The sequence below is a fragment of the Lygodium microphyllum genome, chromosome 27, assembly GCF_053477565.2.
Source record: "Lygodium microphyllum isolate KBCC chromosome 27, Lygodium_microphyllum_v1.1.10, whole genome shotgun sequence".
Classification (NCBI taxonomy): domain Eukaryota; kingdom Viridiplantae; phylum Streptophyta; class Polypodiopsida; order Schizaeales; family Lygodiaceae; genus Lygodium; species Lygodium microphyllum.
In genome coordinates this window covers 23,849,306-23,921,394 of record NC_141161.1, presented here as the reverse complement: position 1 = coordinate 23,921,394, position 72,089 = coordinate 23,849,306, and the positions used below count along the sequence as shown (strand labels likewise).

General features: G+C 40.7%; 1 protein-coding gene across 2 annotated transcripts; it reads left to right on the top strand.

Annotated features, from left to right (window-relative positions):
* The first annotated feature begins 23,400 nt into the window (after positions 1–23,400).
* LOC148012135 (mitogen-activated protein kinase 15-like) lies at positions 23,401–55,470 on the top strand. Of its 2 annotated transcripts, XR_015689012.1 has the most exons (12): positions 23,401–24,414; positions 24,516–24,924; positions 25,066–25,193; positions 25,295–25,354; positions 42,379–42,528; positions 42,631–42,786; positions 42,910–43,047; positions 43,205–43,278; positions 43,348–43,437; positions 53,248–53,447; positions 53,558–53,952; positions 54,038–55,470. XR_015689012.1 is itself a non-coding variant. In XM_087668743.1 (11 exons), exons 1-11 carry the CDS (start codon positions 24,388–24,390, stop codon positions 53,851–53,853), a joined length of 1,728 nt encoding a protein of 575 aa, XP_087524869.1. In that variant the 5' UTR covers positions 23,401–24,387; the 3' UTR covers positions 53,854–55,457. The 2 variants fall into 2 exon arrangements, 1 of the variants encoding a protein (XP_087524869.1); XM_087668743.1 differs by having other exon boundaries at positions 53,558–55,457.
* Positions 55,471–72,089: the final 16,619 nt, after the last annotated feature.

Below are 72,089 nucleotides of genomic sequence, written 5' to 3'. Positions count from 1 at the left end.
ACTGCAACTATAATAAACTAGTGCAACGCAAGGAGACATCACTTATCTGAATTCCATGGTGTTGACTCAGATACTTATCACCTGCGCTTGATTAGCTTTTTCTTTTGCTAAAGACGTGAAATATATTAAACACAGATATGAAAAGTTTGTACAATTGGGGAACATGTCAACACTTAACCATTTAAAGACAAAAAGTCATGGACAGGTAGCATTTGAAGCTCCTGTAAGGCTGGGAGGGAAAAGTGTGGGCTAGGACCCAGATGGTGTAGTCCCTGGCCGCAACTGTTTCCAGAATGCTTTTCCCATGCTCTGGTGTGTCCTCATGGGACATAGTCGTGGCCTGCTGAATAGCCTTGCTAGGTTGTGAGGGTACAACTACCTCCCTTTTTGGAGAGTCTAGCTCTTCCCTTCTGTTTAACTCCTCCAGTCTAGGCTTCAGGCGCTTTGCAAGTGCTGGAGTTGTTAATGAAGTTGATTGCGACACCTCCTCCACAGGTAAACTACTAAGGACACGTTCCGCAAGGGACATTGTCATGGCCAAGGGCTGTGACTGCTGTGATCCCTGATTTGAAGTAGTAGCAGCTAGTTCAGTGGACTTGCTACTATTGATGGATTGCAGTGTCAACTCCTTAGGGCAATTAGAAGTGGTCGTGTCTTTTGTTGCCCTTAGAGCATTCACTTGCATAGATCGAGTATCAGTTGAGCTAGACACTGTGGATTGCATAGGCATATCCTTAGGTTGAGAGCTAAGGGTGGTGTCGTGTCCTGCCTCTTGGACATTTGAAAGCTCTAATGTAGGTAGAGATTGGGATTGAGTAGCTGCACTTGATGAGTGTTGTGCTTCCTGTGTTCATTTAGGGGAAGAGGCTGTAGGAGACTTGGGACTCCTAAGTGGCTTTGACACTGGCTGGGAGATTTGCTCGTGGCTATTAGATGATTTTGCTATTTACTTTGTTAAGCATTTAACCTTGCCATGAGCAATGTTGTGCCTATGATGCCTGCTATCCTCTTGGGGAATCAAAGGCTCCTTGGGCACTAGTGGCTTTTGCGTATCCTCAACGATTACATCCGATGTCTGCTTGTCAAGCACGCTAGGCTGAGGATCTACCCTCAAATTGGTCCCGTTGGGTTTCTTGATTTCGACCATGAGGGGCTCGGTCACTCCATTGTTTTTTACTTGAGACTTGGTTTTTCGTTTAGATCTCCTTCTACGCTTCTTTGCTCTTGATATGATCTGGCCTTCAGTCGGACAAAGGAGGTTTAACAGGGGGTTTTGGTACCCAAATCCATCGGTTACCTGCATAATACCCTTGAGCACGTAGCAATGCTTTGGATATCCATCGCGGCGTTGTATTGACTCTCCATCGATGCCTTCGTCTATAAGGCTTGGGCTTCTTTTGGGGTCTTCTATGATATTTGTAAGTCCAAAGGTCGTCCTTGGCATTATCTCCTGACCTTCTTGTTTTAGGCATGGCCTCACTCACTGGTTCTCATTGTTCGACCTGTGCTTGTATTAACTCTTCCAACAAGTCCTTGCTCTCATCAGCAGGCTTGACTGTTATGTCCGCACCTTGCTTGCCCTTTCCTCGAGGGTCGATGAGGTCACCCTTGCTAAAGGTCGTGACTATCCTTACACCCGGTAGTGTCAGGTGTATCCTCTGTGCTATATAGTCGGCCTCACACTTGGTCACCCTTTTGAAGGGTTTTCCAAGGAGGGTTCCCTTCTCACAATTAGCACTATTTGGAGGAACATGAAATATGATAGGCAAGCTTTCAGTTTCAATTGTCGCAAGGATTTTACACTTCCCTATGTGTGCTTGTGGGTGTCCCCCGTAAGGGCTAAGAGTTGCATTAGTCGGTGTGAGCTCTGGTTGGCCTAGCAGGGTCCATAATTCATAGGTCAAGATATTAAAATCTGCTCCTTCATCAATCAGAGGATCGATAGTATACTCTCTTTTCGCGGTGAGTTTGACCCTAAGATAAGTAGGTGGTACTATGTCTTCATCTTCCGGGTCTTGGCTTGTAAATTTAAGCCTTCTGACAAATGCCCTTGAGTCCCCAACTGCACGACCAGATATGGATTCTCCACTGGTGCCTTGGATTGTCAGTGTAGTGCTATTCAAGGAGCATCTATCGTCAGGACTATCATATCTAGTCATTCTCGCTATTGTAACTTGATGTTGTTGCTTTCCGCTTTGACTAGATACAGTCCGAATGCAACACATATGTGTTTTTGCAGTGTGGCCTTTTTCCCCTTGTTGGCTAGATGGGCCCATTGAGGTTTTAAGGTCTCTGTTTGTCTCTATTCGGGTACGGGCTTTTGGTTGCTCTTTTGCAAGTGAGAATCCATGCTTGTGTAGAGCCATTGCTACACTAAGGTTTGTTTTGGAGGACCTGTCATGGCGCGCGTTTTCTCCCCAACCTACTCGGGGGAGGTGCGGAGGGGACAGAGCCCCCTTTGCGGGGGTTTAGGGAGGGCAGCCCCCCGGCCCGCAGGGCCGTTATGATAAATGCCATACGTGATTTGAAAGACCATTTATAGCCAAATTTTAAACTACTTGCTCTAAGTTTCAGCCCAATGATCGATCTACGATATGGTTTCGGCTCTATATGGTCTCTCGGTCAGTTTCACTGCCTTTAAGCTAAAATATGAAAAAATCTAAATTCGGCTCGACAGGTCTGAATTGCAGGGGCCGAGTACCCGATTCGGCCCATCCGAGGGCCAAGTAGGAAGGGCCGAATGTGGCCGGTCCGAATGTCAAATTCGGCCAGTCCAAGTTTGGTTGTCCGAGGGCCGAGTGGCCGAGGGACGAGTCGAGTGGGTTGAGGGCAGAATGGATGAGCAGTCCGAAGGCCGAGTCAGGTGGGCCGAGTGGTAGTGGGCCGAGGGCCGATTCTGGAACTTGGCCTAGAATGGCCGTCACTCGAACGCGTTTTTTGCCGGCGCAACGATAAATCGCCCAAATCACATCATGATTCAGGTCACGGCCTGTCATACACACCTCCAGATCAAAGCTCTGGATAAAGGGGAAGAGTTGTATATACTTGAAATAGCCAATAAACTCCAAAATGCAAATCGGCAAACGAATCAAACCCTCATGTCTTGTTATGACAGCAGAAACCCTGATGCTTGTTTTTCTTCTTTTTCTTTGTTTTTTCCTACTCTAATGCATCCAAATCACAAAGCAAATAACTACCCTACTCCAACATGCTTTTCCAAATCCAAAAAACCAAAAACTACTTGCTAAGGAGGTCGAATACCTCTTCAAACTCCCCCGCATCCTACCTATCTACCTCAAGCACCGGTTCGGGGGGAAAACCCTTACTTCGATGCTCGATTCGAAGAGCGCAAGCGCTCAAGGCTTGAATCCGTTGGTCCCGGCAACGGAACCAAAATGTGGAAATTCTCGCTCAACCGCCAAGACCCACAGACCGCTTATTGTTTCAAGTATTCCAAGCCGAGCACTAATGGCTACCTCTCACATAGCCGACGCGCCATCCATGTCTACGGGTGTAGTGAGCTTACCTCCATGCCGTTCGAGTTACCTCCTCTCCCGTGCACTTCAGTAGCTCCACGATTCAAGTGCAAGCTTCAAGCAAGCTTTGTCCTCAAGCTCCACGCTCCAAGCTCCATCACCGCGAGCAAGGGAAGAGAAGAGAAGAGAATAGAATAAGAGAGGAGAAGATGTAGAGCTTCTCCACCCCACAGTCCCTCACCCTCACACACTCACTCCCTCACACTCTCACACTTCCTCTCTCAAGCACAAGCTCAAGCAAGCAAGAAGAAGAAGAAGAAGAAGAAGAAGAGGAGAGCCACTTTTTGCCACACACAAGAATGAGCTTCTCATTCACTTTTCAACTTTATATACAAAACCCTAAATCCCTTTTGGGCGGTCATCCCCTTATCCCCTTTTTTACATGGCCGACCGTGGTCTAGGCCCTTTTTCCCATTGCCCTTCTATCTTCCTAGCTTCCTTCCTACCGCCCATCTACCTTTACAAATTGCACGGGTGAGAGCCCGATGCTCTTTAAATTAAACCATGATGCGCTTGTGCTCTTTTACAAAAGTATTGATTCATGCTTTTTCTTGTGCGCCCTTTTCCTTTATTTAGGACCTTTCTGCATTTCTTGTACTTCCATATTTTTCTTGGCACGCCTTCGTCTTCCGTTTCACTTTTGCCTTGGCCTTTGTCTTGTGCTTTAGCTTTTTCAGATTTTTCACCTTGTTCGTCTAATAGTTAACACCGACCTTCACATCGGGTTCACCAATGTTGCAACACATAGGGTTGAAGGTCACCACAGGGGTTTGTCAAGAAAAGAATGTATGAGGGTTCAAGAGCTTAGACTCCGGAGATGGTAGAGATAAGAGAAGGATTGAAGGTTTCAAGCCAAGTTCTTGAAGATAAGAGACACCAGGGTGAAGGTAGATTTAGGGAGAGGAATAGATGGAAGAGAATGATGCGCAAATCAGATGCCGTATGCTTGCGTAGTGAATGCCGAAGGTCCCCAAGAATAAAAGAACTCTACTTTTTGCACAAAACTCAAGGTAAAAAGCATGCATGACATGAACAAGAGACCAATTGGGTGCAATCTCCCCCCATGCCTTGTGTGAGCACTCCACAAAGCATGTATTTTATGTATTAATCATCTTCAAGCTCAAATAATAGCCCCAATTACAAAATAGCACGCTTTTGGCTTTTGAGTTTGCTTTAGCACAAAATAGAAATAAAGCTAATGGGCAGCGCCCAAAGAGTCAGGCATACCCAATACAATGTCCAAGTACAAATAACATAATCGTGCACCCATGCGTATATAAAATAATAAACAAATATCCAACGCCTCAATAAATAGGCGCGACAAAATATAGGTGCCATGCCTAAGGTATGCGCCCATCAAAATATAAGTGATAACTTGAATACTCGCTATCCTCCAATGCTTTCCTCCGCCACTGCTGCTATCTCTACACATCAACTGAAGCATTCACAATCGTTAGTAAAATAATACAATTAAACCGACAAAAGTGAATACCTAGCAGTCTTCAGCTACATAAATAAATCAACTGGTTAGAAATCAATCCTAACCTTAATTTATTACGAGTGCGCACTCTAAAGTCATAAACGTTTATTAATTTAATATGCATTTTGCAGAATCACCCGCTATGGAATCACCCATGTACACACTAAATTAATGAAACGCTCGAAAAGGATAGGCGTCCCCATCAACTTCTCGCACAAAGAATCCACTTTGTGTATGAGCCCCGGTCAACAAAGTTTACAGAATCCACCGTAAAACCTCACGGAATCCACCGTGGCACGGAATCCACCGTGAAATATGCCTCCGAGTGGGGAAAGCATTTAAGTCTCTAGCGTGCATCCATTGGGCTTCCTCTACAGGATGGTTCTTAAATTTGACTAGATATTTAAAATAGCTTCGACTAGTTGTAGTGGTCATAAAGTCAGTATCTATGATAGCTTCAGGTTCAAGTATTTCAGTCTCTTCATCTAACAAAGGTGGGTTTTCATAAACAGGGTGTATAGGTAATTGGCCTCTAAAGGGTCTTAATAAACTAAGGTGAAATGCGTTGTGAATTTTCCAGTGAGGTGGTAATTCTAACTTGAATGCATTGTCATTAATTTTGTGAATGATCTTAAATGGTCCATAAAATCTAGGGGCTAATTTCACAGCTGGGTGTTTATCTACAATGTGTAATCTACGTTTTTCTATTCTCAACCAAACATAATCATCAACTTTGAAATTCATTGCTTGTCTTTTCTTATTGGCTTGTTTGGTATATGATTGCTGGGCTTTGGCAATCATGTCTTTAACCTCATCAAAAATAGTAGCGTGCATAGTAGCAATATCATCAGCACTCTGAATTCTATTTGATAAAGATGCAACCGGTGTAGACAATCTATAACCATAAATCACTTCAAACTGTGCTTTCTTTGTAGATGTGTGTGGTGTATTGTTATATGCAAACTGTAATAAATGCAAATGTGTGTCCCATGTCTGTGGTTTAGAAATAGTGTAAGCACGTAAAAGATCTAAAATAGTACTATTAGTGGCTTCTGTTTGTCCATTAGTTTCAGGATAAAATGCAGATGAAAAATCAAATTTTGTTCCTAGGTTAGTAAACAAAGTAATCCAAAAGTTGTTACAAAATCTAGAATCACGATCAGAAATAATAACTTTTGGTAATCCATGGTTAGTGAAAACAGTTTTCAAAAACAATTGTGCTGTCTGAGATGCTGTTAAAGTTTTCTTACATGGAATGAAATATGCTTGTTTACTAAACCTATCTACTACAGTCCAAATCATGTCATGGTTAGCTTTAGTATTAGGTAAACCAGTAATAAAATCCATAGAAATTTGTTCCCATGGTCTTGATGGAATCGATAAAGGCATAAGTAATCCATACTATTTACCATGATGTCTCTTAACTCTTTGACAAATCAAACATTCAGAAGCAAAGATACATCAGTGTCCATATGTGGCCAATAAAAATCTTCAGTCAGTGTACGTAAAGTAGATATGATACCTCTATGACCTTGGTATGGAGGACAATGAATCTCATTCAAAACAAAAGATCTGAATGGAACTGTAACACATAATCTCTTTTCATAAAACATGAATCCATCATTATAAGACAGTGAATCAATAGGAATCCAGTTATTTGCAACTAATTTATTCCAATCAGCATGAAAAGTAATGAGGAGTTGATAAGTATCTTTCATAGGAGTTAAAGAATCAAATGATATAACATAAATATTATGAATGGTGGGTCTTCTACTTAATGCATCGGCCACTACATTTTCTTTACCTGGTTGATATTGGATAATCGGATGAAAACTCTGAATAAAGGCTACCCATTTGATATGTCGGTCAGATATTTGGGGTTGGCTAAGTAAATGTCTAATACTTTGTTGATCATTCTTAATCATAAACTCAAAACCCATTAAGTAATGTTTCCATTGTCTTAAAGCTTTTACCACAGCTAATAATTATTTATCATATGTGGAATATTTAAGTTCGGAGGGTTTCAGTTTACAACTAGAATAAGCTATGGGATGATTATCTTGCATAAGTACGGCTCCTATTCCAGATCCGCTAGCATCAGTAACTACTAAAAAGAATGGTCTATTAAAATCAGGCAGTTGTAATACAGGAGCATGGGTTAATGCATGTTTCAATAAGTCAAAGGATTTCTGTTGATTATCAGACCAATGATAAACAATACCTTTCTTTAAAAGTTTAGTCAAAGGCAAAGCAAGTAATGAAAAATTTCGCACAAGTTTCCTGTAAAAACTAGCAAGACCTAGGAAAGATCGTAACTCATGCACATTTTTAGGTATAGGCCAGTTCAATATTGCTTCTATTTTCTTAGGGTCAACCTTAATACCATCTGATGATACAATATGACCTAAATATTCAATTTCTGTTTTAAAGAACTCACTCTTTTCCGAATTAGCATACAGTTGATTATCTTTCAGTAACTTGAAAATCAAGGACAGATGTTCATAATGATCTTTCTCATTTTGACTAAACACCAAGATATCATCAAAGAATACAATAACACAATGCTGATATTTCAAAAATATACGGTTCATCATTCTACTAAATGTAGCAGGTGCATTAGTCAATCCAAAAGGCATCACTAAAAATTCATAATGACCAAATTGTGTTCTAAATGCAGTCTTGAATATGTCAGACTTATCTAATCTCACCTGATGATAACCAGATTTAAGGTCTATCTTACTAAATATGGTAGAACCTTGCAGTTTATCCATAAGGTCATCGACTCTAGGAATTGGATATCTATTCTTTACTGTGATCTTATTTAAAGCTTGATAGTCAATGCACATACGATAAGTATTATTCTTCTTCTTTACCAACAAAACAGGTGCACCAAATGGAGAACTACTAGGAATATTAGGATTTGGTTGTGGAATTGGCTTGGGGTTTTGATTGGTATTGGATGGTAAAGCAGGTGGTTTTGCCCAAGTTTTACGGAAAGATGATGAAGGAAAACGACCTTGATTAAATCTTCTAAAATTTGAATTGAATTACTTAGATCCATAGTTACCATTGGCTTGAAATTGCTGTGGACGCTTGTCTCTTCCTCCAAGCTTGTCTTCGGTGTCATGAGCTAAAAGAAATTGCGTCTTCAAGAGTTGCAGGCTTGAACATATTGACTTCAGCGTAGTAATGCCCAAGTAATCCAGACATATACTTGCGCTTGTGTGTCGCTTCAGGTACGTCTTCAAGCATGCGTAACTGGAGTAATGCATTCCAAAAGCGTTCAGTGTACTGAGGAATAGGCTCATGATCTCTTTGCTGAAGAAGGTCCCATTGCTTTATGGATTTTTCATGGAATTGTGAAGGAAGGAAATTCTGCATAAACTTCTTCTTGAAATTTTCCTAGGTAGTGGGACAATCTATGCTCTTACGAACCACAGTCCACCAAAGAGATGCTCTATCCACTAAATGATTAGTGACACACTTGGTTTTATCTTTTTCTACGTATGTTTCATCATGAAAGTAATCATCAAACTGACTGATGAATACAAGAACAGTTTTTCCATCTCGAGTGCCATTGAAAGTATGGAATTTGAAATTTCTTTTACTTATCTTTATTTCTTTGCGGATGGATTGAGCTTCAAGAGTCGCATCGATGATACGCCGGATAAGATCTTCAGATTGTGGTTCCTCTTTGTCAGTAGTCGATCTTTGTAAATTAGCCAATTGAACTTGCAATGCTTGCCGAGCTCGTCGTTCTTCATCCAACTACATCATAATTAAATCTAGCTTTTGCTCCATTGTAGGTTCAGGAAGTTCCCCTTCAGCCATTAAATCATCCATATGTGGTTCCGTCATCCTGCAAAACTTCAAAAGACCTCACAATCTCAATATCCAATTAGCGGGACGAGCGTAGCTCAAGATCGGGTGTACAAGGCTTATATATTTTTGTGTGTGGCTTTCACAATCTTCGTCTTTGGCTATTGCGAGATTTGTAATCTTTGAAAAATCTACGTTTTGACCTACTGCGTGTGCTAAAACTGGTTCAGTAAGTCTACGTATGTGAACAGTACCTTCCAAAGAACAACTTTGCAGTTCGGAGCTTCTACGCAGGAACAGTCCTTCTAGGAGTTTTGGACAGAAGTCAATTTTGACTTCAAGTGACTTGTCTGACTTGCAGAGTTGCAGACTTATGAGACTTGCAGAGTACCAGAACTTGCAGAACTTGAGTGACTTAGAAGACTTGCAGAATTTGTAGACTTTGAAGACTTGCAGATTTTAGGAAACTTGATGAACTTTGAAGCCTTGTGTGATTTGTAACTTGGGTAACTTAGCTTATGATTAGTCTGGCAACAAACGAAGATTTTTGAGGGGGGGCCGTTTTATGATGCCAAAAATCACGGATACATGCCACCCTGCTGCCGTCGATTCAAAATTATGAAGCTTTAAAGCTTCTTTAAGCTTTATAAGCTTTGTATTAAGCTTTTAAGCTTATGAAGTTTTGATATTATCTCTGTGTAACCATGACTTGGAGAAGAGGATGTAGGACAGGTCCTCCGTCGTCGTTGCAGGCCGGTCCTTCACGATCAGAGGATGGAAACAGAGGTTTTTGACCGCCAGGAATCCACCCATATCGACCGTTCGTGATGAGATTGACCTTAGAGCTCGATCGTTCCAGAAGCTCTGCCTTCGCACAAGATGGGTAGTGATTGGAAGCTCTCGATCTCAGCTTCGCTCTGATACCACTGGTGTGCAGATCGGATGCCGTATGCTTGCGTAATGAATGCCGGAAGGTCCCCAAGAACAAAAAAACTCTACTTTTTGCACAAAACTCAAGGTAAAAAGCATGCACGACATGAATAAGAGACCAATTGGGTGCAATCTCCCCCCATGCCTTGTGTGAGCGCTCCACAAAGCATGTATTTTATGTATTAATCATCTTCAAGCTCAAATAATAGCCCCAATTACAAAATAGCACGCTTTTGGCTTTTGAGTTTGCTTTAGTACAAAATAGAAATAAAGCTAGTGGGCGGCGCCCAAAGAGTCAGGCATATCCAATACAATGTCCAAGTACAAATAACATAATCGTGCGTCCATGCGCATATAAAATAATAAACAAATATCCAACTCCTCAATAAATAAGCACGACAAAATATAGGCGCCATGCTTAAGGTATGCGCCCATCAAAATATAAGTGATAACTTGAATACTCGCTATCCTCCAATGCTTTCCTCCGCCACTGCTGCTATCTCTACACATTAACTGAAGCATTCACAATCGTTAGTAAAATAATACAATTAAACCGACAAAAGTGAATACCTAGCAGTCTTCAGCTACATAAATAAATCAACTGGTTAGAAATCAATCCTAACCTTAATTTATTACGAGTGCGCACTCTAAACTCATAAACGTTTATTAATTTAATATGCATTTTGCGGAATCACCCGCTATGGAATCACCCATGTACACACTAAATTAATGAAACTCCCGAAAAGGATAGGCGTCCCCATCAACTTTTCGCTCAAAGAATCCACTTTGTGTATGAGCCCCGGTCAACAAAGTTTACGGAATCCACCGTAAAACCTCACGGAATCCACTGTGAAATATGCCTCCTGGCATCAGAGAAGGGGTTCGAAGAGATTGAAGATGTAGAAGAATAATCCCAAAAAGAATTAGAAAATATAGAATAATACTAACAAAGATGAAGCATGTCAGTTTCTTTCAGCATTATGAGAAAATATGACTCTAATAGACAAAAATGTGTACAAAATAATACCTTCCTCTATGATGCTCAGATTGCCAATGTGATGCCTCCATTAGCTCTGAAAGGGGGGGGGGGATAAATACCAAGACGCCTGGCCAAAATTCAACCAAATCACTCCTTCTTCATCTCCCACTTCGAAGTGTTGTTCACTGCCTGAAAATAGCGATCGCGCGTCACATGATTTCGTCAATCTCTCTTTTTACATAAAATCCTCTCAAATTGGCTGAAAGCTACATGCTTTCTTTTACATGTCATCCTAATCTAGAAGTTGTCTATAGTTTTATGGATTTTTTTTTACAACAGATAATATCTAGAATATAAAAAATTGACTAAAAACGTATCCAAAAAAATCTAATATTTTGAACCATGGACATTAACACTAATGCCTAAAGTGGCATTCACTCTCTAAATCTAAAAGGAAGCCACACTCTAGATTTTTTTACACGGTGTGCGCGTAGCGACACGACAACAGGCCGAGTGAAACTGGGCCAAATTGGGACGTCCAAATGACACGTGGCTCAAGTGGTGGGCCGAGGCCGAATATGGGGTTCAGATGGTCCGAATGGCCATGACCAAACAGGACTTGTGGGCCGGGCAGAGGCCAAGACCGAATTGGGCGGGTTGAGTACCTAGTGTGTTCGAATGTGCAACTCGGCCTCCAGGTGGACCAAGTGGTTGTGTGTTCGAGTGAGTAAGGCTAAGTCGGCCGGGCCAAGAGGTCAAAGACAAGTGGCCGAGTGCCAATTCTGGCTTAGACGGACCAAATGTGGAATGTTTCTTGTTGAAATGACGAAAAATCCAACAAACTAAGAGATTCAATGCAAGGTACTTGTCGAGCACTTTTAGATTATATCTATGAATTATGGATAAGGGTTGGATATACCTATAGCAGTCAACAAACTCGTCGACAGCAAGATTGAAACGAATCCACACAATGGAGCTCTCTCTCTCTCTCTCTCTCTCTCTCTCTCTCTCTCTCTCTCTCTCTCTCTCTCTCTCTCTCTTTCTCTCTCCCTCTCTCTCTCTCTCTCTCTCAAAATCAGGGTTTCAAATGAGCTCTCCCTTGGCCTCTTGCCTATTAAACCCCTTCTTGGCAAAGGACTTGCCACTCCTAATCACTCACTTGTCGACCTTAATCCCCTTGAGCACTCTTTTTTTCCTGTTTTTCTTTATTTATGCCCTGTTTGGGCCTGTTTTACAGCAGCAAAACCTACACTTTTCCAGTCCGATTTCTTAATCCTAGCCTACTCTAAATGCAACAAGAATCAAAAGCAAAGTACTGAAATGATTTCTCCTACTATCCTAGTTATCAAACCACCAAAATAACCAAGATACTTACTTGTTGCAAAAATTAAAAAACCCAAAACGTCCTACCTATCTCAAGCTACGGTTCGGGGATGAAACCCTTACTTTGATGATTGATTTGAGGCATGCAAATGCTCAAGCTTGAATCCGTTGGTCTTGACAACGGAACCAAAATGTAGAGGGAGCTCACACTCAACCGCCAAGACCCACTAATTGCTTATTTGTTCAAGCATTTCAAGCGAGCACCTATGGTTATCTCTCACCTAGCAACACGCTTTAAGTCCTTTCGGGGGGTAGTGAGCTTACCTCGATGCCCGAATGAGTTGCCTCCTCCCTCAATCACACTCATAGCTCCACGATTCTTGATTCAAGCTCAAGCATCCTCAAGCCTCCACCTTCAAGCTCCATCCTCCATAGCCATGCGCAAGACAAGACAAGACAAGAGAAGAAGAAGAGAGGAGATGGTGGAGAGCTTCCTCTCCTTGATCCCTCACCCTCACACACTCACTCCCTTACACTCTCACATTCCCTCTCTCAAGCACACACAAGCAAGCAAAGAGAAGAGAAGAAGAAGAGTCTCTTGTTGCCACACACCAAAGAATGAGCTCTCATTCACTTTTTGAACTTTATATACATGCCCTAAAATCCCATGGGCACCCATCCCCTTTTTTACATGACCGACCATTGTGGCAAGGTCCTCTTTTCCATTCCCTTCTACTTGGCCTATTTCTTTAGCCTATGCCCATCTACCCTTTTACAATTTGCACTGGGGGGAGCCTAGCGCTCTTTTACAAAAGTTTTGGGACGCCTTTCACTTAAAAATGCGCTTTTTCCTTTAAGTTGATTTTAGAGGCCGCCCTTGCACCTTTGCTTGTTCTTCATCCTATTTCTTCCATTTCATTAGCATTTCACTTCTTTTGCTTCTATCTCAAGCTAGGGTTTGATAACTAGGAAGTCAGTGCAAATAAAGGCACAAGAGTGTGCTTAACATGGAAACATCCTTTGCAACTTTACACTTTGCTTTTATACTTTCTTGGCAAAATTTCAATTATGAAGCAATGTAAAATGTGTAGTCCAAAATGCTCACATTAAAATAATGTTGAAAGGAAAAGAAATGTTAAACATCTTTGTCCCATTCCAAAAATAAAGGCCCTTTAGACCTAAGCCAAAATGTATGCAAACTGAATTTTTAATATCAAGAAAAAGGAAAGGTGGTTGTAGTTGTGGGATTTGAGGAGGTGGGAGGTTGAGGTGGTTACACCCTCTCTCTTCCTTTATCTTCTCCTCTCACGCTTCATTTCTCTCTCTCCCATTTTGGCACAACTCTTATCTTTCTCATTCTTGTTTCTTTCTCTCTTTGTGCTTTCATTGCAAGATCTCATGGAGAGTGAGGAAGAGGAAGAGGGTGAGGATAGTTTGGATCTCTTAATTTATTGTGTGCCTCTCTCTTGTGTGTTTTGAGGCATGGTTCTTGGTAAGGAGGAGAGTTCTTCTTGCAAGTTTTCATGGCCAGCAATGTATTTGTAGATTTTTCTAGCCAGTTTGTTGTTCGATTTGTGCCTAGGGTTAACAATACCTTTGGTCATGGTGGTTTCATGCCTAGAGAGTAGGGGGAAAGCTTACTCTAGAGGTAGAGGATGATCTACTCCTCCACATAGAGATGGTGCATGTAATTATTGTGGGTAGTATGGACATTTTGAAAGGGAATGCTATCATAAGCAAAATGTTATGCCTAGGGGTTGAGAAAGGACTCAATATAACCATTATGCAGGTGGCTATGGAGGTGTAGGTTATGGACGTAGAGCCAGTGGCTCTACTAGAGGCCATTTATTTGCCATGGAACATATATTAGGGAGCATGACACACCCTCCCAGTGAGGATGATTGGTTTTTGGACTCAGAGGCTACAAATCACATGACTCATCATGTTGAGTGGTTTGACACAAAACAACAAATGCAGAATGAAGAATATGTGGCTACTGGGGATGATAGTTTGCATAAAATTACTCATATTGGTAGTGTGCCACTTGTTACTAGAGATGGAATTGAAAATAAGCTTGGGGATGTACTTTATGTACCTATAATCACTAAGAACTTAGCATCAGTTGGTCAAATGGAGACCAAGGAATGCAAGTGAGATTCAATAAATATGGATATTTCATTTAGGAATTTCGAAATGGAGGGCCTGGCTAATTAATTGCAAAAGGAAAGAATAAAGGCATGTTATTTGCCTTGGATGCAGGTACTCCCATCATTTAGAATTCTATGTATGTTGAAAGTGGGCATGGTTAAGATAAGGGTGTCGAATTATGGCATAGGAGAATTGGTCATGTAAACCTAGAAAGACTGAAACAAATGCAAACTAAATAGGTGGCTCATGGTTTCATTTTAGTTATGTTAATTATGATCATGTATGTGAGGCTTGTCAGTTTGGCAAGCAAGCTAGATTACCATTTCCAAATAGGAAAAGAATCAACTGTTATCCTTTGAAAATGGTGCATTCTAATATTTGGGGTCCTTGTCCAAATGTCTTATTGAGTGGGAGATGCAAGTTTTATATCACTTTTATTGATGACTTTAGCAAAATGACTTGGGTGTATTTCATGCAGCATAAAAGTGAAGCCTTTGAAAGATTTTTTGAGGTTAAAGCTATGGCTGAAAAACAGTTTGGTTGTTACATAAAATGCTTGAGATCTGATAATGGAGGAGAGTACATGTCATATGAATTTTCAAATTTTTTGAGAGAGAATGGAATCAAAAGACAAGTGACATGCAGGTACACACCTCATAAGAATGGTGTGGTAGAAAGGAAGAACTATATCATTGTAGAGATTGCTAGGGCAATGATGAACCAAATGAATATGCCATTGACATATTGGGCAGAGGTAGTGCATACTACAACACATATAATGAACATGACACCTACAACATTGACTCATCATGTATCACCATATGAAAAGATGTATGGTAGGACATCCACTGTTGCCTACTTTAGGGTTTTTGGATATGTTTGCTATGTTCGTGTTCCTAATTATTTGAGGAAGAAGATGGAGCCAAAGGGTATAAAATGCGTCCTTCTTGGATATCCTGATGAGAAGAAGGGTTACAAATGCTATGATCTAGTGACTAAGGAAGTTTACATTAGCAGGGATGTTAGATTCAGTGAGTATGAATCATAGTACAAGCCCAAGATTGCAGCGGACTTGGATTCTTATGAGAGTAGTGATAATGATGCTCATGGGAAGAAAATTTCAGCAAATGGTAAGCTTGGAAATTAGCACTTAGAAGATATGTCTGGACCTTGGGAGAATGCAAAAAGCAATGGCACCTCTAGTCCATGGAGTGGCAGGTTGAGGAGTTTATAAAAGTGTGCAAAAATTGCAAAAGGTGTTGAGAAATGTGCAATCACATCCACCATAGTCTCTTTGTATGGGACAAACAAGGCAAAGAAACATATAGCAAATAAAGCCTTAGACTAGGTCATGTATGCACGGTTTATTAAAACCACAGTTGTTGAATACCATGGTCCCTTTCCACCCATCTCCACCTACCAATACCACCTACTGTAAGCCTATAAAAGGCACTCATCCCCACACTCATTCCATCAGTTATTATCAATCAATTGTACTTGCATTATGCTTCGATAATATTAGTTGTTCTTCCTTGTGAATGCTTCTGTCTCATTATGATTGTCTATTTGCTCATCAATGATCCTCTATAGCATGCATTCTCAGTATTTTAACATGGTATCAGAGCCAATTTTAAGTCAATGAGTCATCAGGCCACTAATTGAGTCATTCCAGTTTGAATTTCTGGCTCCCTCCACTTCTCCTTGGATCTCTCACCTACCTCCATAGCTACCACCTTCAATGGAGGACTTGAATCTCCCTATCCAGACCATTTCAACTCGTGGCGTCTTCTGGGCAAACCTTCCTTGACTCTAGGCTCTCCTCCCTATCACTTCAAAGCCCAACATTGCTGTCTCTCAGCTCCAGCATTGCTCGTTGTCCAGTTTGCACCATCTATAGTTCATACCATCGATTCTACCTACAGGCATGATGATGGTGCCCACAACCATAGGGCAATTGAAGCCACACAACCACTCTATCTCCAACTCAGAGGATTTGTAAAATGATTGAGTTTACATGCTGCAATAAGAAAAAAACCAATCGCCTGTCAAAACCCTAAAGAGGGCAGCCATAGCTATCAAGTCTCAAGTTCATGATTTACTTCCTTCTCTCACTCCTGTGACTCAAATCAAGTCACGACTCTGTAATTTGCTCCAACACTCAGTCTTCAGCAAGCATTCAAGTTATTTGTCAGCAAGGAAGGGAGATCTTGACAAGATTCTTAAGCATTTCAAGCGACAGTGTCCATTGCCACTCATCTAGTGCTTTTAGCACTTATGTCATTTAACACAATTAGCTTTGCCTCTGATCAAAACTTTTTTTTTGCAACTCCAGCATCAAATCAAGGAGAGGAAGACTCGAAATTGCAAGATCTTGAAGATTCCAGCTTCAAGGGCATCATAGTCACCAAATCACCTTGTATCTCTTGATACTAATCACCTAGTGCCTCTTAGCACTTGTGCTCAACTGAAATTTGAATCGTTTGGAGTTGATTTGCTGCTGATCTTGCAATCTCAAAATGGGCAAGGACTCATCGACATCCCGATTCAATGGTGTTGGATTCCATACATGGCAAACTAGGATCAAATTGATCCTAATGAAGAAAGGTTTGTGGTCAATTAGAAGTGGCCAAGAGAAGAAAACAAGGGAAGCTACACTTTGAGTATTTTAAAAAAAGGCAAGTGGCCTATGGCTGAAAGCTCAAAGGATGAATCTATCGAAGATGAGTATTCCATTCCTCATGTAAAAACTCCAGGTCTTAGAAGTGCAGGAAAATATTTGCCACCACATGTAAGAGCAGTTGAGACTCCAAGTAGTGCACCTCAATTGAGGAGATCAGAAAGGGTTAGATAAATTGTTAATAGATTGACATATAACAGGTTCATGAAGATGCATTATGCTTATATGGTTTCTTATATATAGCATGTGGAACCTACTTGCTTTGAGGAAGCAGTGGAAAGCAAAGAATGGAGACAAGCTATGGATGAGGAGATAGATGCATTAAAGAAAAACAAGACTTGGGATTTAGTGCAGTTGCCTCATGGAAAGAAATCAATTGGTTGCAAATGGGTGTACAAAGTCAAGTGCAAATTGAATGGTTCTCTAGAAAGGTATAAAGCAAGGCTGGTTGCAAAGGGTTATGCACAAACATATGGATTGGATTATGAGGAGACATCCAGTCCAGTGGTAAAGATGACTACAATGAGCTTTGGCTTCTATATATGGCTAGAAATTGTATCAAATGAATGTGAAAAATGCATTATTGAACGGGAATTTAGAAGAGTAAGTGTACATGGATTAGCTTGAAGGGTATGTGAATCCTAAATACCTGCATTATGTATGCAAGTTGAAGAAGGCATTGTATGGACTAAAGCAAGCACCAAGAGCTTGGTGTGAAAGGATTAGCAGATTCTTGTGCAGCATGGGATTTCAACAGAGTATGGCTAATTAATCACTCTATGTGAGACATACAGAGGATGGTATGGTTGTGATTGTCATCTATGTTGATGATCTCATTATTACAGGCACACTTGAGAGGGAGATTGCTAAAGTTAAGCATGGTCTTCATAAATGAATTTGACATAAAGGAACTTGGTCTGTTGAGATATTTTTTGGGCATTGAGGTCATTGATACACCTCATGGTATTTGGTTGGTAGAAAGACAATATTGCTTGGAGATGTTGGAGAAGTATGGCATGACAGGATGTAAGCTAGTGGATACTTCTTTGGATCAAAACATCAAAATGATTGATGATGAACGCAATATGTGGAAGATGTGACTATGTTTAGAGAGATGGTTGGTAGTCTTATCTACTTAACCATTAGAAGGCCAGATTTGAGTTATGCTGTTGGATTGATTAGCCAATTTATGCAAAGACCATGTAAATCACATTTGGATACAGTGAGGAGAGTTCTAAGGTATATCAAGAAGATAGATGGATTTGGCTTATTCTATGAGAAGGGAATAAAGCCTACCTTGTTTGGTTATACTGATGCAGATTGGGCAAATAATTTTATGGATAGGAGATTCACCAATGGTTATGCATTTTCATTTGGATCAGCCATGGTAAGTTGGAGTAGCAAAAAGCAACCTACACTTACTTTATCAAGTACAGAAGCTAAGTATCGAGGTATTGCATTGGCAGCGTGTGAGCAGACATGGCTGAGATTGGTTTTATGTGACATGGGGATTGAAATTGATGGTGGAGTGATCATATATTGTGACAACATTGGCAACATTATGTTGGCAAAGAACCTAGTCTACCATGCCAAGACAAAACACATAGAAGTGCACTATCACTTCATTAGGTCATTGATGGAGAGGCTGATGATCAAGCTGATGATATCTTTACCAAAGTATTAGGTAAATATAAGTTTGAGTATTTCAGGAGTGCACTTGGAGTATTACCTTTGCAAGCTCATTTTGAGCTTGAGGGAGAGTGTTGAGAAATAAGGCAAAAGCCTAAGCTTTATCCATGGTTGTATTAAGTGTGTGTGAGAGATTTGTAAGAAAAGATTGAAGATAAGATAGAATGAGAAGAATGATGAAGGGAGGAGAGTATGTAGCTCCTGACCTCTACTTGCTCCATTCTTGTCTGCCTCTACTTGAAGTTTTATCATCCCCTCTTGTTCTCTCGTGTATATTCCTTTCCTCTTCCTTTATTCTTGCTTTTTGAAAGTTCTTCAAGCCAAATCCATTGCTTGAGTGAGAATGTGAGAAAGAGGTAACACATACAAGAATTAAGTGTTACCATCGTTGGTTTGGAATCACTCTCTATGTTATGTTGACAATCACTTTTCTTTGATCACAAAGGTGTGTTAGGGTAGAGAAACCAATCATATAGATTGAGAATGTAATGTTTTAACTCCACTTGAATAAGATGGAAACTTAGTCCTATCACTACATAATATCACTTCAGTCTAGTGGTAGTTTTGTTGTGACAATAACACAATGTTATGCCATCAGTGGTGGTTGCCTCAATTTGATTTATGCAAAATCAATTCAAACATGTGTTAACACTTTTTAGAAGAGAAAAATGAAAAGTTCCCTTGTTGATAGCCTTTGATGTTGCTTTCTTACATACGAATGTGTGAGTTGCTTTGGCTATGCAATATATCTCATGTTTTGCGTGGTGTAGATTGCTATTGTCATTGTGCTTTGGCCAATGCAATCTTGCATCAATCAAGAAACTTTTATATAGAATATGACTAATAGTGAAAGAAACAAAAAGCACAAGCAAAAGCTTGCTTGGACTTTTGCACATCCACGAACTAGTTTATAGTATAATGACATTGGAATTGGGACATGTAAAATGATAGTTTCACGGCATATATGAGATAAGGATGATACTTGTTGTATCGTCCTTTCCCAATATGAATTCATGCCATGAAAGGAGGAATATATACCATATGGCACTTTTCATGCATGCACTTTTCTCGTGATATCACTTGTGCAAGCAGTCTTTGGAGTTGATGCTTTTCTTCATATTGTTACAACTAGAAATTCTAAAGTAAGCACTATATTACAACCATCTTGGTAGACTAGGACCAATTTCACAATATGAATAAAGACCACACATATGTATGGCTTCACAAACACTTAAAAAAGAAATGTTGAGATCATCTTAACACTTGTGTGTATATGGTTAGGGCCTTAGAAGCATTTACCATTAAATGTTGTAAAAGCATTTGTGTATTATTGTATAACCTTTGAGGTATCACAAGCGAGTGTAGGAATCATGGACATGATTAAAAACAGAATAACACACAATACACTTTAGACATACACTCAAGTTTGAGTTATTATGCACATCTTTTAGTTCTTATAGTGATTTTTTTTTTCAAGAATTCTTATAGCAAGTTCAACCAATTCACCTTCCCTAAAACTCACAATCGTATAGGAAAATACTACAATTTCTAGATCATCGGGGTATGATCTTGAATTAATCAAAGAAGTGTGTATTGGAAAAGAAAATTAGGGGTTCATTGAGGTGGCATGCCATACTATATGTAAATGACATTTCCAAATTTATTATCCAAAGTTAGACTAATATTAACTTTACATAAAAATGTTTTTCATGAAGCATTAAATATATGCATGGAGATTATCTTATTGTTGTTCTACGAAATGCTCTTTGTATTTTGTGAAAATCCATCCTCTTTTGAGCATTTCAATGAAAGGGCATGCCACGTTTGAGGACCATGCCATGCAGTTTCGAGGTTATAATAAATTTTTGCATGGTGGGAAAATCAAATAGCTTGCCTAGCATAACACTAAAATATCGACTTGTAATGCTTGTTGATGTTTGGTGTTGTGGCTATTCTCCAATTATGGGTTCACAAACAAAATTGGCTATAGAAAACAATTTATCATATTATTCTTTTGTTCTAGTAGCCATCAAAAGAAGTTGAAATAATGTAATCTTAAAAAGACCAAACTAATTAAAAAGTGTGGCTCGATATGGATATAAGATTCGTTGCTACAACAATAGATTGTACAACTCGAAAAATCTTTACAATTCTTAATACATATTCACATTGTGGTTGCATTTTTAAAGTAAGCTAAGCTAGTGTGTTTTAGGATCCCTAATAGCTTGGATGGAATTGAACAAGTGGCTTGACATGGAGGCAAATATCACAAAAGGATTGCCACGATGCATAATGTCTAAAGTATAGAAGGAACCATCCTAAAAGTGGAGGTAGGGAATTGACTCAATAATAGGAACTTGATATGCAATTACTAGACAAATTTGAAGCAAGAGAAGGGATGTTTGATGCATTGCCCTTAGCAATTCCACACTTCTCTCTTTTGCAAGGTAATAAACTACCTTTTGCATTAAAGAATGTGAATGAATGTCAAAGGCACTAGGCTCATTGTAGTCATAGATCTCACTGTGACATATTGCCTCAAGTCAAGGCAAACATGTTTACGGATGAGTTGCTACAAGTGATTGCACCACTACCCCTCAACACAATTTGCAAGTATAATCATAAACACATTTCTCAGCGAGGTTTAAATTGGGGAAACACATTTCTTAGCAAGGTTTGGACCTTCTTAGCAATATTTAAATTGCAAGGACAATCGAGAAAACACTCCTTAGCAATATTTGAATTGCAAGGACAAACAATAACACATTTCTTAGCAAGGTTTAAATGTAAACATACATAAAGCGATTTTGGTTTGTATTTGATGATTGGAAACATGGTCCACTTGTAATGCTTAGTAAATTAAAAGAACAAATCTTCATACATACTTAAAATTGAACGTTATTGCTCATGTTTGTCCCCTAAAAGTCATTCCATTAAGGAATAGTTGTTGTTTTACATATTTTGAAACTATATAGATATTATAAGTAGTGACTATATGTGTTTGACAAAGAGAGACTAGCTATGACCAAGCAAATTTGCTTCAAACGAAAGCCTTACAAAGACTGTAAAAATAATTCAAAAGATTCTAGAAACAAATGGCAAGGCAAAGATTGTTGCTTATAAGAGATCCATGTGTAGCTCGTTGTGTTAGTTAGGCCATGTAAGTCTTAGTGTGACAATAAACTAGTGAAGATAAGATCATTCATGGAGTAAATTCATGTGTATAAACCTTTGGAAATTAAGAAAATATACGAAAACACATATGCTTTGCTACAAGAACCAACATTGATTAAACTCGTAAAACCAAAACCAACGCTACCAATCTAATGAAAGTGTTTCAATAAACCTTGTTAGAGGTGCCATGGGCACCCTCGTTTTAGTTATTCGACATCAGATTTAAGACAAACCTCTACTCAATTATATTAAGTAAACCTTGTATGAGGTGCCATAAGCACCCTCATTATAGTTATCGGCCACTCAACTTAAGACAAAAATAATAGTATCCCATCCATTGACAAGCAAGATTTTACACATCAAAGCAATTGGGTGTGTTTTTGATGTGTACAACTTTCTCTCCTTGTAAGGTGGTAATTTTTTGGTGAATTTGATGTTAATCAAGTTTTTAAAGAAGGCATAATGCACATTTTGGAGGTTACGATGCTTGAATACAAATATAAGAGGAAACACATGAAGAAAAAAGGAAGATTTGTGAAATGTCTTGGACCATGCAATACATTTGAAGAAATACTCTGCCTTCCACAAGGTTTACTTAGGGCATCTTGTGCTTGCATTGAGAACGACAAATTTATCATTGCAATTGTTCAATGTTTTCTTGCCTTAGCACAGTGAGGTTTTTACTTCTAAGATCATATGAGATTTCTTATTGCACTCTTTGTAAACATTAAATTTATGTCGCATGTTTAAAGGGTGGGTTTGTTTAGTATGCTGCCTAAATGTGGTGAGATGGTGAATGGGGAGGCACTGATGTCATTGCCCCCACTATTCACAATTACATCAACAACTGTCATATGTTTCTAGTGTTTTGCTCCTAACAATGGTAGTTGTTGCAACCCTTGCCAGCAAATAGATCAATTTGCTTTAGTCCTCAATAAGCTATGCAAGCTAGTTGCAACAACCAACTCTCCATCCTCTCACACACTCTCTCTTTCCTCTCTTTTTTGTTGATCGCTCCGAAGCCCAATTGATTTGCAACCCTTCCCAGCAAATAGCTCAATGTGTTTTTGTCCTCGATAGGCTGTGCAAGCTAGTCCTAACAACCAACATTGTCTCCTCTTTATCTCTCTCTCTCATTACTTACCCTATTTACATAGCACGAACAAGATGTCCAGTCAATCATTTTTGTTCGAAAGTGGCTTGGCTCTTCCCCCTTGTGGATGCAATTGTATGACAAGGTCTCAAAGGCGAGAGGGATCTCTAGGGATGCTGGAAGGGGCATGGACATAATAGAACGATAGGAGCAGGGCTATGGAAAAAGCTCTGAAGTGAATGGAAAGCTCTTTTGAAGCTTATTATTATTGTTTTTCTCTTTGTTTGTTGTGATAGGCTTGGCTTTAGAGATGGGGAACTTGGAAGTGCTGTGATGGTATGTGGTACGAGTGGTGGGGCAAAGGGCTAGGCTTCCAACCACATGTCATGTGAGAGCCACACCAAAAGGCCAGAAAATTAAGAATGTTACATCATAATGTCAGCCCAACAACAACACCACCCGTCCAATAAAACCGCAAAAAAAGAAAAGAAAAGAAAAGAGGGGACAAAAAAAAAAGATGAGAAAAAAGGGAGGAGGGGGGCGGGGGGGAGCAGCTGGGGAGAGAGAAGGAGAAGAAGCTGATGATTGTGCGTGGTCTCTCATTCTCTCTCTCTCTCTCTGCCTCCTTCCTGTTTCTGTCTTTGCTTCTCTCATCGCCATTCCTGTGCTCCGAAATCTCACCTAACCATACAAAATCTATCGTCCCCTTCATCTCCTCCTCCTACCTTCTTCTCCTTCCTTCTTCCTTCTTCTGTCTCCTCCCGACCAGGCCTGCCACAAGCCCGTTCCCTTTCCCTTCTTGCCCCCCCCCTTCCCTTCCTCTCCTTACCGCAGGAGACCTCCCCCCAACCCTCCAGCTCACCATTAGCTGACATTGTCCCCTTCTGCTTCCCCCTCCCTGTCCTTCCTTCCCTCCTAGGGTCTTCCCCGCCGGTTGCCGTCGAGAAAGCACCGCACCTCGCTGCTCCTGTGAGCGCTCGTGATTTGCAGCAGCATTCCTTTTTTTTCCCTCCCTCTTTTTTTTTTTTTTCTTTTTTGCCTCAACCGGAAAACGCCATTTTTTTCAACACTCCCGGAGAAAAGCAGATTGATATACAGGCTGCCTACCGAGCGGGATTACGAGACCGCTGTTTTGAGATCTCGCGGTCCTCTAGCTGCAAATCGAGTTGCAAGTACGCTTCCTCGATGCTTTTTGTTGCAACGCATCGTGCAGAAGCAAGTCTATGAGACATCGGAGACCGCTTACTTTGCAGCATTTGGAGATAGACGGATTCACTCAAGGACAATTAGGGTTTGCAGGGTTTCTTACAGCTGCTATATGTTCAGAGAGTCCGGATTTGGCAGAGACACACTCGGCTAACTCGATAACCAAGGAGTTAGGGTGGTGTTATCGACAAAGGCTAGAATACGAGCTGATAAAGGATTTGCGGTGTTTGGCTTCAGTTTTTCTTAGAAACTAGTACAATGCAAAAGTAAGGCCTGCCCTGTACAGGCGTATGATTCTTCATAGTTTACCGATCCAATCTTTAGAGAGACAGAATGCAACCTGCAGATCAGCGTCGGAAGGTGAGGCACTTCTTTGTTTCCACGATCATGCTGCTGGCCCTAATTAAATAATATATTTGAAAGGTCGCCAGCCTGACTTGTATTCTTTCTGTGTTTGCCAGAGCAACATAGAAACAGATTTTTTTACAGAATATGGTGATGCAAGTCGCTACAAAATCCAAGAGATTATAGGCAAGGGAAGTTATGGTGTTGTTTGTTCTGCCTTGGATACTCACTCTGGTGAGCGGGTAGCGATTAAGAAAATCAATGACATCTTTGAACATGTTTCTGATGCCACGCGAATTCTCCGAGAAATCAAGCTTCTCAGACTTCTTCGGCACCCTGACATTGTTGAAATAAAGCACATCATGCTACCACCATCAGGGCGAGATTTTAAGGACATTTATGTAGTGTTTGAACTTATGGAGTCAGATCTGCATCAGGTGATAAAGGCAAACGACGATCTTACACCGGAGCACTATCAGTTCTTTCTTTATCAGCTGTTGCGAGCCTTGAAATACATTCACACAGGTTGGATGTGATTTGCAATTTCCAAAACTGTGCTTGCAGGATCTTGTATACAAAACAGGGCCATGATGATGTAGTATTGGCCTGTATTTGTATCATTTGACTTCACAAGAATTTCTAATCTTTTAATTTATGTTACTGCAGCCAATGTATTTCATCGAGACTTGAAGCCAAAAAATGTGTTAGCTAATGCTGACTGTAAGCTGAAGATATGCGACTTTGGTCTTGCTAGAGTAGCATTTCATGATACTCCCACAGCTATTTTTTGGACGGTAAAGAAGGCCCTCTGAATATTGCTACACCTTTGTCACATCAACTTGCAAAAGTATGGTTACAAAGTCTAATTAATTATGTATGGTGTCTCATATCACAGGATTATGTTGCAACAAGGTGGTATCGTGCACCTGAACTTTGTGGATCATTTTTTTCCAAAGTAAGATTTTCATGTCTCAATACGTGCAGATGCATAGGATTCTAATGTAGGCATGCAAAATGGCTCACTGCTTTCAACTGGCGACGGCTTTTCTTAGTGTGAATTTTTAAATTGGATAGGGATGCATTGTGAACAGCAACCCAACTCTGCAACTTAGTATCAGTATTTATAGTTTTTTTAAAGGGAAGGGGGGAGTCTAAAGTACGGGTGACTGCTGCCTGTAGATACCACTTCCTGAATGTAGAGAATTGCAGCTTATTTGAACGTGTTTGCATTGGAGGCTGTAATTGGCAGGTATGTTGTTAGTGCATCAATGGACCGCAAATGGCTGCAATCACACGAACAGTCAACAAGTTAGATCATGATTGTGTTTCTTCTACAGCTATTTTCTATGGTGTGATTCACCAGTGTTCAGCCATTTTGTACTGTGTACAACTTCAAAAGCTTGGTTCACAGCCTACAGGGAAGATTCTCAAGCAGGTTGATTGAGGCACTCTTCTCTAAGCATTCTTCTTGTAGCTGTCTTTGGTACAACCTGTTTTTCTAGACCTTCTTAGACACATGGGAGGACCCAACCTCTTTTTGTAGTGTGAAGTATCTGAATTCATGGCTTGTGGGGTAGTCTAAATTATGGGTGACTGCTCCCTCTAGATTCCACTTCCTGAATGTGGAGGATTGCAATGCATTTGAACATGTTTGCATTGGATGTTGAAGTTGGCAGGTATGCACCTAGGACCACAGATTTCTGCTATTACATGAACAGTGAACAAGTTAGATAATGATTGTGTTTCCTCTACAGCTATTTTCAATGGTGTGGTTCACCAATGTTTAGCCATCTTGTATTGTGTACAACTTTAAAAGGTTGGTTTACAGCCTACAAGGGATATTCTCAAGCAGGTTGGGTGAGTCTCTTCTTTAGACACTGCTTGTAGTGGTCTTTGTTATATTCTCTTTGTCAAGTCCTTCTTAGACACATAGGAGTGGACCCAGCCCACGGCCACATGTTATTGCGTTGCTCTGCAATAAACCTCAAATATATATGCTACATATACATTAAGCATGACGCCATGTATTGTGGTGAACATGACGATGGGTTTGAGGATCAAGTCAAGGTTTAAGTGCCGTTTCAAGTTTGAGGCCTGCGCATCATTTGTGGCATGAGACAAGGATGGGGCCAAGCGTCTGATCATGACTGATTGGCATATGCAAGCTGCCATATATTAGGTGAGAACATCATTGGGCAGTCAAGTCCCTAATCTTGATGAAGGCAATTATTAATAGGGCTAGAACTTAGAGTCAATGTAATTTAGCAAGATAAGGACTTAAACAATGACATAGCTTGAGGTCCTACATAGAGGTGGTCAAATGCTACCGAGTATTCTATGCTATTTGTTCATCGAGAAGCTTAGTGATTTGCGATTTGTTACCCTATTATGCTCACTAGGATCATGCATTCAAAGCTTTTAATGTGTGGGTTTCTAAGAACACATGCTTTTACAAATTTGTTTGAACTATTCACATGTTGTTTTACAGAAATAGACTTTGACAGATAAGGTTTTCCTATAACGATAAAAGAGGGTGCCGTGCAAATTTGGATTATAGCTAAGATGTCAATTTCTAGGTTTTATAGATTGTAAGCATCTTAGTTTCACATTGTTTATAAAATTACCTTAGCAACTCTTTGAATTATTGGTATAGTTGAAAGTGCTTTTCGCTGTAATTGTTGGGAGATATTGTCAGTTCATGTGTGAGTTTGTGCATGTTCTAGTTGGCTGGTCACATTTATTTTAGAGTATGAGGCAGTCGCCTATCTTTGGGTGCTAGTTTGTGGTTGCCAAATTATTTTATTGCTGATTGACTTCATTTTTTTGTCCCTTGACTTATGACCGATCTGATCATATTCTTGGCCTATTTATGGCCAGGTGCTCCCTCCTCAGTTAGTTGAGCCCTCCTCAGTTATTTGACCATACACCTACATGTAGGTTCTGGTGAAGAGGGGGGAGCCAGCGCCAGTGCCTACACATCCAGTGATTTAACGTTATTTCTGTATTGTCTCTTGCCTTGGTATACGGATTCCATTGCTTGAGTATTCTTCTGAGTTCTCTCTTGCAGAGTTCTCAGTTCTCTTTTCTTTGCAGTCTCTCTCCTCTCTTGTATCAAATGACCGAGTTAGGTCTTGGAGTACTGTTATCTGCTGTTGCAGTTTGCATTTTACCTCTTCTGCTGCAGATTGGACCTGTTTTGACGTGCTGTGATTGTTCTATTGCTTGGGTGACCATTTGCTACTGATTTTGGGCTTGTTTCCAGCCTCAGAATCTTGGGTTTTGTACACAACTGCTTGCATTTTGACCGTCTAACCTCTGCAGGGCAGATAATGACCTAGGTTCTACAGCATGGCTGCATTTATTGCCGAAACAATCTGCATTTTTGTAAACTGTACTTGCATTTTCTGGATTTAACATCTTTACAGGCTGGCAACTGTGTTTTCAGGTGTTTCTTCCTGCATGTTGGCTGTTATCTTCCTTTGCAGGCTGGTTTTTGTTTCTAGTGGCTAGCACCTTTGTTTTTTGCCCTGTTCTGGCTGTAACTAGTGTGTTCTTTCCTGTTTTACCTCTGTGTGCAGCAATTGTCCTGTTTTTTGATCAACTGGTCAATGATTCATTGCCCAGCGTTAGATTGGTTCCTGTGCCTCTGATTGTTGTGTTCTTTTAGTACACTCTGGTTACTGTTGATCCTTTCTCTATGTGCTTTCTTTACTGGTTGAACTCTTGGAACTGTTGTGAGTTTGTCTTCTTGGCACAAATCTATCCCTCAAGACCCTTTGTCTTAGTTCATCTTCTTTGTATCTCCATCATCATGGCTCCTGCGGTTTCTCCTATTGATGCCCTATATATAGACATTGTTTACTCATCTACTGTTAGAGATCAGGTCATAGCCTGATCAGGGGCAGCAGGCTGGTGCAGTCGGACTGGAAGTCGGACTGCCACGTGGCAGTCCGACCTGCAGCAGCCAGTCGGCTGCATTTAATGCAGCCGTCTGGCTATTTCTGGTGCCCTCTTTTGCCCCGTTTCTCGGCTATTTATACCTGGCACTTTCAGCAGTCTGGTACACTTCTCTGCTCGCAGATTACAGACCGGTGACACGCGCAGATTCCGTCTCTGTTCGCAGATTTCAGACAGCAGACAGTGCAGACTGCAGCGGACTTCGAGGTGAACAGTAGGTTGCATCGTCGAGGTGGAGACACGCAGTCCAGCGCACTGCGCCCGTGTATATATCTGCATATCTTTGTATTCAGCATTCTTTATACAGCAGATCTTCATCGTCCACTGTCTCTTTCTCTCTCTTCTCTCTCTGCGTTCTCTCTCTCTCAGTCCTACGCTTCCGCACCGCTGCACTCTGACATGGTATCAGAGCAGTGTTTGAGGGCTGACTGAGCGCAGAATCAACCTGAAGAGGAGTTTCCATCGCGACACAAATTTGCGTTTTTTGCGTTTTTTGCGTCTAAGGGCAGACAAGAGGGCTGTGCCTTGGAACAAGGCTGAAACGAGTGTGGGCGCACAGGAAAGGAGTACAGGTGGTGGATTTGCTGCTGTTTACTGCTGTTTGACGCGGAGGAAGTTTGAGTTTTCAACCTATAAGTGCAGGTTTTGCTTTTTCATCGCCTTCGGCGGGTGAAGAAGGTTCAGGACGCGGAAGAGCCTTAGCAGGCTGAGTTTTCCTAGTCAGAGGGGGCTGCTTTTGCGATTGTAAAGGCATTGCAGGTGAAGATGTCTACAGAGATTGACTTGGAGTTCCAGGCGATTATGGACCGGAAGGTGCCTGTCTTACCGGCTCTTCCTGCAGATCAGAAGCTCGACGGCGACAACTACCGCATTTGGCGTGTCATGATGTTGGCCATCCTTGAGTCCTATGATTTGGCGGAGTTGGTACAGGAGGAGATTGACCGGCCCTCGGTAAGAGATGAGTCCAAACTCTCTTTTGATGCTCGTGCGGAGTTGGCCAAGGCTCAGTCTCATTGGGACAAACTGAATGCCAGGATTCGATCCTTTCTCTTTCTATCATGCACTACAGCCGTGATCGCTCACATCGAGCACTTGACGGTGGCTCGGGAGATATGGCTGGAGCTTGATTAGATGTACAATCGGATGACCCTTATGAAGCGGGTTTCTTTGGAGGTACAGATGCGGACCTTGTCCGTAAATAAGTCTTCTTCGCTACGGGAGCACATTAACAAGCTAAGGCAGCTTCAGATGCAGGTTCAAAATACGGGGAAGCCGATTTCCTCCGAAGACATGGCGATCACACTATTGTTCCACTTGCCGCCACGACTCGGTACATTTTACTCTGCCCTCATTGCTTCAGGGCGAGAGTCTACTTTTCGGTGGAAAGAGTTGGTTCCTATGATCTTGGACCAAGAGGACGAGTTAAAGGGACAGAATGCTTCCAAGTCGGAGGCGCTGACAAGTCAAGCCTCTCAGAAGAAGGGGAAGGACCAAAAGAAGAAGAAGGGGGATAACAAGTCTAAGAAGGACAAGGACAAAGACTCCACATGCCATATTTGTGGAAAGACTGGCCATTGGAAGAAGGATTGCCCTGACAAAGACACGAAAGACACCAAGAAGAAGGACACCAAGGATTCTGGAGCGGTGGTGGCTGCACCCTCATCAGCTGCATTTCTTCATCTAGTTGTCATTGAGGACGCTTCACCGAATGCTTTTGATACTGCGATGACAGCTCCCCAGGCTCGAGAGTGGATTGTTGATAGTGGTGCCTCACGGCACATGACTCCTTCATCAGATTCTCATTGGAGACAGCTCTTTAGTTTCTATTGCAGGTCGGGGTAAGATGCAGCTTATTCCGGATGGACGAGGTGGTACCCATACCTCAGAGGTTTTGCACGTACTAGGATTAGGGTACCATCTCCTTTCAGTTCATAAGATTTGCTCCCTTGGTCTTTTGGTGGAGTTTGATAGTTCTACGGTGCGAGTCCTTGATCGTGGATCGAAGAAGGTTCTCTCATCCGGATATGAGGAGAACGGCATTTACAAACTGAAGTTTTCCACCGCCCTCTCTACTCTTCTTCTTACCTCTCAGTCACAGTCACAGTCAGAGTTATGGCATGCTCGGTTTGGTCACTTGAACTATGACTATCTTCGGAGGGCGTCACGTGGACAGCTTGTTCGAGGGTTGCCGGATATAGTGGTGAGCCAGCAGCTATGTGTCTCCTGCATTCGGGGGAAGCAGCATAGGGATGCCATTCCCCACACAGCTTCGCGGCGGGCTACTTCACCGATGGAGCTAGTATCTACGGATCTATGTGGCCCTATGAGGAATGAGTCCCTGCGTGGGAGCTCGTACTTCATGCTGATCGTGGATGACTACAGCAGGATGACATGGGCCTACTTTTTGGCACTAAAGTCAGAAGCTTTCTCGCACTTTAAGGATTGGCTTCTCTTTGAGGAGAACCGATCGGGCCAGAAGTTGAAGACCTTGCGATCCGACAAGGGAGGTGAATTTATTTCTAATGAGTTTGCTCGGTTTTGTGCAGATAGAGGAATTCACCAGGAGTTTGCCAATACCAATACTCCTCAAGAAAATGGTATTCTTGAACGGAAGAACCGCAGTGTGATCGAGATGGCGCGCACCATGATGGAGTACCGACAGACCCCTCAGGTTTTGTGTGCCGAGGCTGTGGCTACTGCAGTCCACATCCTTAATCGATCCCCTACTTCGGCCGTGGAAGGGATGACCCCATTTGAGGCTTATTTTGGGACGAAGCCAGATGTTTCTTACTTTCGAGTCTTTGGGTGTGATGCCTATGTTCACATTCCCAAGGCTCACCGTGATAAATTTGAAGCAACTTCCTGACAACAGGTATTTGTTGGCTACAGCTCCCAGTCCCAAGGCTACGGACTGTATGATCCCGTCAAGCGGGATGTGTACACTAGCCGTGATGTGCGGTTTGTGGAGGTTCCGGCTACTTCAACGGGAGAGGAGCATCCCGTTCTTGGAGATCCAAGGGAGAGTTGGGCTTCTTCTATAGTTCCACTGGAGCCCGTGCCTTTTGATTATGATTCTGTTTCTGACACAGAGTCTACTGTCCCACCGGACACCTCTGAGGAGTTACCGCCGGTGGATATTCCAGAGTCTTTTGCTGATGGAGAACGACGAGGGGAGGTTCGGCCTCCTCCTTGTTGGGCCCGTGACACACTCCGTGATTCAGGGATCGAGGGGGTTCTTGAGGAGTGGGGACTGCAGGATGGTCCGCGGCGGTCACGGAGGCACCATGCACATTCTATGGAGCTTGTTTGCTCCAACTATTGTTTGATGACCCGTGTTATGCAGGATCGAGAGCCCACCTCCGTGAAGGAGGCTTTACAGTCCGCCCCATGGAAGAAAGCTATGGAAGCTGAGTTGGAGGCTATTGAGAGGAATGATACTTGGTCACTCGTGTCCCGCCCCCCGAAGATGAAGGTGATTGGAGTCAAGTGGGTCTTCAAGACCAAATACCTAAGCGATGGTACTTTGGATAAGCACAAGGCTCGCCTTGTTGCTAAAGGTTTTGCACAGCGCCCAGGTATTGACTGTCATGATACTTTTGCCCCCACAGCTCGTATGGCGACCATTAGAGCTGTTCTTACTTTGGCTGGCCATAGGAGATGGCCTGTTTATCAGTTGGATGTGAAGTCGGCCTTCCTCAATGGTGATTTGAAGGAGGAGATCTATGTTGAGTAGCCTCCTGGCTTTGGTTCTTCAGATGGGAAAGTCTACAGGTTGAAGAAGGCCTTGTATGGCCTCAAGCAAGCTCCGCGTGCATGGAACGAGAAGATTGATTCGTTCCTCCAGTCTCAGTTGGGATATCGGCGGTCCAAGGCCGATCCGCAGCTGTATGTTTACACTTCCGAGGATGGTTGTGTGCTGTTTGTCTTATATGTTGATGATTTGATTGTCACAGGTGATGATGCACAGCAAGTCCAAGAGACGAAGTTAGCTTTACATCGGACGTTCGAGATGACGGACTTGGGTCTACTCCATTTCTTTTTGGGCCATGAGATTTATCAGTCTTAGAGGGGGATCTTTATCTCTCAACAGAGATATGTACAGGAGCTCTTGGTGTCTTTTGAGATGGAGGATTGTCGGGCCCTATCTACTCCTATGCATTCGAACTCGAAGGCCACTTCTCATTCAGCTTCTCCTTTGGCGGATGTGTCCCGCTATCGACAGTTGATTGGGTCTTTGATTTGGCTTCTCAACATCAGGGTTGATCTATGTTTTGCTGTTGGGCTCTTGGCAAGGTTCATGAGTGAACCTAAGATGGTGCATTGGCAGGCTGCTCAGAGGATACTTCGGTATCTGAGGGGGGCGTCTGATTTAGGGATTCATTACCCCGCAGGGACAAATGGGTCAGATCTTGTACTTGCAGGTTGGAGCGACTCGGATTGGACCGGTGATGTGGACCACAGGCGGTCTACTACAGGTTACTGTTTTACTTTGGGTGCCGGTGTTATTTCATGGAGTAGCAAGAAGCAGCCCACGGTAGCCCTTTCATCTACTGAGGCGGAGTATCGGGCCGCGTCTTCCACCACATGCGAGGTTGTGTGGCTTCGGAGATTATTGGAGGAGCTTGGGTGCCCCCAGACTCGTCCTACATTGCTGCGATGTGACAATGAGAGTTGCATTGCCTTGGCAAGGAACCCTGTTTTTCATGCCCGAACAAAGCACATAGAGATCCAGTACCACTTCATCCGAGAAAAGCTTCTGGATGAGACCATCACTGTGGAGTACTGCAAGACGGAGGACAATCTTGCGGATTTGTTTACGAAGGCGCTTCCTCAGGCTCTACTTCGGAGACATTCCAGATCCCTCAGGCTTTTGCCCTGCCCAGGCTTTGAGAGGGGGTGCTAGAGATCAGGTCATAGCCTGTTCAGGGACAGCAGGCTGGTGCAGTCGGACTGGAAGTCGGACTGCACAGTCGGACTGCCACGTGGCAGTCCGACCTGCAGCAGCCAGTCGGCTGCATTTAATGCAGCCGCCTGGCTATTTCTGGCGCCCTCTTTTGCCCCGTTTCTCGGCTATTTATACTTGGCACTTTCAGCAGTCTGGTACACTTCTTTGCTCGCATATTACAGACCGGTGACACGCGCAGATTCCGTCTGTGTTCGCAGATTTCAGACAGCAGACAGTGCAGACTGCAGCGGACTTCGAGGTGAACAGTAGGTTGCATTGTCGAGGTGGAGACACGCAGTCCAGCGCACTGCGCCCGTGTATATATTTGCATATCTTTGTATTCAGCATTCTTTATACAGCAGATCTTCATCATCCACTGTCTCTTTCTCTCTCTTCTCTCTCTGCGTTCTCTCTCTCTCAGTCCTACGCTTCCGCACCGCTGCACTCTGACATCTACGAGCGTTGCGTTGGAGACGTGTTCAAGTCGAGGATAGTGAGGATGCAATCTCTAGGTACTCCAATTGTTCCAATTTGAGAGAGGGAAGAATCAATGCTATTATTGTGGCAAGAAGGGACATCTTCGACATGACTGCAAGACATTAGCAACTTTGTGGAAGGAGTCAGTAGACAAAGGAGAAGGTTGTTGACTCTATCAAAGAGTCCTCATTATCCATAGGTCTAGGTTTAGGCTCTAGCCATGGGGCTTGATAATGGTTGTAGGGGCCTCCTTTTTGGCTTGCTAGTATGGGCGATGCAAGTCATCCTTGACAACTCTCTAGAGGGAGTGTGAGAGGGTGGTGAGGTGGGGCAATTGAGCCTTATCTATATAGGTATGCAATAGCATAGGATCCGTAGAGGGTTTTCCTTGACACTTCAATTGAGTTTGGCAGTTTGAAATCCTTGAGTTGGGATCGACATCCAAGTTCATGATGACTTGGGTTGACGGGAGTGTAATTTGCTCGTGGTTTGAGTTTGTTGGTTCGGTCAAAGGAGGGGAATTTATGATCATTTATGCACTACGAGATTGGTGATAGGATGGTCACATGTGCTACTTACAGAGGCATAGTTGATAGACACAGAGAGATACTATGACTCCTTTTTGTTTTCAAGAGCTAGTATGATTGACATTGACATCAAGTTCTCTCCAAGGTACCTTGGTAGTAGGCTAGCCACTCATTGCTTGGGTATCCATGGTTCTATCTGAGTATCATTGTTGTATATACTAGGATGAGTCATTATCATTGTATATTGTATTGTACTAGATCACCCATGATTTGAGAGAGCATGCTAGTAGATATTGTGAGTTCATGTGTGAGTTTGTGTATGCTCTAGTGGATTGGGCACATTTTTTCAGAGAATGATGCAGTCACCTATTTTTGGGCCTTGGTTTGTGGTTGGCAAATTGTTTTATTGTTGAGGGGCTTTATTTTTTGCCCCTTGATTTATGGCCAACTTGATCATGTTTTGTTAGCAGATTAGTTAGCTCAGGGTGAGTCTGTGTTGCAGACGCTATAACATTTTTGTAGTATTTTTACTGGCATTTTTTGGTGCTCTTTTTAGGGCTAGGAAGCATTTAATGCTGGCCGACTGCATTTAATGCTCTCCCCATTTTATGCCTATATATTGCCGGGCTCCTACTCCTCTTGTGTGCTTCAGCCATCATTTGTGGATTCTTCTGAGGAGAGAGGAGCCGGTGCTAGGGTGCCCTCACAGCCAGTGACTCACTGTTGTATACAGCTGTCTCGTGTTTGATATGGATTCCGTTTCCTGGGCATACATCTGAGTTCTCATATGTATTTGTGTTTATTCTTTCTCGTCTTGTGTTTCAATAGTTTATTTCAGCATGTTGTTTATGCTTCCATTGCTGCACCACTTTTGACATGGTATCAGTTTTTAGGTTTTGTGTTTCTATTGTGTTTTATTGCTGCTTTCAGGACTGTTTTCCCTCTTGCTGATTAGGCAGCTATTGCTCCAATCAGGCGACCAGTTTTGCCTGCATTCATATAGTTTGCGCCTTCATTTCAGCTTGCGTTTTGGTATTTTTGCATCTCCTCCTGGTTGGGCGCTTCCATCATCAAGCCGTTTTTGCTGTTTTTGACAGTTTTTGATTGATTTTTTGACTTTGTGTAGCAGATTTTGGCTTATTTTGATCAGATAGATTTTGGGTTATACTGCATGTGGACTCTTGCTTTTTGTAGTCTGTGCTTGTGGTTCGGCTGTGTTTCCTCTCCCAATCCCTTCTTTTCTCTACTTCTTTTCTAAATCCTCTCCAGATGGCTCCTCCATGCACATCCATTGATAAGCTCCATGGACCTGATTATTACACGTGGAGTGTAGTGATAAAGGCTTGGTTGATTCAAAAGCGGTTATGGTATGTGGTTAACGGAGCTGTGGCACGTCCTCGACAACCTTCTCTAGTTCCACCTAATTTTGATGACGATAATCATGAGGAGGCAGTGCTTACATGGGATTCGGATGACGCCCGTGCTTATTCGGTGTTACTTCTGTGTATTTCCAAAGAAGTCCTACGAGCAGTCACCTCCTGTACGACAGCTTCAGATGTATGGTTGAAGTTTCAGTTGCTGTACGAGGCTCCTTCCACCATGCGGGACGTTACTCTCTATGGACAGCTCTAGCAACTGAAGTTTGAATCCAAAGATACGATTCAATCCTTCCTACTTCGTGTTACCCAACTCCAGGACCAGCTTTGCACTATGCAGTTTGCCCTATCTGAGGCACATTTTGTTGGTACGGTACTTTGCAAGCTTCCTCGGGAATTTGATGGAGTGGCGAATGCTTTACAGGCGCAGACATCTATGACTCGTGTCAGTTTTCTTCACATGTCCTCCATGCTACTTGAGCATGAGGCTACTTTACGACTGCAGGGGAGGCTTTCGTCACATTATGGATGTTCATGTGAGGCTTTTGCAGCTTCAGAGAGGGGCTCAAAGATGAAGAAGTCGAAGGCCTAGTGTTACCACTGTGGCAAGAAAGGTCATTTACGGAAGGAATGCAAAGAGTTAGCGGCTTCTCGGAAGAAAAAGGAGCAGAAGACGAAGCGGGATGCAGACTCCTCCGACGAGTCATCATTTGCCTCAGATTTTGAGTCCGATCCTCCAGCCAAGGCGAAGTCCAAGGCACGGAAGGGATCCTTTTCTTCGGATTGTGGGAAGGGCTTAGTGGCCCCTTCCTCAGCCGCTTGCCAGTGGTGGTGATGTGGACATCCCTCACGACTCTCCTGTGCCAAAGAGGGAGTGTGAGAGGGTGGTGAGATGGGGCAGCCGTGCCTCATCTATATGTCTATACAGATGCACAGGATCCAGAGAGGGACTTCCCCGACGCATCGACCGAAGTTTGGTAGGTACAAATCTTGGAGCTAGGATTGACATACAGGTTTATGATGGGCTGTTTACTTGACAAAGAGCGGGAGGCTTTCGTCTGGAGCCCACATGAGGGGACACTTTGGCGGTTTTGGCTGAAAGCGGGGATTCCATGGTCACATGTTCAGAGACATGTTTGGCACATTGGTCTTGTATGTCCTGAGTGACATAACACAGAGAGTTGCTATGATTCTTCTCTATTTTCAGGTGGTGCTGTTATGATTGACATCGACGTCAGATACTCTCCGAGGCATCTTGGTGGTGGGCTGGCCACTCACTGCTTGGATATCCATAGTTCTTCTGGTGGTTCTATGTTGTATAGTTTATGATACCCCATCATTGTACTGTTGTATTGTATCAGATCGCCCCTGATTTGAGAGAGGGTGTTAGCAGATTAGTCAGCTCAGGGTGAGTCAGTGTTGTAGAGGCTACAACATTTTTGTAGTATTTTTATTGGCATTTTTTGGTGCCCTTTTTAGGGCTAGGGGGCATTTAATGGTGGCCGACTGCATTTAATGCTCCCCCCATTTTATGCCTATTTATTGTCGGGCTCCTACTCTTGTGTACTTCAGCCATCATTTGTGGATTCTTCTGAGGAGAGAGGAGCCGGTGCTAGGGTGCCCACACAGCCAGTGACTCACTGTTGTATATTGCTGTCTCGTGTTCGATATGGATTCCGTTTCTCGGGCATACATCTGAGTTCTCATCTGTATTTGTGTTTATTCTTTCTCTTGTCTTGTGTTTCAATAGTTTATTTCAGCATGTTGTTTATGCTTCCATTGCTGCACCACTTCTGACAATTTTCGGCCTATCAATGGCTAGGCGCTTCCTCCTCAATGAATTGAGACTTGAGAGGGAGATGGTGCCATTGCCTACACAACCAATGACTCACGTAGTTTTTGTACTCTCTCGTCTTGGTATATGGATTCTAGTTTTCGAGCATTCTTTTGCAATGCTCTTTTCTTTTCCATGTAGTCTCTCTTTTCTCCATAGAAGTGGAAAGCACTTAATAAATGCCTCTTGGGAGGTCTTGAAACACTGAAATGTAAGGAGATGGGCTCGAAATGAGTTTCCCTGTTTGAAATGTTTTCCATTTGGGGAAACGATTGCCATGTGGCGTTTTAGCTTGAATTGACCCGTTTCTCCACATGCCCAAACCATTAAAAAAAAAAAAGTTGGCTAACTTAAGGATTAACCTTTAATGTTCTTCATTTTTCCTTTTTAGTGTTTTGTATTAGTTGCTTTTATGTTATCGTGCCTATCCTTTCAATGTTTCGTTTTAGTTATTTTTAATAGTATCATCTTTAATGTTTTGCTTTTCTTTTAGTGTTATCATTTTCAAATGTTTCGCTTTTATTTTGAGCCAAAAGGGCTTCATGGCACCAACCAATCCGCATGTGTACAATTTGTTCTAACTTCTAGAAGATGGTGGCTCATTTCTCTCTACCATGATAATGGCCTTGATCGGTTGCTATGCTAAGAATGACCAAAACCGATCCTCTCTCTTTATGTCTCTCTTTCCCTCCCATGTGCCAACAGAACAAAAATATGCATAAAATTTTTAATAAATAGATGATCAATTAGCATCACTATTGCATTGATGCTCTCTCTCTCTCCAAACTCGGAAATTACAAATTTTTTGATTTTGAGTATGAAACAAATTTTTTTGATTTTGAGTATGAAACTTATCTTTGAAATTTAACTTCTAAGCACTTGGGTCCTCCCCCCTTTTGCTCCTCCTTTCTCTCGATGACATCACATTTCGATTTCCCCCTCCTCCAAACTTTTTGTTTCCGTTTCCCTTAACTATGCTTTTCTCTCATGCTGTGTAGTCTATTACAGCAGATTCATATGCTTGCATTTTTGCACCCACTTTTGACATTAATAATATTGACATACATTAGTTTTTGAATCCGAGATAAGCAAGTTTCATAGCATAGAAGGCTATTTTTTTCATTGTTCTACCTCTCAATGAAGGTCCTTGAGAGCGAAAGTTTGGTGTCTACACTAAATGGACCAGCTCATTTTAGCTAAATAGAATAGGGAAAGGATTCTTATTTATGTAGCATGGCATCATGCACTTTAGCGAGGCCTTATTTGGCATATTTCCTAGCCTTGGTGCTAGTACAAGGAGGTTTTTTGAAGTTGAGGCTTGTTCCATAGGATGCTTTGTTGATTTTTCTTGGTCCTTTCTTCCTAATTTTGGCTCATTTTCACACAACTTAAATGCTTATTTAAACATGCTCCATCTACTAGTTGCGAAATGGTGGGTAGAATCACAATTCTACAGCTAATAGCTTCTTGGTTTTTTTTCCCTTCTTGTTAGTGAAGCATAGTTCATACAAATAAAACCCAAATGCTTAATAAAAGTACACACAATACCATAGACATAAGGATTTGCTACCTGACAACACATTAGGTGCTTTATATTCTCCACTACTATGATCCTCAATTGTGTTGCACCCCTTCAAGTTCTTGAATGTGCAATTATCCATTTGATATAGTCTATTTATGTCAATGTATGTGCGTTGGTTTCCCAGCTCCTTATGTAGTAGGATACTATAGGATTGCATGTAGGAAAGGTTCAAGCAACCAATATAGAGCCAAAGCCTATGTTGACCTACATAAAAGGCCTCTTGTTTTCAAGGATGGAGAACAAGTCAATCTTAGGGTGCTTGAGCAATTTGAAGCCATGAAGATGTGACAAATACAATGTGCAAAATTGTATCTAGGTATTGTGATCTATTCAAAGTACTCCAACTCATTGTCAGAAGATAGATACATCAAGCATATCATGCCAGCAAGCTCAAGAAGAAAGGAGGCAATACAGATTTCGTCTTAGGGGATGAAATAGTGGAATTCTTTGATAAATGATCACATCCATATGAGCTTGAAAGAATTTTCTATGGTTGTAATAGACAACAAGGAATACCATGCACAAGGGGTTCTTGGCAAAATGGGAGGGTTCAGATGAGAGTTCAACATGGGAGCATGCAAAGCTTCTTAATGGGGAGGAAGTGTTACATTGATTAATGTGACAATTATGGTGGAACTTTATTAGGAGCTATGATTGTTCGTGTATTATAAGATGAACATGTTTGGGGTAGAAGGGGCATGATTGTTATACATAGGCTCAAGCCATTTAATGTGTGCAAAGTTCAAACAAGGGCTAAATCCAAGTTAGTGGATGATGCGGTAGACATCCATTAAATTTACCTTGATCATTTGCTACATGTCATTTCTAGATCTGCATTTTGTTGCTACAGCATCCATGAAATCAAATTTCAGCATCGTTCATCTATGATTGGCTCTCAATTGTTGTGTGACTCTCAATTGTTGTGTGATATCACCCTCAACTCTAGTTGACTTTGTTTGCATCATCGTTGGCGGCATTGCTGCACTAGAGATTCACAGCTGGAGGACAACACTTTTTGGCACAGCGCCCCCATGAGATTCCATGGTGATGGGACATCTTTGTTCCTTGAGCACCCATATCTGAATCATCTCCTTCATGCATTCATTTTCACTATTCATTCATTCATTCATTCATCATCATACACAACTTCTCTAATTTTGCGATCTTGTCTAATTTCATTGTGTTTTAGTCATGTTTGTACACTTATGTCTTCATTGTGCAAACTCTAGCATATCTTCACGTAGTGCCCATGATGCGCCTCTCAGTTAGGTAATATGGAATTGTGCTATAAAATGCATGGATTTTGATTAGAAGGGATGCCTATAATCGCAGGTTTTCATCGGTTCCAAATTCCCAACATACACAAAATACAGATGCAAAGGGGCAATGCATAGAGTATACTGATGCAAAATAGTGCCATTCTAATCATGCTCTCATAGGGAATTGTTCACTAGCTCAAGTGCGCTCTTACAATGATAAAATGATGCAATGTAATGCAAGGGTAATGAGGAAAGGATGCCAGTGTCAAAGACAAAGAAGACAAGCCGAAACTTGAATGTCCCATGTGGGAAAGCAACCCCCTCTCAAACCATGGATGTTGATGCCAAGGGAGGAGCTGCTGTCTGGTGAGGGGTGGAGCACCTGATGAAGAAGGGTCTAAAGTTGCCTAATGAAGAGGAAGACTTGACACCCCTCCTTGGAGGAATTGGGAGGAGAATCAACTACTAGAGTAGTTGTGACTTGCTTGTATTTAGCCTCAAGGAGTGGCAGTTGGTTGAGGCGGGTGGAACCTCCAACCTGCTGGTACCCTCCAATAGTCAGACCATAGTAGCAGAACTTGGCGGAGGCTGCAAGAATATAGGCAGCAGTTGGCTGAGCTGGCAGCAGCAACCTGGGCTGGCGGAGGGGGAAAAGGAGGTGATGATGGAAGGTTTACATAGAGAGGGAATGTAGGCTTGGAGATGAATGCCCACAACATGTCTTTTTATAGGATATGTTTGGCCATTTGTCCTACTCTCACAATTAAAATGCCTTTTGCATAAAGAATACTTTTTGGGGCTTTGTGGAGTTAAATCAGGCCAAAATGCACGATAATCTCCTTTTAATTGAGGCCTTTAATTTTACTTGCTCAATAGGATGAAGTGTGGCTGCCCCCCCTAACTCACTTTTATAGAGCTTGGGTAGACATTTGTCCCACCTTTCGTCAAATTGGACAATTAATGTACTTTGGCTCCTTTTGGGCTGTTTTTGACAAATTCATTTGACCAATAAATGTGCAATTAATTAGCAATATTTTGGGTCTACTTTAGCATCATTTGACAATAGGTGGCCATAAAATGACAAAAAAAACAAATAATGTTTCAAATGAAATGACTAACCAAGGGTGGAGCTCCTCATGCCTTCGACTGACTCAGTAATAGGCCTTATAGTAGGAGTTGACCAGAATAAAAACAAAGATGCCCTGAAACCCAAGCTTGCTGTGGATAGTCAGAATACTTTGTTTCAATGGGGGTAAAAATATTTGAATTTCAAGAGTTTAGGACACTTTGCAGGTGACCAAAAGTACATTGTTTTTCTAAATACATCAGGTCAATGTATCCAAAAGGATGAGTTTCAAGAGTTTACTAAGATTGGGCATGTAGAAGGCCAGGCAGTGTACATTATTCTCCTAAATGAATGGCTTTAAAGAAAAGGGCAATTTGAACTTTGAAGACATGTGTAAGAGGATAGACAAGCAAGAACAGGTTAGAACATAATTGAGGAAGGAACATGTATATTGCAGGAAAGGGCAAGAGAAGCTCCCCAAGTGGTTAGGACATGTGCCATAAGGCCGAGCATGGTCTTTTTTAATTTTATGACTTAGTTATGTCAAGTTGAAAAAACGTTGAACAAAATAGGACCAACTTTGAACTACTCACAAGTGATCAATGCTCAACTTCTCCGGCATTTATTAAATCAAAGCAAGATCAAGGAGCAGACAAGCTCCCAAGCATGGTATTGCAACATAGAAACTCTGTTTAGAGTTATTCAAGAGAATTGCCTAGCAACTTACCTAAGATCTCAAAGAGGCTGTTCATTTAATGGATCATGGGTGGATTTCTCAACTGGGAATCCACAGTTGAATTGAGCTATGATTGGTAACCCACATGGTGAATACAGTTTTATGTTTTCATTGAAAGTGAAGATATCTGGGAATGTCTTGAAGTTGATACTCATAGGATGAATAACACACATGAATGTCTTTAATACTGCTCTTGTTTTTGTGTTCATCTCTATTGCAGTATACTCCGGCAATTGATATTTGGAGCATTGGATGCATCTTTGCAGAGATTTTAACTGGAAAGCCTCTTTTTCCAGGCAAGAATGTAGTACATCAGCTGGAACTCATAACAGATTTGTTGGGCACTCCGTCCTCAGAAGTGATAGCAAGGGTTTGTAACTACTAGTGGAAAATATCCAGATTATGATATAGACTTTACTTTCTGTTAGTAGATTGTTGCTCCTATGTAATTCATTCTGAAGTCTTTTTACAGGTCCGGAATGAAAAGGCAAGGAGGTATCTTAGCACTATGCCAAAAAAGGCACCTGTACAATTCTCTCAAAAGTTTCCCAGTGCTGACCCATCTGCTCTTAGGCTTCTTGAGAGACTTCTTTCCTTTGACCCAAAGGATCGACCATCTGCAGAGGAGGTTGCAATCTTGATCTCAGTATAATTAAAGCAAAAGTGATCTTGCTTGGTTTGTGCATTGCACGAATATGTTAGGGTCTTTCCTTGTGGTGTACTTGCTCTGATAGGTGCCATTGTAATATAGGCTCTGGCAGATCCTTATTTTAAAGGTTTGGCCAAGGTGGAACGGGAGCCGTCTGCCCAACCTATTAGTAAGTTGGAGTTTGAATTCGAGAGGCGAAGGGTGTCCAAAGAAGATGTTAGGGAGCTTATCTATAGAGAGGTATGGCCAATGCAAGCTATAACTACATTGAGGACCTGTGCTTGTGCTGTGCAGTTTTCTTTTTTCTTTTCCTTCCTAGGCGTGCTATTGTACTTCTATTTGGCTTTTGTGATCTGTTTTTACTTACGTTTCTCTTTTGCTAATCATATGTCTGCAGATACTTGAGTACCATCCACATATGTTGAAAGAGTATTTGAACGGTACAGACAGGCCAAATTTTTTGTATCCCAGGTATGCTTAGTGTTTTGTAATTCAATTTGGATCATTTCAATGAAGAAGTAATAACATATGACTATGCAGTGCCGTAGATCAGTTCAAAAGGCAATTTTCTTATCTCGAGAGTGGTGGAATGGTGCCTGCAGAACGACAGCATGCCTCTTCACTGCCAAGGTACTTTTAACTTCTGCGTGAGGCCTAGAGCTTCCTATCAAGGTGAATAATCTTGTGTACAAACGGGTCTAGGGATGTCCAAAGTGACTTTCTCGTGTTTGAATGAGTAACAACTAATTGCTTCCTGCTACTAAGTTACTGCTGCGTAATTGGGTCTGTTTCAGTCATGGTTACACCTAGTTTAAATTAGTGTCTATCTATCTGCTCCTATTGTACTGGATTACAGTGAAGGCCCTAAGATGCCAGCAGAAGACTGCAAACAGAGATTCATAGGCCGAGATTTCACATCTGCAAGTCCTCAACTCCTCTCACAAATTCTAGCTTGTAGACATCATGAAGCTTTGGTACACAACCTGTAAAATTAACAATATTCACTAACCTGAACATAGCGACCATCATGCCTCATGAAGAGTACCATTTTTGCTTGCGATCAGCATGCCACACTAACTTATTTCAATGCTTATCCATTGTACCACATTAGAATCCTCCACAAACATGATGATGTTTAAATATTCTTATGATTGTAAAGGCAAAATGAATTATTACTGAAGGTCTACTTTTCTTCTAATTGAGGGGAAAAAGACTTCGAAGAGTATTTCTTGCTTGTTGGAGAAAGAGATTTGGATAGAAGGTACAAGGTCCTTGTTTTTATAGGCCAATGTTCACACCTACTAGCTTGACCCTTATTTAATGCACCTAAAGTGTGCTGACATGGCGAGACACATACACACTACAATGCCATATAGACTAAAATGTGTGTGTACACATGTAATTATATCCACACTTAAGGAAAAATATAGGAGTCATCTTTACCAAATCCATGAAATAGAACATAAATCCAGGTCCTAATAAAGTTTTCTTACATATCGCAAAGTTGCTTCTAAATCTAGACTACTTGCAAATGTATTGGGAGTGACTTACTCCTACAATGGATAGTGCCTTGTTCCATTTACAAAGTACATGGACGATTATAAGATTGCAATTATTCAATTGTACTTTTGTAAATTAATCCCTCAAGATAGAAATTCCCAAGCCCCCATGAATACTAGGTGTTATGCTGTGGAGAGGAGGACTGAGGTGGGAGTGAATTGAAGGAGTATACTAGACACACCGTTTGGATCATAAAATCCAATTCGTGAAGATGTTGGTGAAGAACATATTTTAAAAGGTGTGGATGGGTGTTGGATATGGCATGCACATCTAGACAACTTATTTCCAAGTAGGCCGGGAAAAAAAGGAGTCATCATATAGAGGCCTTTAGGTTGTGCCTCATCTTGAGCAATTAGTAAACTAGTTTGAGAGTCCATGATCTTGATTGTGGTCACAGTGAAGAAGATTGCTTGCCCAATTAGCAAAGCTATTGAATGGATAAGAGATTCACTCCAAGCTTGGAGACATAATTGATATTGTCTAGTGAAGTGAGATCTCGACTCTTGTTAGTATTAAATTTGATGCAACCTAGACCCTAGATCTTGATCAAGGAGTGGTTCGTGCATCAAATATGCTTGGTTGTAGGGGATCAGGTGACAAAAATGTATTGAATGAAGATCATGTGATGTGTGCCTCCACTATTTAACTAGTAGATCAGTGTCGCTCCTACTTTCTTTGTGCTCATTTTCTCTCTCTCTTTTCTTCCGTTCATGTTCATGATTTGCTTTAGTTGTTCACTCTCGCATAAATTTGGGCGGCTGCTATGAATTCAAAGCTAGACATTATCCATGTGAAGGCTACATGAGTATTAGGTGATTTGCCATAGGTATGCCATACAAAGTGCCTTTTCAAGTTGAATTGTAATGTAGATGGTAGTGTTGATTGCAACAAGGCTCGATTGGTTGCAAAGGGGTAATGCCTAGAGTCAAGACATTGATTATGAGGAAACCTTCGCATCCAATATCTTATGCATGATCAAGGTCCAGGAAATCATGAGGCAGCTCGTGCATTATTCGGTGGTAGATGCCATTTTTCTCTAAGTCATGTTGCTCTCAGTGTTTTTTTGAGATGACAGATTAAAAACATTTTGGTTACACTTATCATGTTCCTCCTAAGCCTTGGTGTGAATGCTTCCTTATCTCATGAGCACTTTTTACCTTCTAGACGGAGAAGGGTTTTTCTCGTGTGAACATCCATCAGTGGTGGGTGTGGTACTTAGTACCTTAGGGATCGTACTTCTATTCATTCTCACGTAGTGGATGTGACCTTCCAACACTCTCTCCTCTCTTGTTGTTCACTTGCTCATAGTGAATGTGTATGTGTATACGCGTCTTGCTGAACCCTAACTTAACAATGGTATTAGAGCATACCTTTCAACCGTTGCCATCATTGCCTAGGTTGCCATTGAGCCCCGCACTTTGCTGCAACTCCTTGCTTGTCATAAATGCTTGGTTGCATGCTACATTCTGTGATCTGCAAACAGATGCTCGTCTATTGACAAGCCTAGCAGCTGATGTGGCAGCCTGTTCACACCTCGCTTGGCCCACATTGCATCAGCCCCATCAGCACATGTGCTTTGTGCCTGCATTCAGCCCTTCAGGTCCGTCTCACCCAGATAGCTCCGACTGTCTAGCTGACAAACTTCTTTAACTGCGCTATGTCGCACGACAGTTTGACAAACGCCTTTAGATGTGCCTGTTCATGCTGCTGCTCATGTGCCATTTTAACACACATGTTGCACTTTTGCTCAATAGTCAAATCAACCCAATAAAATGCAAAAACGTTTATGCTTTGTAGCCTTAATTAGGATTTACCCACATAAAATACCTCTCGTTGATGCACAACCCCTTTCTAAGCACAAAATTTTGGGGATTTTGCTATAGGCATCCATAGCCCTCAAATTTCTAGAAAAATTTTTAAACTTTTGCTTGAAAACCATGAAACCCTCTAAAATTTTGGGGATTTTGTACTTGATGCTTAGAAATTGCTCAGTCTTTTGCCAAAATTTAGGGCATTTGAACTTCAATTTCATCAAATTTCACCAATTAAATTTGGGGCTTTTGTGACATTTTTTCAAATTCACTGACATTGAGGCCAATTATACCTTCTACATCGACATTTTTGCAAGTTGGAGGCCTTTCAGCTGAAGATTTTTCATTGATACCATCAAATTTTCAAAGAATTGTGAGTTTTTAGTATTTTCTTTACTTTATTTTTATGCTGCAATTGCATTTCTACTTTGGACAGTGGCTAGTTACAAAAAAACTAGGAATTTCACCAAGCAATGGTTGGGAAAAATGATTTGCTCAACATGTTTGGGGACTCGGACAAACTAGATGGCACTAATTATCCCATGTGGACATACGTGATGAAGCATGTACTTGTTGCCAAGTAGCTTTGGGGTTATGCATGTGGTTCAAAAGTTAGACATATAGGCCCAGTTACACGGAATGCTACAGGTTCTTCTAGCTCATCCACTATTACCAATGGAACTTTAGCTCTAGCTCCTCTTGCACCTCCCACAGCAGATCTATTGTTTGAGATGCGATGGGTGTGATCTCAAGCTTATGCTTTGATTGTACTTTCGTGTAAGGGAGTGTGTATTCGGTTATGCACAACGGCCAAGGATGTTGTGCAATGAGGCTTGTGTAGCATGTTTGCGTAAGTAGCTTGAGATGGAGCACATAATAGAGGGTGATTTTGTAGATGCATGTATTACAATGTTAAGGACATTACCAAGCAGCTTGTCAATATTGATGAAATAATCCTTGAGGCATCTCTTGTATCTACAGTCTTGCTTGGTCTACATGATACTTATTAGAGTTTTGCCACTACACTTTGTTTACTTGCAAAACGAGATGCTAATGCTTACACTCTTCATTCAAAAAGGTACAACTAACACCCCTACATATCCCTTACTCCCTAAGGCTCAAACTAAAGTGATAAATAATCCCTAAGGTTATGCCTCTTAACACTAGCACACCCGGTGGATACTATTTTCCCAAAATAGTTGACCCGGACCCACAAAATCCCTTGATCTTGCTGTCTTCAAATTCTGATCACTTTTCAGTACTAGTTTACTTTTGGTGTATCTTCCATCAGCCGTGCTTCCTCTATGGAGAAATCCACATTTGCATCCTGCACATTTGTAAAAACAACATCCTGTTGAATTGGTACATTGTGGACATCTCCAATAGGAATAATTGCCAATCTTTCCTGAATCAGATTTTCTTCCTGAATTACTTCCTCACTGTCTTTCTTCACTTCCTCAAGAAGAGCAATTAAGGATGAATCACTCTAATATAAGTATGGATTATCAAGCATTTGCAGCCAAGCAAGAGAAAGAGGTGCAATTATTGCAAGAAAAAGGGGTATGTTATTGAAGAATACAGAAAGAAAATGGGAAGTGAAAAGAAGAAACAATTGGGCATGAGTGTTGCTGAAAATTCACCAAATGCAAAGGATGGAATTGCACATTCGGCAAGCTTGGACATTGATCAATCTTATGTCTTTGTTGTGCATTGTTCGTATGATCCTTCTTTAGGTAAACATGGTCTTTTAGTCTCTAAAAATTGTAGCGTATAGTTTTTTGATAGTGGTGCTTCTAAGCACATAACATCCTTTTGTGACTAGTTTAATTATGTGCAAATGTACAAAAGGGAAAACTAGTTGTATGGGCAAACAATGCGTAGTATGCAATTTAAGGCATTGGTAAGATTTCCACTATTGCAGTGGATAGGAAAACTATCATTTTTGAAAAGGTTTTGTATGTGCCAAGCATAAAGAAAAGCTTGCTTTAGTTTTAGCCATTGCATGTGTTGGTTTTGTGGTTAAATTCCACATGGATCGATGAAGTGTCTATGATTGTAGTGATGGAGATACCCTCATTGCCACTGGTATTTTGTACAATGGACTATCACCTTGATTTATATGAGAGGGGAGTATTAGAGGATGCATTATATGTTGATGCCACCCTTGTGGATGGCACTGAGTTATGGCATGCTCGATTTAGTCATCTTTATTATGGTAGTTGGCTACGCCTAGAAGCAAAAATACGGTGCTCGATCTTCCTATGTTGAAAGCACCTACTCACAATGCATGTGAAAGTTGTGTACTTGGCAAAATGCATTGTTGTACAAGTTGTACCCTTTACCTTTTGAATATTTGTTGAATATGTTGGTCACCCCTTCATGGATTGCAAAAATCAGCCCAATGTGGGGCCTATGGACATGTTTGACAGTTTGTTATCTTTATTTCAGCAAAGTGTACCTGATTTTGGTCAATTTCAGCAACCTATTGCAGCCTCATTTTTAGCTAACCAAGGTGTTTGCTGATTATGAAGTGGCCGATGAGAGAGCTGCCATTCAGAAAGCTAAAACAATCCTTAGCTGGCTGTTAGATACATTACACAAGATAGTAAACAATGTGTTCCTCTTTCTAGTAGAACTAGAGCAGCCACTCGCTATGCATAGGATAACTTGGTTGCGTAGGAATGACGAACCTGTTTCTTTGCGTGATGCTTTACAAAACGAACATTGGATAGGCTATGCAATTAGAGCTAAACTCTATTGATAAAAATGGCACATGAGGGTTATGTGACTTGCTTGTTGACAAGTGTGCTAAAACGTAGATCTAATGGTAGCATTGATCGCTACAAGGCGTTAAAAAATGCCATGTATGCTCTGATACCACTCCAAAAATAACAAGTATGCTTTGATACCATGTCAAAATAAGCGACAGTGCAAAGAGACAATAGGGTTTGCGGGGAGTGACATAGAGTATGTACGGCAAACACTCAGAGAGAGGAGAAACTCCAAAACACAAGAACACGGTGATGGTGTATCAAATCATGCTATAAGAAGAAAAGCCGATACAGTGCAACTGAAGCTCAAAAGATAATTGCATTGTCTTATCTGAATCAGGCGGCAGCACCTGTGGAAAATCTGCACAGTGAAGAGAGTGAAATGTAGTCCTCCGGGAAATGGACTATCGAAGTAATCACTTGAAGGTGAAGGACAATTGTTGAGGGAGTGAATTGTAGTCTTCTAATGTTGTCGAGATGTGGAAGACAATCACCAACTGTCGAGGGAGCAAACTGCAGTCCTTTAATGATACTAAGAAGTGACCTAGGCAACAAAACACAAATCCTAGAGTATTGGAGCTGTCGAACGTAGGGAGAGCAGCCCCGATGAGCCAGGCTGCGAAAATGCAGGTCCCAACAGCCTTTGTGACAGACGAGTGACGCCAGGTGATTGAGGAGGAGCTAGGTTGCAAAAATGCAAGTCTGACCAGCTCCTGCAACAGATGAGTGACGCCAGGTGATGGAAGAGGAGCCAGGCTGCAAAAATGCAAGTCCAAGTAGCCCTTGCAGCCCTTGTGATAAATGAGCGAAGCCAAGTGATGGAGGAGGACCTACGTTGTAAAAACCTAGGTCCTAGCAACCTCTGTGATAGATGAGTGATGAAATCATTGAAGCTCGATGATGTAGACTGTCTCCAGAGGCTAGGATGTTGACGCCAAGTTGGAGATGATGATGCCAGGCAAAAAGAAGACCTCCAGATTGAAAAACGTAGGTGAAGGTGGAGCTTGATAGAGAAGGGTGTTGACAAGTAGATGATGGTGATGCTAGGTGGAAGATGTTCCAAATGCAAGGCTTGATGATGGAACAAGGCGCCTGAAGCAAAAGAGGAAGGGTGAAGGCAGCCATGAGCCATGAGCCACGAACCGCAATGTTCTCTTGAAGGGGTGTGAGGGTAGTGGAAGGGGTTGGTGAGAGAAGGAAAGTGGTGGTTGACACCACTCAATCTCCTTGCTTTGTTCAAAAAGGGTCAGAAAGGAAAGTGTGCCTTTTGCACAAGGCCTCTATGGTTTAAAGTCGGCACCTAGGGCATGGTATGAGAAGATACATATGTACTTACTTGCTCTTGGCTTCAATAATTCACACATTGAGAGCACACTCTATGTCCGCAAAGATGGGATGGCCTCTTGATTCTTATTCTTTATGTGGATGACATGCTGTTGGTTTCAGCCTTAAGAGCTGAATTGTAGCATGCTTTTGATGTGATAGATCTTGGCTACTTGCACTATTATCTTGGCATACAGTTACTCAGTTGAGGGGGGCATTATTTTGCAGCACATCATTCACTCGAGGGGGGTTTGTTACACTTATTGTGTTTCTCAAAAGTTTTGGAGTGAACACTCCCTTATCTCCCAGGCACTTTTTACCTTCTAGTTGGAGAAGGGGTTTTTCCCCATGTGAACACCCGCCAGTGGGTGTCGTACTTGGTACCTTGGTTGTAGCACATCATTCAGTCGAGGGGGGTTTGTTACACTTATTGTGTTTCTCAAAAGTTTTGGAGTGAACACTCCCTTATCTCACAGGCACTTTTTACCTTCTAGTTGGAGAAGGGGTTTTTCCCCATGTGAACACTTGCCAGTGGGTGTGGTACTTGGTACCTTGGGGATTGTACTTTCATTCATTCTCACATAGTGGATGTGACCTTCCAGCACTTGTTCATTGTGTGTGTGCGCGCGCGCGCGTGCATGCGTACATGTTGCTGAACCCTAATGTAACATTTGCCACACCATGCACATCTTAGTAAAAATGATGTGGTTGAAAGGAAGGATTGGGCTTTGATGGAGATCTTAAGGTGTATGCTTACTCATAAAGGACTTTCTCATAAGTTTTAGTTGGAAGCAATCATGTGTTTAGGATGTTCAAAACTTGGTATTTCCTTGGATCATGCTGCTTTGTTGTCAATGATGACTTTGTCATGAACAATCTTGTCCTATGATAGAGTTAGGTTTTTTATCATTATTACACTCTAGAAGATATGGTTTGGCCATGTTTGATACTTCAACCAAGATTTGCATTAATAGTTTTCTCCAGAGTCCGTTAGCCTCAAAGGTCCAAGAAGGAAGGGTGTTCCCATGTATTTCAATTATTTGCTATTGTGACTAACCCTTCATTAAGAAATCTTGATAAGCTGGTTACATAAAGGAATATCAAGGCTTCCCACTAGAGCATAGGATTAAGTTTTGTTGTATGAGGCTTGGAATGGAGAAAGCAAGTGTTGGACCACACATGTGCATGGATGTTTTGCATATGCCTTGGTGCGCTCACCACATCAACACAAGCTTACATTAGGAGGCAATAAAATGAAAATTTGTGGTATGTAGTGCTAAAAGCAAAGAGTCTTGCTTATGCTAGCCCTAGATGGCCAAAGTCATTGTTGGTTGGGTGTGGTGCTAGCTGTCAAGCTGAAAATGCAGGTCACTACTACTTATAGTGCAACAAGCATAGCTACCAAGGATGGGGACCAAGGGGACGAGGAAACATAGGGAACAAGGGATGTGGCCAAGATGGGGACCTTTAAATTATTTGTTTTTTGGACATAATTAAAATGCATTGTAAATAAACTAAACAAGTATACTATCTTAACCCGAAAACTTTCTTAAAATATCACATAAAACACTTCTGCATTTCCGAATGATGTCCTTGCATCTCCCGCTTGCGTCCCTTGCATCCCTTGTGGCTATGGCAGAAAGTAGTCCGAAGTGGGTCAACCGGATGTGTTTGACACAAATATTACCTTTGTTTCAATGTGTGTATTGGAACATGACCATTTTCAGCAGCCTATCAAGGCAACAATGCAACAAAGTCAGCAGCATTTGCTTGCCGCAAATTAGTCTTAGTTTCAGCTCATTGATTATACAGATGATGGTGATCTAGTGGCTTAAAAGAAGGCTGCTATCAAGGAGTCTCATATAGTCCCGAGATGGTTGTTAGATGCATTGTATGATAGCAAGCAGTCTATTCCTGCACAACATAGCAGCCACTTGCACAAGCACTTAGCTGCTACAGCTAGCAATGAAGAGTCCATTTCCTTTGAAGATGCTTCAAATAGCAAGCATTGAATGGCAGCCACACAGTTGGAATTGGATTCCATTGGCAAGAATGACACATGGGAGTTATGTGACTTGCTTGCAAGCAAGCGTACTGCAGGTCTATAAGCTCAAATGGAAATCAGATGGTAGCATTGATGCAAATGAAATGCATGTTGGTTGATCTATGTGGCAACACTCACCTAGTCCTAGCTACACCAATGGCCAGAGGGCTATGACAAGCTTACACAATGCACATTGAGGTGCATTATCACTATTGAAGGGAATGCTCCATGCTGGAGAGACCAACTTGGTTTTTGTCCCTACATAGGACAATGTGGCAGCTATGTCTATGAAGGCTTGTTTGAGAAAGTTGTTTGAAGCCTTTTGCAAGGCTTTAGGCTTACTGACACTTTGGGATTGATCTGCAATACCTTGTATACACACACATCATTGAGCCTAGGAGGGTTTGTTATACTTGTGTTCCTATTTGTTGTTTTGGTGTGAGAAGTCTATTACACACAATCACTTTTTACCTTTGTCTTGAGAAGGGTTTTTCCCTTGTATGACCATCCTCTTGGCAGTGGTATAGTGTTACCTAGGAGATATTGTGCACTTGCACTTGCACTTCGTATTGATGACAGTGTTCTAGCACTACTGTAGTCGTGTGTAATGTCATATTTTGCTCTTCATGTCTCTTGTTCCTATTTATATTAGCTCTTTGATCTTATTGTGCCATCATCATGCTTTAAGTGGAGTTTGACCTTGTTAGTTCTAATTGCTGGTTGTGAAATCAACCAATGATCTAAATGGTGGTGGTAAATTTGGCAAATGGTTTCAATGAAGTTGTTTTCTGGATCAAGAGCCTCTTACGCCTTCTGCAACCATTGCTGAATTACTTTTTTCTATGTAGTTGATCAAAATTTGAAAAAGATTTCACTTTAAGCTTTTCCATTTTTGATTCTTGGGGTTAATGTTTCTGCATATGTCTAGCAGACCTTGCCTGTATTACTCGAATGAAGCAGCCAAGCCGCAAGAGCAGGTTGGCCTCGCTCCTGCAAAGGAGCATGTTTTGGATGTACGAGAGGAAGGTATGAAGTTTGGTAAAGATGGAGAGAAGGGTCCAGTTGGTCGAACTGTACCCATACCTATAGGCAATTTCAGATCTTCTCAGGTTAATCAAAGGGCTCTCACAGGTTTGCACTTGCATAATCCTTATTCTTGATATTGGCAATTGTGGTTGACTTGCTGTATTTGTGAGTTCTGTAGTAGTCCCCTAAGGCTTGTCATGTCTGTTTGATTTAAGCCGTGCCTGCGAAGCCAGGAAAAGTTGTTGGTCCTGGCTTGCCTATGGATAATGGTGGATACAAGGATGGGTATGATCCTCGGAGACTTGGTGGAAATGGTGTTATGCATACTGCTCACAATGGAATTCCATTGTACTCTTACCCTAGACGAAACTCAACTGGAATAACTGAAAAAGATGAGAAAAGGGATCATTCTATGTTGGATGGAGTTGTGCAGTCAAAATCCCAGTTTTCAAGCATTGGGTCAGGCAGGAAAACTGCAGCAGCTCAGAATGGTCTGGGTCACATGTACTGACCACACTGGTGTTGATTGACTTTCAGTTACCTTACTGCCATCTGCGTCTTTTCTTGGGTAATGATCGGTGGGCGTGGCATGTGCCCCTTCACAAGCCAGGTGCATGCTTGGCAGCCTCTAAATTCTTTCAGCCCTCAGCCCCAATGCAATGTACTTGGACTGAGGCCGGTTTCTCCCCTGGCAGGTGATTGTTTGAGAGATGGAACGTTGTGTAATTGCAGAAATGGCAGTTAAGTTGAACACTCAGGATCTTGTTGCTTTCATCCAGATGTGTCAATAGTACACCCTGCCCTGCAGATATGTGAAAAATCAGCAACCAGATCAGATTAAAATTTACTGATATATGGATACAGGGTCCCTGATTCGGAGTACCAGACAATGACTGGAAGCAGTCATGATTAAATTTAAGTGAACATGTAAGTACAAAATCTTTTGCTACACACATGATGGCTTTCCTCGTCTCTTTTCTTGTCTGCACTGATATTTCTTTTTATTTTAAAAAGAGCGATCCTACCAAGCTTACATCCTGTAGTAGAATGGAGAGGTTTCCTTTGGTAAGATTGGATCATGTCTAATAATATATTGTTCTGGGGGTCTGTGAACTAAGTAGACATGTATCACATTGGAAGAGTTACCGTAAAATACTTCAGGAAACTAGCATGTTAAAGACTAATTATCGTTTTCCAGGTTTAAGGTAATGTCTATTTCCCCTCCTCCAGATTTTGTCATTACCATCCTTGACATACTGTCTATTCTAACTGCACGTTGAATAGTCTTGTGGAACTTGGTAAGTGCCTAGGAATCTGCTGTGTATTGGATCTTAATTTTGCTTCAGATGGCTGGGCTTTTGAATTTTGTGATTTAGTAGCCTATGAAAAGAAGTGTTTTCGAAAGGGTGCAAAGCCAGCCTGGATATTGAAAATTTTTTAGTACATTCAAAGGTTGGTACTGGTGGTCGATTATTCATTTGGTTGAGCATCAAGACAAGTATTTACATTGTGGAGCCAGACAGTAATATAGTGTAGAATATATAAGAAGAGAGATGTGAGAATCCTGTTTTGCAAGTGTCCCATTAGGTTCTTGCTCTCATTTCGTAAAATGCAGTCTGCATGTACCAAAACAAAAAATGTGTCTCAATAGGACATGTAATTTGTTTGTTTACATCCATAGATGTGTTTGAATTGCAGTCAAATGATGACGTAGTTACAAACATGTACATTTCCCTTGATGCTATGAATCCATAACTTGCTTGAGTGCCTTAAAATTATGCTAATGGATGCAAGCGGGCAAATTAATTTGATAACCATGGGTACACATGAATGAGTTAACTGAGTCGTTTTTTGGGACATGAAAGTAATCAAAACATAGCCACAGTTTCCATACATTATCATTGGATGTATAGAGCTGCATACTTGATGTCCTTTGTGCCAGAAGGGGGACAGTAAAAGCGAAGTTTTTGTTATTGATCAGGGTGAATAGTAATTGTGAGAAATATATACCCTGTTCTAATACAAAATTGAGTATTTATATTGTTGCAACTGATGTCAAACTGAATGCTATCGCAACGGGGTTAGTACTTCACTTGCAATTAAAGTGAAATCTACAAGCAGGATGGTAGCACTTTAAAAGTGATGGTTGACATCACTGTACAACTATGGTTAGCTTTTTAAAGTAGTTGCACCTTCAAGTCTAGTATCATCATTGGTCAAGTTTACAAGCAAGGCTTAGCATGGTGAAGGTCTATGCCTAGAAACATAATAATTCTCAGTTAACAATGTTGAAAACTACTTGTATTGATACTAGCCAATAGGTCTGACATGTCCTTGTTAAAGGGATGTTCTTTGAGATGGAGAAAATTGATAATGCTTTCCAGAGCTGTGGCACTTATGATGGTTGTATGTATGACAATTTTAGCCATAGGTGCTATTGATATTGAAGTGAGGTTATAGAAATTTTTTGTCCATTTTGTTAAGCAAGCTAATGTTGATATATCGATTCTCCATGCAATAATGTCTTCACTAGGATTTCTATTGTTTGATGTTTTTAAGGTAGTCTTCATAAGTACAGCTACAAGTTCATCAACTTACATCCATGGATATGAATTGACAATTTGGATTTTGCTAGTGGTGGTCTTAATTTGTAAGCTACATAACGGTGTTAACTTTTTTGCGTTTGTGTGGGGGCTAACTCTATTGAAATGGCACTTGCAAGGTTTTCTCACATGTCGTAAGCTCATCATGGGCATGTTGTTTATCTTTCAAACAAACTTACTTCGAGGAATCAAGTAACTTTTTACAAAAAATGTAATGCTGTGTCTAATCATCACAAAAAGTGCAACGATCCCTCAACTATAAAGGGATTCTTGGGTTAATGCCTTTGCCAAAACATAGTTCTCTCCTTGCATAAGTCACTTGAATCAATTGAGTCCCACAATGTCGGGAGGGCCTCTTGATAAGGCTTAGATTTCTACCTTCATACTTACACAAATTCATTGAAATGTCAAAATTTTACCTTTGTTGATTCACTACAAGTTGCACAAATTTTAAACTTACAAAACCTTGTGAGCATAAGATTTCTAAAGACAATCCAAAAAGGGTTTTGCAATTGACTAATAACACAAGAACTTGTTAGCTTTATTTGCCTCTTCCACACCAATAAAACCAACTATGGAGGGAGGTCACGATTGGAAGAATCTTCATCAAGTTAGGACTCAACGTATGTTGAGGTAGTGACTAGTCTATCCTTATGTATATGCATAAAGGGAGGGTGGTTCAACTCATAAAACTATACTTCAACTCATAATTCCATAAGAATCTTTTAGAAACTTCGTATTTTATCTTGATATAAGATCAACCTGATATTGAAGTGTTTGAATAGTAGTAGTTAGGGCAATGAGTATGCTAAAGTTCTACTACATTGGTAACTTTTGTTGTAGTTACCCTATCATTGCTATATAGAATATAAATTAAACACCCATTCACCACTTTAGAGAGGTGAGAACATGCCATTCATTGCATTGAGAATACCTTAGTGGCGCTCAAATTTGAAGATCCACCATATAGTCAACTATAGGAGAAAGCAATAACTTCAACTCAAAATGTTTCAAGAATGGTTTCAACACTTCAAGGATCCTATTGGACCATGTGAAAATTTCTAAATGCATGCATTATGTTTGTCTTTAGACACATTGCTTCCTTAACACACTCAATTTAGCATCATCATTTGGTTAGTTGTTGGCACATATATTGAAGAACTTGAGCTCACACTCTACTCAGATTGAGTGAAATTGGAAGAATAAGCTCAACAATGCTTGGACTTGTTTTCATAAGTTAAGGTTCATTTCTAAGTAAGGAATTACTCTTAGACCAAACCCTCACCATTCTTTCAACCTCTTTGTAAGCTAAATTTCTCTTTTGTATACCACTCCCACAAGTGCATGTCCCTTACTCCAACTACTATAGCTCTTGCAATCATGCAAACAACCCTATTGGTTATGAAAAAATTTTGTTTAGGTTCTCTCTCATGCATGTCTTCCTAGCTCACACTAAGTTTGAGTGAAATTGGAAGAATAAGCTCAACAATGCTTGGATGTGTTTTCATAAGTTAAGGTTAATTGCTAAGCAAGGAATTACTCTTAGATCAAAACCTCACCATTCTTTCTACCTCTTTGTAAGCTAAATTTCTCTTTTGTACACCACTCCCACAAGTGCATGTCCCTTACTCCAACTACTATAGCTCTTGCAATCATGCAAACAACCTTATTGGTTATGAAAACATTTTGTTTAGGTTCTCTCCCATGCAAACATTTTGTTTAGGTTCTCTCCCATGCATGTCTTGCCATCTCACACTCTACTCAGGTTGAGTGAAATTGGAAGAATAAGCTCAACAATGCTTGGATGTGTTTTCATAAGTTAAGGTTAATTGCTAAGTAAGGAATTACTCTTAGACCAAATCCTCACCATTCTTTCTACCTCTTTGTAAGCTAAATTTCTCTTTTGTACACCATTCCCACAAGTGCATGTCCCTTACAACTACTATAGCTCTTTCAATCATGCAAACAACCTTATTGGTTATGAAAATTTTTTGTTTAGGTTCTCTATCATGCATGTCTTGCCAGCCATATTGGATGGGTCAAAGGAAAGTACCATTTACTCTCAAGATGTTCTTCTTATTATAGTACTCACCCATTTACTCACTCTTTGTAATTTGAGATATATCTATTCGAATGCAACCCATATGTTGCGATGGAATTATAAATTATGATAAATATTTAAATTCCAATACCTCTCATGACACAGAGGATCGAGGTGACCAACATGCTGGCACACCTAGCATATAACATACGTTATTCACTCCTACTATCCCTTCTCTCTTTCTTTGCTTATTTCTAGTGTCTCTTTCTTTTGCTTACTTAACCGCGCCCCCCCCCCCCCCCCCCCCCCCCCCCCAAAATTTTTGTTGCCCTTCCTTTGTGTGTGCACGCGTGTGTGCGCACATGTGTGTGTGTAGTTTCTCTTGCCTTGGAATAGATTGATTGCATGGTAGTATCTCTAATGTGCACCTACATAAGCATGCTCTTCACCATATAGGTAGACGTTACCCTCTTTTTGAAATCATCATTGCCATAGCAATGAAGATAGTTCCAACCTCTATATTAGTCCCCACCACCAATTCTCGAATAGAACCAATACGCCATTAACCATTAGTGCTGAGTGCCATGGGACAGACACTCATTTAGGAGGGGGATAATGTTGACCTTCTCACAAGTTGCAAAATCAAGAAGAAAAAGACAAATGTGGAAGTTGCCCAAGGATGTAAAAAAGGAAAAAGCCTTGTTGAGACTATTTCTTGAGCACTTGTAATTCTTCAATGGCCATCGTGTTTATATTTTTAAAAGAGACTCGGGATCATTCACATGCAAATTGGAACACATTTTTCAAATAGGCTAGCTAGTCCATGATTAACGTGTGGTTGTGGGTGTAGAGCTTCTATTTACTTTAGTTGAAAGAGGTCCAATTAACCAAGGTACATGTATAAATAAAGGGAGGATTGACAATAGGGAAAAAAAGAGGGTGGAGTCCTCAACCTAAGCCTATGTGTAAAATCCAAAAAGTGCATAAAAGAACTATTTCTTGTGTAACTTTGAGAGAGTACAACTCTAGCTTCTATCTTGTCATGCACTTGGAGAGAGAGAGAGAGAGAGAGAGAGAGAGAGAGAGAGAGAGAGAGAGAGAGAGAGAGAGAGAGAGAGAGAGAGAGAGAGAGAGAGAGAGAGAGTGTGTGTGTGTGTGTCTTTTTTTTTGTGGGAGAGTGAGGGACCAATAGGAGAAGTGTTGGGGGGTAAAGGTAGATGTGCCTAACTACCTGTGTATTACTACACTTATAGAATTTGCGCTCTTGTACATTGCAAGTGGCACGCATCCATCACTGCCACTTCATTCTTTATTGTTTCAGTGACATTTGAATAAAGGGAAGGTTGGTCACACATTGTGACTGTTTGAGTTTCCACATCCTCTCTCTCTCTCCCTCCCTCTCTCTCTCTCTCTCTCTCTCTCTCTCTCTCTCTCTCTCTCTCTCTCTCTCTCTCTCTCTCTCTCTCCCCTTTCATCATAGTTCTTGCTTCCGCTTGCGTGCTTCCACTCCAAGCTCACTCCCTTCAACCAGTATTAGAGTCATCTTCCCTGAGAGCTTGAGCTCGACCCGATATTGCTTCAACTTCTATTTGAATACCTACAATAGTTATTTGAGGGTAGCCATGGTTTCTTTACCCCAAGGTATGCATTGGGCTATACTTGCTACCTGATTTTTGTCAATTGGAGGCTTGTTTAAGGGCTTCCTTGGGACCTATTGGAGCTTCCCTAGTGTCACATTCAACTTAGCAATGGCAGCAAGAGTTAGCAGTAGCTCAACGTGAATTGGGACAATCTACTAGCCTCCATCTCTGATCAGTTTGCTCCTCATCTTCAACTCTTGAGTTCTTGAGCACTCTTGGACATTCATCTGGCATTGTATTTAGCACTTCAGGACTGAGTTAGGCATCATTATGACAATTTGTTGTAATGTAGTCCAGGACAACACTTATCTCATTGTTTGGACATCAATTATGCTTCTTGGACTCTCTATTTGATGCTAGATCACTTTAGGATGTTATGTTAATGTTTTGAGATGCTGTTGGATTGATTTGAGCACATTTTCACTCAGTTTTCTTAGAGATTTTCTTGTTGTAATAATAGGGATGAACGTCATTTATCTGGAAATTTGATGCTTTCAAGGCTTGGTATTGATGTTCGAATGTTCGTTTGACACTTGGGGATGCTTGACACATGTCTTAGAATGTTTTTGAGCTTCAATTGAGCTTGTATTAACTCAATTTTGACTATCATGTCCATGCTATAGTGGATAGCAAGCAGTTGACTAATAAAGATTATGCTCATTATGCTTTGAAGGTACTCGAGTATCACATATTGGATGTACCGACACTTTGGTTATGTATATCTATGGATATTTTTCTGACATGCTCCTAGGTTGAGATTGGAACTTGGAGGCTTTGATATTCATTGTCATTGTTGTCCTTGGATGCTACCTGGATGCTACAGTCAATCTTGTTTATTACTTGGGCTTAATGCTTTCAAATGTATGCTTTATGGATCTTGAATGTTTAGATTTCATCACCATGATGTTCTGAGCTTTGCTTGCTCATTCGACATTTGACTTTTGCTTCAGTGGGAGCTATTCAGCTTTGTGTATTGAGGAACACTTGAATGTACTACAAAGCATTTGGTTTATGAAGCTGAGCTTGAGCTTATCACGATGAAATAGTGGGACTTATTATGCCATGTATATACTCTCTTGATAGTTATTGAATGTAGTTACCCTATTGTGGGATGTTTTGATCTCTTGACTTGGACCTGGTACTTATGTCTGTTAGGGTGTTGTTAGTGGTATTTATATGCTTCTGGGTTATGTATTGAGTCTTTGCTTAGTGGATTATGCATTTGGCAGCTCTCTTCATTTACTCTTGAGACTTACCCCCTGTGCATGATGTCTATGCCTGTTGCATATATCGTTTCTGACACACATTGCAATTTGTGAGTGTCTTTGATACATCGGTTGTTCTTGTCTTCTTTCTTGTTGGTTGCTCATAGTTGGTTATTGGCATATTACTACAATTTATTACAACAGCCTATCATTTTAGTTTTATGCATCCTATTTGAGGGCACTCACATGTACTTAACAGTATCTTGACTATAGTTTGTGGACAAATTATTTGGTCAATACTTCTTGTTTTTGGCTTGATTTAGCAGTGGTTGTAGGGATGATTTGTAGGATATTACGGTAGCCCATTTTGCTCTTCTGTACACTTGCTTGGTCTCATTATGGCCAGTGGTTCTCGTGATAGTGCCATCTTCAATATTGAGAAACTCGATGGGACCAATTACAGCTATTGTTGGAAGACCCAAATGTAGAAGGTTTTAGTATAGAAATTGCAGGTTAGACCACTCAAAAATGGGGATGCCAAACATGAAAATATTGCAGTGGAGGATTAGGATGAATTGGATGAGCTATGCAAATCCACAATCATTTTATCACTCTCTAAACCAGTTCACTATAATATTGTTACCAGAAATCAAACTGTATATGAGCTCTGGATGCAGACTAAGAATCTTTATGACAAGCAGTGTCCTACATCTCAAATGTACTAGCTAAAATAACTGATGGACCTTCACATGAAGGAAGGGATTTCTATGTCTACACACTTGAATGAGTTTCACTCCATCATCCTCCATTTAGCTTCTCAAGAGATTGGGCTCAAGGATACTTTGCATGCTTTATTTCTGCTTCGTACTCTACCTAAGTCGTTGGACACTTTTTGTATGGCTCTCTATGCTAAGGATGGACTGAGATTGTAGGATGTTGAGAGTGACCTCTTGACAAAAGAGGTGAATAGAAAGAATGTGGATGCTTCTTGTGCATCACATACATTGATTGTGAGAGACCGGCATGATGGCAATGGCCATGGTAGAGACTCTAACAAGTCTCAGTCTCGGATATATGTATAGTCTCATGATAAGTCATGTGGCCATAAGTTTGGTCTTACTCCTTGTAAAAAAGAAGATCATATTCAGCCATAGTGCCATAAAATGTGCAAAGACAAGCATAAGGAAAAGTGAAAAGGTAAAGTGCAAGACAAGAATGATGATCGCAGCATTGTGCCTGTCAAGTCTAGTGTCAAGATTGAGGAGATTAATGTAGGGAAGCTTGATATATCTAATGATCTTAACTTGACAACTTTTTCTTTGGATGCTTCATAGCTAATTGATACTTTGTCAAGATATACTCAATGTTGATTGATAGATTCAGAGACTTCATTTCATGTGACCCTTCATAGAGAGTGGTTTCACTCCTATCATAGTATGACTGAATCGGCCCGTTTGGGTAATGACCTGGCATTTGAGATAGTTGGTATTGGTGACGTGCATCTATGTTTTGGTTCAGGCAACATGTTCACTCTTCATGATGTTTGTCATGTACTGGCTCTCATGAAGAGCCTTATCTTTACTATTGAAACATTGGATGATGCAGGTTATGCTGTCTCTTTTGGAAATTTCTCATAGAAGATTACCCGTGGGAATCTTGTTATTGCATATGGTGCTAAGTCTAGTATCCTCTATCCATTGCTTGTATATTGGGTCAATTGACTATGTTTTGGTTGTGACTGTAGTTCCACATGTATCTCTTTGGCATCCTCGCCTTAGGCACATGTCTTTGAAAGAAATGAAAGTGCTTATTAGTTTTTGCAGTAGCTTCCTCCCCTAGATGATAAATTTTTTGAGTTGTGTGATTATTATTTATATGGCAAGTAGACACGTAGTATACAGAAGAAGTCTAGCATTAAGCACATGGCTGAGCCTCTGGCTCTTGTTCATTTGGATGTATGTGGTTCCATGCCTTGTCAGTCACACTAAGTGGAGCGAAGTACTTTGTCACATTCATTGATGATTACTCACATAAGGTCTGGGCTTACCCTAGTAAGAAAAAATCAGATATCTTATCTAACTTTTAGCGTTAGCTTGCTCTTGTTGAGAACTAGATTGGGTATAGGCTGAAATACCTCAAGTCAGATAATAGGGGCGAGAATATTTCAAAACTCTTGAGTAGTTTTGCGATAAGCGAGGTATTAAGGATCAATTGACTGCCTCCTACACCCCTTCGTAGAATGGTATTGCCGAATGCATGAATAGGATGATTCAAGAGGGAATCCATACTATGATTAGATAAGCAGGCTTATCCCATCAAATTTGGGCGGCTAAGGAAATTACTATTGTAGTATACTTGATTAACAGGTCCCCTTGCACTGCTATTGATTACCAGGTTGCTGAGCAAGTATGGGCTGGGCAACCTCCACCATCCTATGCTTATTTGCACATCTTTGGTTGTGAGATATTTTTCCATGTTCCCAAGGACAAGTGCAATAAGTTGGATCCTAAGTGAGATATTCTGCCATGTTCCCCAGGACAAGTGCAATAAGCTAGATCCTAAGTTTGTAAAATGCATCTTTCTTGGTTATGGGGATGTAGGTGAGATGGGCTATCGCTTATGGGATCCACATGCTTGCAAGGTTATCTACACAACCATGATGTTGTTTTCCATGAAGAAAAGATGCATAAGTAATTTGAGCAAGTGGTTGATGTTCGCAGGGTGATCTTTCAGGAGGAACCTCCTGATCCTGTACAACCAGCTAGATAACATGTTGTAGTTGATGCTTGAGTGGCCTAAGCCCTGATTGTTGTATATGATCGGCTTTCTTTGAGATGCTCTACTAGAGCTAAATATTAGCCTTAGCACTTGGCCTCCATGGATTGTGTTATAGTGATAGATGCAAGTGAGGCTCTCTCTTATGATGAGGCCATGCACAGAGATGATAGTCACTAATGGGACAAGGCTATGCAGTTGGATTTTGACTCCTTATAGGCTAACCATACGTGGGATCTGGTTCCTTTACCTAGTGGCAAGAAGGCACTTCCATGCAACTGGGTATAGAAGTTGAAAAGTATCCTTGGATGCCCCAAGCTCACTTACAAGGCCAGATTGGTAGCTAAGGGTTTCAATCAAGAATATGGTATTGACTTCAATGAAGTCTTTTCTCTTGTGATGGTCAAAACGACAACCCTATGCTTGGTACTAGCATTGGTTGTTAAGCTAGATCTACATCTTTATTAGTTGGATATAAAGATGTATCTTTAACATGGGGACTTGCATGATGAGACCTATTTGCAGCTATCTAAGGAATTTGAAGAAAAAGGTGGAGAATACCTAGTATACAAGTTGAGAAAGTGCCTTTATGGCCTTAAGCAAGCACCTAGGGAATGGTAGCATAAGTTTGATGCTTGGTGTTCTATGTGAACGATATACTTATTTGTTGGGAGAGCTCATGATAATCTGGATGCCTTGAAAACTCAGTTCAAGAAGAGCTTTGAGATGAAGGACATGGGATAGGTCAATCTCACATATCCTTGGAATGTGCATCACGCATGATCACTCTAAGAGGCTCCTTTATCTGTCACACACAGAAGGAGTATATCCAGAAAGCTCTTGAGTGATTTCATATGTAGGATGGTAAGCCTATTGGATGTCCTTTACCTTCTCATGTGAAGGCTTGTCAGGTTGATTTTTTGCAATTTGATGAGCAGAAGGCCAAGATGGCCAAGATTTCTTATGCATCCACTGTGGGCAGTTTGATGTATGCCATGATCACCACTCGTCTTGACATAGCATTTGCAGTGGGAGTTGTGGCAAGCTATATGCCTACACTTGGAAAATTGCATTGGGATGCCGTCAAGGATATCATGAGGTACCTCAAGGGCTATGTGCATAAGTTATGGTGGCCAGGATATAGGAGTCATGGGGTACACTAACTCTGATTATTTAGGACATGCAAAAAGTGGGAAGTTTACCTTTGGCTATGTCTTCACCTTTGCTAGAGGTGTTGTTTCTTGGATGTCCAAGGTGCAAAAATGCATGGACCTCTCTACTACTGAGGCCAAGGATATTGCAGTCGTCCCGCTGTTGAGGCTTGCAAGGAGGCTCTTTGGTTAGTAGGCCTTAGTTGCCTATTTCTGGCGTGGTATACAATGTGAAATTTTTTTGTCATCACCTGCTAGCTACTGCATTCACCTTTCCGTAGACCATTAAGCATTGCTTTATCTGATAACTAAACCTTGTGTAACATGGCACATCACTACATGGCTACTACTACTACCTAAATTTCATTGTAATGTAGTTGTAAGAAAGAGGAAAAAGCATCATATGACTGAACACCACATGTCAAAAATAACAAGTGGTGAAAAGACAGTCGGCATCAATGACAACCTTCTCTTGATGCCCAATTGTTGGTAGTAGGAAGCTCAAATGTTTAAATCTGACCTAACTGCTCATCGAGCCGACGATATAGTGGACATCTTAAAGCATGGCCTATCCACTTCTCTGATAGAAAAGACCCATCTCATGTGTCTCCTCATCAAGATTAGGCCTTATGAGTTGACAATAGACTTGGACAAGATAGTCTATAGAAGTGATGCATTTACAAAGATGAAGTAGAGGACGTGTTGAAAAGAGGACATGGAGGAATAGTGGGATGATACTTTGATGTGAAACCATAGCATGAAAGGTGCTCAAGTCTCCCAACTTTGGTAGAGTTGACCTGCTAAGGATGCTATGTGATTTGTGAATCATTGTAAGAAGTGCTAGCACACCAAAGTGAAAGAATAATGCAATTGGTACCAATCTTGGCCCATCAACACGTTGCAAAGTGGGGGGTTGAATTCATGGGATACATAATCCTTATAGCTCAATATTCACAACTAGGATGTATTAGCATAGCTATAGACTACATGACAAAGTGGGTAGAGGTGAGCTAGATGCTAGATGAAAATGACAATAATTAAGAAGACAAGATGTTTATTTCAAATAATTGACTTGTTATAATTAATTATTCTTTTCAATTTTCCTTGGATTATCAACATGGGAAATTTCTTCACCATACACAGTTTTCTTGTGTGTATGCAAATGATAGAATCCTCGATTATTTACCTTATCAATCATGAGGATGACTAGCCATCCCCACAATGTTTGGATGACATCTAAGCATGCAATAATGTTGATAAGATCCATACTAGCGTAGCAATTGGACTTCCAGTTGCTTTGGAGTATGGATTCCTCCCAGTAGAGGGGGTTGATCTTGCTAGAATGCTCTTGTTGGATCTCAAAAGCATGCTGTATTCCAAATGAGGTTGTCTTAAAATGGGAAGATAAAAATAAATCTTTACTGGAAGGATTGGGGTTAAATTTTCAGTTAACAAGTGGTAATTGATAGAATGTGGTCTTATTAATTTTGAGTTAACAAGTGGCACTTGATAGAATGTGGCCCAAAAAGAAGTCTCATGTGCCCAAAACTAGCCTTAAAAATAACAAAAAGTAAGCTTCCCCTTTTTGGGTGAGAAACAACCATTTGACACAAATTTTGAGAACAATGGCTCTATTATTAACTATTTTTTGGGAGTCTTTTTAAAGTAGCATCTCACAATCATCAACCATTTTCACTTGTAATCTCTTTTATCTCCGTCGCCCTCTTGTGCTCTATTAAAGACAAATGCAACTATATACAATCAAATCAAACATTCTAAGTGGCTAAAACAAATCATTCTCCTCCCATGTCAAATAGGATGTGATTTTTTCAACTCTACTTACGTTTTTGTCACTTATAATTGTGTTTTATCAGACCATTTAGTTTGTTGAGGTGCTTGTCACAATGTCGTATGAAATGCGAATGTAGATGTGTTGTTGACTTGTGCTTGCTTCTAAACTCATGTTTCATATGTCAAGCTTTAGGTTATTGACATAAGATTTAATTTTCATCACTTATGATCGCTTAACATCAAAATTTTCAGTTTGGCAAGGTGTGTGTAGTATGAAACACAAATGTAGTGGTTCTATTGTGTGGTGCATGCTACTAAACTCACATTTCACACGTTAGGATTATGGTTTTTGACATACAATTTTATTATTCATTTTTTGCTACTTTTTAAGGGTATACTTTATATATATTTTCCTTTTGTAGGGTTTTAGGATGGAGCAAGAGGAGCTAGAGGACAATTGTGATGACATGCCTTTTGATTTCCTACAAAAGATAAGGAACTCATCCAAATTTAGGTACATTAGGGAGATACTCAATGTCCTGTTCGATTTGTAAGAGCTACTGAGAGATCTTGATGTGAAGCTTGACTTTCGAGAGTTTTATTTAGATATATAGAGTCTCTCACAATTGATAATTATGTTCACTTTCATGATGTGATCCAAGCAACCGATGCTCTCGGGACAACTTTGATTACTAGGTATTATCTTATTAATGAAGAGTTTAGAAGGCATGAAATAAACTACCTTTTTCATAGGGATCAACAATAGTGTATTTTGATTCAAAAAGACAGATTTTCTTATGTTTCTTCAATATATAGAGGATTCTCCTTCAGAGAAAGTGTAAGAGAACAAGGGAGAAGATGCTACATATATAGATAAGGAGGTTGAAGAGAAGGCATAGATGCTTTAAGAGGACGTCGAGAACCAACTGGTGCAAGGTTTTGATCCTGCTATGTTCAAGAGTCAAAACATTATGAAGGTAGAAGAAAAGGAGATGTAATTAAGTGCAAAGATCGAAGAAAGCCCTTTGGATTGTATTCCTACATTTCCTATCTATCTTATCAACAAAAAAATATATGTATTGCTCAATGGAATTCAACATCTTTTTGATCTCAAAGAAGATTATTGCTTAACTATCCTAGCAGCATGTGGTCAGACGGATAAGGATTTCATGAGTTATAAATTGTGCCCACTAGAAACTCTAGATGTTGAGGCAAAGATTTTTCGAGATAGCTCCATAGCATTGCACACATGTATCAATGAGATTGTGGAATATGAAAATAAGAGGCTACCCACCACAGAAGAAGAGTTCTTAAAGGTGCAAAAAAGGCTTAGCATTGAGGACATGGGATATAAAGACATACTGAAGCAACCATCATAGGAGAAGCCAAATAACTCAATAAATCTCTATGATGAGAACCTTCTTGAAGATGATGAAAAACCAAAGGTACTGAAGATATTTCCAAGATCTTCCTAGGGTTAATAGTAGGTATTAAATATAAGCGACTTTAAGATTTTCATCTGTTGACAAGGAAAAAGTTTTTTTTTTCTTATATAGATTGAAATTGAAGATCTTGATAACTTTCTTGGCAGAGCCAAGGGATCTAGACCATTGAAGCTTGGGAAAAGCCAAGGACTTGGCTACTATATTGGAAGCTTAATAATTAAATCATTACAATTTCTTACGACATGTTTTCAAGGTCTCCAAGTTTGCTAATGATGGATTTAAAAGCTATTTGCAAAGTCATTGGATTTGAAGTTTTCAATAGAGGAGTGGTGAAGATAATTCTGGTAGAGAAGGAATAAGCCATAAGGGAACCTCTCGGCTTACCAAGACCACCCTAATATCTATCAGGGATCTGCCCTCTTGCTTCCTTTAACATGGAGTTGCTTATTTTTTTAATTATCAACCACATTTAATTCAATATATAAAAATAGCTTCTTTAATTAGCATATTAACATAAGGTTTCTTCAAATAATTTAGGCACAAATAGCACCAATGTATTTATCTACACATTTTCCAAGGTGCAATACTAATCTAGTGTTTTGTCTATTATATCCATACCAAGACCCATATCCAAGGTACCTGGATATCCATAGTCGAAGTCTCATATCCCTACATGCTGTTGTAGGAGTGAACCTTGCCTATCGTAGTTGCATTCTTACCACTCACCTTTAGCCAATGTATTGAGTAGTTCCCATCCAAGTCTCTTGCCTTTACTGCCATCTTTCTTCACAATGCAATCCTAGAGGTGATCCACCCATGCATCAAACCCTCATCCTTGACAAACTATCAGAATAAGCACAACTTTTTCCCTTAGGGGATTCTCAAGGTCCGAACAAAAGCAAAGGAACCTATCCTTAAGCTAAGAAAATCAATATTTTCTCATGAAAAATATAACATTTCTTTAAGACAAAATAGAGTTCAAACAACCCCTTTGAGTATCCCACAAGAGTCAATGGATTTGCAAACATAATCCTCCAAAGAATACACCTACTTAATCATGCATAGTCACTTTCTTATGGCATCATAGAGCATCTGCCTTTATATCTAATTTGACTTAGGGATCATTATGTCTCTCATAGGCTCATCTTATGTCTCAAGACATACTTTTAATGGTTATCCCTAGTCCCTTGCATGAATTTCTAGCAATAATTTCATAACATATTTTAATAACCCTTTACCAAGCAATCCAATTATGCTTCCACAAGATGTATTTTGTATCATAATTCTCTTTTCAAAAGTGCAAGATTTCCATGAGGTTTAATACTTAGAGCCTTTAAGGTCTTGCCCTTGAGGGAGTACTTAAAAGTGATGGGTCTAAAGTATAAATTGGTGTTTTGAGCAAGTTAATCTAACAATGATATAAAAGCAAACCTTTTTGTTTACAAGGTTTCTACCCTCTAGATCAAGACATGGATCCATTTAGTTTGGAGGTTTTATTTTCCTTTTTTTGATTGTTGATTTTCCCAAGTTTTTCCATTTTCATTTCTACCATTTTTGATTCAACTCTATGATCTCGACCTATTTGTTGGATATTCAAATCTCATGGGTTTTATGGGGATAGTTTCCAACTTCGTCTTAGCAACTACTTCTAAATGGGTGGCTTTTGAGTTATTATACATTCAAGGATATCCCATAAAGTAAGTCATTCCACAAGATAATTGGACAATTTTAACTTTGCTACACTTGTGAAAGATATCCCATGATAACAAAGTCTTTCCCATAAGATAAGTTTAAATTTGACTAAGCTTTAAATAGATCTATCTATTCTCATAATTCCCATTGAATAATTCTTTAAACAATCTTTCAATCTATAGACTCAAGAGGGGCCTGGTAAGCTTGTGGGGCAGGTGGAGTACATGCCAAGGTTGCAACCATGTGTCCTGCTCTAGAAGTACTCTTCTTGAATGCCATTCATTCCACCTTGTTTGGCCCTTGCATTTGATCCTTTAGATAGTCCTTAATAGCTTCAATTACTTCTCTCAATAATTGTGAGGATAGTAAAAAGTAGGTAGAAAGTTGAAGTTGATGAGGGTGGATGATTTTTGCACATGGACTCCTCTCCCCTTTGCAATAGTTTTGATGAGAGTGAACCTTGTAAGTCACTTCCTTGTGTGTGTTGTTAAGCTTCTTGTCTCTTTTGATCTCTATCTCTTCCTCTATATCCCTCTTCCTTTCTACCTTTTTCAACCTCTCTCTACCTTTTTTCCTCTCTATCTCCCTTAGCCTCTCCCTTGCCGCCTATATATGTCTCTCTCAATCTCCATCTTTCTATGTTTCTCCCAATAGCAATTTTGTTGTAAGAAATGCTTTGGGGCACAAAAAGAAATGATGACAACCTTTCAAAAAACTTTTAAAAGCCCCTAGTTCAAAGGGCTAAGGATCTTATATATATAGCCTTAGCTTTTTTTTGATAGGTTCATCGTCTTTCTTAGATTTTATTTTCATCATTTGGAACATTGAGTGGTTAGATTGGATATAGAAGATGACGATGACTTGGGGATTAATGCAATGCTATTGTTTGATTTGTATGGGTGGCTCAAGCAATGATGATTATTTTGATGTGTTTCATGGAGACCATGGTGACATTTGGGCAGTTTATGGAGGATGATATCAATCAGTTTAAGGTTAAATGGTGTGAAAAAAATTGTGTGGTGGGGGACTTGCTCGAGATAGTGCACAAACACACACCATGCATACAAAACGAAGCTCACTCAAGAACACAAGAAGAGAGATGGAGACCAAAACATTTTTTTGCTAGTTTCTTCTTCTTCTTGTATACACAACACAATGTACACAAAGTATAGATAAGATACGATATAAAGAAAAGTGGCCTACTAAGTCAAATAATGCATAATTGGTTGTACTAATCGATTGGCACTATAACTATGGTAGCTATAGGTAGGTGCAACAAACCAAATATAATAAGTTGTTAGTGTCCATGTAAGCATCATAATGACCACCGATGTGCTAAGTATAGATGTGTGGACCATCTAACCAGGCGATCTATTATCAATGTCAACACGTGTTGAGCTTGCTATCTCAACACTCCCCCTCAAGCTCAACTATATCTCTGCAACTCCAAGTAAGCTGCAAAATTTTCGAAGCTTCTCTGCACACAACACCTTTGTGAAAATGTCAACTAGTTGATCCTATGTGCTGACAAGTCAATCTCTCCTATAAGTACCTTCTTTCTTACAATGTGGTTATGCACCTCAATGTGTCTTGTCCTAGCATGGAACACTGGGTTCCTAGCTAACTATATGCTACTCATGTTGTCATAGTGAATGATAACCAGATAATCTCTCTGTACATCCAAATCACCCAATAAATTTTGCAGCCATATAATCTCACATACTGCTATAACAGCACCTCAGTACTCAATAAAGCAATTGTAGGTTGCTTTTTGCTACTCCACATAATCGTTCCAATACTAAGGGAAAACATGAATCCGTTGATAGATCTTTTGTCGGACATGCTACCACTCCAATCTCCATCTCTGTATCCAAACACCTCTATATCCTTATCTACCTCATAAAAAAATTTCATAATGCAAAGTGGACTTCACATACCTCAATATGTGTCTTATTGCATTTAAACAAGGCTTTTTAGGCATATGTATAACTGACTAACAAGGCCAACAATGTAAATCAAGTTTGGCCTTGTGATAGCCATGTAAATTAGACTCGCTACTATCCTCTTGAACATAGTAGGGTCTTCTATCTCATACCCAACATCAACACTCAACTTCACCTTCTTCTCTAATGGCACTGAAAGAGGCTTACATGTTGTCATACCATGAATAACATATCCAAGCTATACCGTGTTTGGGACAGCCATATACTATCATCACATTTGATCACCATAAGACCAAGAAAGTACCTTAGGTCACTCAAATCCTTCATCTCAAAGTTCTTCTTTAAAAGGTCCTTGACTTCAATAATCCCACTGTCATCACTATCACATGTAATAATCAAGTCATCCACATAGATGACTATAATGACCAGCCTTCATCTTCCTTTTTCACATAAAGTGAGTC

Excerpts from the sequence above, each read along its gene's own strand:
- LOC148012135 (XM_087668743.1), top strand. The coding sequence starts at position 24,388 with ATGCAACCTGCAGATCAGCGTCGGAAG. Across the intron at positions 25,194-25,294 it reads CCACAGCTATTTTTTGGACG|GATTATGTTGCAACAAGGTG; the intron begins GTAAAGAAGGCC and ends CTCATATCACAG. Across the intron at positions 43,279-43,347 it reads CCAAATTTTTTGTATCCCAG|TGCCGTAGATCAGTTCAAAA; the intron begins GTATGCTTAGTG and ends ATGACTATGCAG.